General features: G+C 46.5%; 1 protein-coding gene across 1 annotated transcript; it reads right to left on the minus strand.

Moving 5' to 3' along the window:
• Positions 1–27,413: 27,413 nt before the first annotated feature.
• On the minus strand, positions 27,414–48,914 carry fstl3 (follistatin-like 3 (secreted glycoprotein)). Its single transcript, XM_072482092.1, has 5 exons — positions 48,735–48,914; positions 40,978–41,163; positions 31,247–31,465; positions 29,627–29,854; positions 27,414–27,816 (listed from the first exon to the last, which is right to left on the minus strand). Exons 1-5 carry the CDS (start codon positions 48,817–48,819, stop codon positions 27,740–27,742), a joined length of 795 nt encoding a protein of 264 aa, XP_072338193.1. The 5' UTR covers positions 48,820–48,914; the 3' UTR covers positions 27,414–27,739.
• Between the last annotated feature and the right edge of the window lie 23,175 nt (positions 48,915–72,089).

Raw genomic sequence — 72,089 nt, forward strand, 5'->3', positions numbered from 1 at the left:
AATTTGAGTGCTTGACAGTTCCACAGAGCATATTCATCCTTCACGTACAATACTTGTGGTAGTCACCACTGATGTATATATTAGGTGCTTTGTGGTAAAGCCCTGTACTACAGGTACGGGGGTAGTTCCCTGCCTGCTGGCTCTGCCCAGTAGGCGGAGTATAAATATGTGTGCTCCTCGTACAGCAGCCATTTCGCCAGCTGCTGTAGGAGGCCACGCATCTTAGTGGAATAAAGCCTCGATTACATCCCACTCTCGTCTTTGTGTAATTGATTGTGCATCAATACTCTCTACCGTTAACGATCTACTGGACCTCTCCAGCAGGGTAACTGACCTCTCCAAAGAAGTCTGGTAGCATTAGGCTTTTTCCTCAAATGCGTAAAGTCAATGAATCATGGCCGGATTCTCTGACCCAGCGCCGGGTTGGAGAATCCCCGGGGAGGCATGGGAATTGCGCCCCGTCGCCGGCTTCCTGATTCTCCCCCGCCGATTCTCAGGTGCCCATTGGGTTCCTGCCGCGCCAGTCGGGGGCCGTTAAAAGCACCCCCCCCACCCCCCCACCCCCCGGCGATTCTCAGGGCCCCGATGGGCCGAGTGGTCGGCAAGTTTGGCCGAGTGCCCCCGGCGTGGGTTACTCAGGTCCCACACGGCGGGACCTGGAAGGTGTGTCTGCGGGGGCCATCTGGGAGTGGGCGGGGGGAGCCTGCCCTGGGGGGGGGGTGGGGGGCCATGGTGGCCTGGCCCGCGATCGGGGCCTACCAATCGGAGGACGGGCTGGTTCCATGGGAGCCTATGTTCTTCCGTGCCGGGTCCCTGTAGGGCTCCACCAAATTGCCTAGGGGCCGGCAGGGATAAGGGATCCCCACGCATGCGGGGAGTCACGTTGGCCGTTCCGCACCGGCCGGAGCCGGCGCCGACCTCACCCCCGAGTAAGGGGAGCATTCCCCATTATCGGGGACCATTGATGCCTGAGTGGTTGGCGCCGCTGTTCTCCCCAGCGTGGGGACATAGCCCCATCATTGGAGAATCCCGGCCATGTTTCAGAAACCTGGGTGACACGGAAGTGCTCCTGAGGCAAGGCAGCTGCAGTTTTAAATGTGCTGCTGCCTCTGTGAACTGCGGATGTGTGAAATATATTTCCCCCCCCCCCCCCACCCTCCACCCCCCCCCCCCCCCCCCGCCCCCCCGCCCGCCCGCCCGCCCTCAGTGAAAATGGTGGGCACCAGGTTCAGGGGTGGCACATCCAGAATTGGGACCCTGGGACGATTTTTGCTTCAGACCCAATGGAAATTCAGGCCGGATGTTTGTCACGCAAGAATATGCAGAAATGAAAACACAAGTTAATGTTTAAGTGATTCTGTTAAATCTGTTTCAACAAAGTATTATCCATGTTCAGGTTTGCTCTTCCATTCAATAGAATAAAAATGTTAATTCACAATGAATGCAAGGACGTTAGAAATCGGATCAGGTGAAGATGACTCTGCCTGTGAAGCCTCCGCTCCAGCTCGACCATTCAGTATGACTGTGCCCGATCTTTGGCTTTGTTTCAACTTTCCCGCCCACTCTCCATAATCTCTTTATTCCCCAAGAGACCAAAAGTCTCCCTTTCTGAACTTTAAGTATATTCAATGATGGTGCATCGACAACCCTCTGTGGTCGGAAATTCCAAACATTCAGATCGATTTGAATGAGGAAATTTCCCCTTATCTCAGCTCTAAATGATGGACCCTTTACCCAGAAACTGAAACTTGCCCCAGCCAGTGAAAATGTCTCAATATCCATCTGCTCAAAATCTTTCAGAATCTGAAATGTTTCAATGAGATCGCCTCTCGTTCTTCTAAATTCCACAGAATATAGGCCAAATTTAATCGGTTTCTCATCTCACATGAACCAAAATTTTCCAACAAAGAAAAAGGGTGGGGCCAAATAATCGACTGAACCTTGAAATGGAGGGATACACGGCATTGGGCTAGGAGACAAAGGCAGGCTTACAGCAGCTTCCACAAAGCATGGAACCCATTCGTCGGCCTGTTCCAAGACCTGTTCGAGGCCAACAGCGACTAGGGAAAGAGGGGGAGACGGGGGCGAGCAGACGAGAACGCATATACCGAGGAGGTACAAAGGGGGAAGGGAGGAGGAGATGAGGAGGGAACCTAAGGGAGCCACAGAGAGAAACAGGGGGGGAAAAGGGGGGAGGGGAGGAGGGAGGAAGTCTACCCACCCCCCCCAACCCACGAGGTCAACAACAAAAGCCTTGGAAAAGAGGAGCGGAGCTCAGCAGTAGGACACCCGGGACGGAAGAGGGAGCTACCAACGGGGGGACAAGAAGGGGGGCAGGAAGGGGTAAGGGGGTACGAGGAGAATATCTTGGATGACGTCTCAGGACCCCGACTCGGCTGGCCATGTATCGCCTGATGAGATCTCCCAGCCGGCCATGTACAATTCATGGGGGCAACCATCTTGGATGACGTCTCAGGACCCCGACTCAGGTGGCCGTGTATCGCCCGACAAAATCTCTCAGCTTCTGCCACAACTTGCCTCAGTGACACTGGACCAGTCTTGGCCCCGAACGCTTTCAATCGCTACGACGTCGGTACTCATCAACGGGCACAAGACATCCTGCTTGATCGACTCTGGGAGCACGGAGAGCTTCATCCATCCCAAAAAGATAAGACACTGCTCCCTCACTGTACACCTGATTAAACAAAAGATCTCCCTGGTCTCTGGGTCCCACTCTGTGGGGATCCGGGGGTACTGCATAGCCAACCTCACGATCTAGGGCGTGGAGTTCAATAACTTCCGACTCTACGTCCTCCCCCATCTCTGCGCTGCCACACTCCTGGGACTGGACTTCCAGTGTAACCTGCAAAGTTTAACGTTCAAATTCGGTGGCCCCATAACCCCCCTCACTGTCTGTGGCCTCGCGACCCTCAAGGTCGACTCGCCTTCCCTGTTTGCAAACCTTACCCCCGATTGCAAACCCGTTGCCACCAGGAGCAGACGGTATAGTGCCCAGGACTGGACCTTAGGTCGGAAGTCCAACGGTTACTAAAGGAAGGCATTATTGAGGCCAGCAACAGCCCCTGGAGAGCTCAAATGGTGGTTGTAAAGACCGGGGAGAAACATAGGATGGTCATTGACTACAGTCAGACCATCAACAGGTATACGCAGCTCGATGCGTACCCTCTCCCCCCCGCATATCTGAAATGGTCAACCAGATAGCTCAATACAAGGTTTTCTCCACAGTAGACCTTAAATCAGCCTACCACCAGCTCCCCATTTGCCTGGAGGACCGCAAGTACACTGCATTCGAAGCAGATGGGCGGCTCTACCACTTTCTAAGGGTTCCCTTTGCTGTCACAAATGGGGTCTCGGTCTTCCAACGGGAGATGGACCGAATGGTTGACCGGTACGGTTTGCGGGCCACGTTCCCGCACCTCGACAATGTCACCATCTGCGGCCATGACCAGCAGGACCACGACACCAACCTCTGCAAATTCCTCCATACTGCAAAAATCCTTAACTTAACCTATAACAAGGACAAATGCATGTTTAGCACCGATCGCCTAGCCATCCTCGGCTACGTAGTGCATGATGGAGCCATAGGCCCAGATCCCGAACGCATGCGCCCCCTCATGGAGTTCCCCTCCCCCACTGCCCCAAGGCCCTGAAACGTTGCCTGGGCTTCTTTTCTTATTACGCCCAGTGGGTCCCCAATTATGCGGACAAGGCCCGCCCACTAATCCAGTCCACGGTTTTTCCCCTATCGGCAGAGGCCCGCCAGGCTTTCAGTCGCATCAAAGCAGACATCACCAGGGTGACGATGCATGCAATCGATGAGTCCCTCCCCTTCCAGGTCGAGAGCGAGGCATCAGACGTCGCTCTGGCTGCCACCCTCAATCAGGCGGGCAGACCTGTGGCCTTCTTTTCACGTACCCTCCACGCCTCAGAAATCCGCCATTCCTCCATCGAGAAGGAGGCCCAAGCCATCGTCGAAGCTGTACGGCATTGGACACATTACCTGGCCCGCAGGAGATTCACTCTCCTCACTGACCAACGGTCGGTAGCCTTCATGTTTGACAATGCACAGCAGGGAAAAATTAAGAATGATAAGATCTTACAGTGGAGGATCGAGCTCTCCACCTATAATTACGAGATCTTGTATCGACCCGGGAAGCTCAATGAGCCTCCTGATGCCCTGTCCCGCGGCACTTGTGCCAGTGTACAAGTAGACTGACTCCGGACCCTCCACGACAACCTCTGCCACCCGGGGGTCACCCGATTCTTCCACTTTGTCAAAACCCGCAACCTGCCCTACTCCATCGAGGAGGTCAGGGCCGTAACCAGAAACTGCCAAATCTGCACGGAGTGCAAGCCGCACTTCTACAGGCCAGAGAAAGCGCACCTGGTGAAGGCTTCCCGCCCCTTTGAACGCCTCAGCGTGGATTTCAAAGGGCCCCTTCCCTCCACCGACCGCAACACGTATTTCTTAAACGTGATTGATGAGTACTCCTGGTTCCCTTTCGCCATCCCCTGTCCCGACATGATGGCTGCCACCGTCATTAAAGCCCTCCACAGCATCTTTACCCTGTTCGATTTCCCCGCCTACGTCGATAGCGATAGGGGGTCCTCCTTAATGGGTGACGAGCTGCGTCAATTCCTGCTCAGCAAGGGCATTGCCTCCAGCAGGACGACCAGTTACAACCCCTGGGGAAACGGGCAGGTAGGGACGGAGAACGGGACGGTCTGGAAGGCAGTCCTACTGGCCCTACGGTCCAAGAATCTCCCAGTGTCCCGATGGCAGGAGCTTCTCCCCGATGCACTTCACTCCATCCGATCACTACTGTGCACTACTACCAATGAAACACCTCATGAACATCTCCTTGCCTTCCCTAGGAAGTCCTCCTCGGGGACCTCGCTCCCGACATGGCTGGCAGCCCCCGGACCCGTCCTACTTCGCAAACACGTACGGGCCCACCAGTCGACCCACTGGTCGAGAGGGTACATCTCCTCCATGCTAACCCCCAGTACGCCTATGTGGTGCGCCCCGACAAGACACGGTCTCCCTCCGAAATCCGGCCCCCGCTGGATCCCCACCCTCACCCCCCCACCCCCCACCAACTCCAACCATTTTTTCACCGGCGCACACCACCGCAGCCCCCTTCCCAGGAGGATCCGTCCTCCCACTGGCCCCATCCAGATGCGATGAAGCTGAAGACGACACGCTCCCAGAGCCACGGATGCCCAAGCCGACGCCAGCATCACCGCCGGGACTGCGACGATCGCAGAGGACGACCAGGGCCCCCGACCGGCTGATAGTTTCATTGTAAAATGAACTTGTAAATATGTGTATTGCATATAAAGGCACCGAAGGGTACCGCTATAACCTCTACCACTGTAAAAGCAAGACCACCACCCCCGCCGGACTCTTTTTTAAACAGGGGGTGAATGTGGTAGGCTACATTAGGGGTATCGCGGTACCTAGGTGGGATGTACTTAAGAGTTTGGGTGATCAGTTGCACCACCATTAACTTTCAGGAAGGGCAATTTTATGAATTTATGTCTTGGGAATTTGGTTAGCACATCCCATGGGATTGTCTGTCGCAGAATTACTGAATTGACACAGTGCAGAAAGAGGCCATTCGGATCATCGAGTCGGCACTAGCTCTCTGAAGCACCACTTTACCTAACCCCACTCCCCTGCTTTATCACTACGACCTTGCACTTCTTTCTTTTCAGAGAGCAATCCAATTGCCTTTGGAATACCTCGATCGATCGGGTCTCCACCACCCTCTCAGGCAATTCCTTCCAGATCCCAACCACCCTCTGAGTAAAAAGATTTTTCTTCTCATCAATTCTACCCCTTTCGTTCATTATTTGGAACCTGAGCTCTCTAGTCCCTGACGCTCTCTCGAGCGGGAACAACTTCTCGCTATTTACCTTGTCCATACCCCCTGGATCTTGAATACCTCTATAAAGTCTCCTCTCAGCCTTCTTTTCTCCAAGAAAAACAGATCTAACCTCTCCAAATCCAACCTGCTAACAACAGGGTGGGATTCTCCGCCCAGTCAGCCCCGTTTTCTGCTGCGGTGCGCCCCCGCCGGCAGCGAGATTCTCCGTTCCCACAGCCGGCCAATGGGGTTCCCCACTGTGGACCACCCCCACGCCATCGGGAAATGCACGGGCGTGGGTGCGCTGCCGGCAGGACGGAGGCTCCCACCGACGGAGAACCCCGCCGACAGTCTTTACCCCTGGAATCATTCTTGTGAATCTCCTCTGTACTCTCTCCATCACATCCTTCCTCCAGTATGATGCCCAGGCTGGACCCAGTCTCCAGATGAGGCCTAACTAGTGTTTTTTACAAGGTCAACATGACCTCATTACTCTTGTGTTCAATCCTGTATTAAAAAGTCTAAGACACTATACGCTTTATTAACTGCTGTCTCAACATTGCCTGCCACCTTCAATGAGTACATGCACTCACACTCTCAATGGACAAAACGGCCTTCAGGGACACTGACCTGCTTGAATGCGTGAATCGATAAATTTGCCCCTTCAAATGCTTAAACGTGAGTGAGTATGCACCTGTTTGAATAAGACGAGATGCTCAACATGTACGAATGCCAAGTGAGTGTCCCTGGAAAAACAACAATCATGCACCAATAACATGACGCCATGATCTCCTCCTCCGTCTCTCATAATCATCAATGGACTGCCGATGGCCAGTTCTGGCTCTAATCTCCTTTCTCTACAATCCTGTCTATTATTCTCTCATCAATCTCCTCTTCTTCGGGTTATACAGAAACATCCCCCTTTTCCGTCCTATTTGATATTTTTGCTTCCATTCATCCTCCTATTATCTTTGCAACATCTGATCCCTGAGCTCTTGTCCAATCCAATTCCTTTGCCCTTTCTGACGTTGACCGATATCTGTTCCTGGCACTCAGCTCTTTTCTGATCTATTTAGTTTGCTCTCTCTGTGTAACTCCAAACGCTCATACCAAAGGAAGGCTGACATTCTTGACCTCAGTGTCCGTATTTCAGCTACATAGTGCCGGAATGTGGTGACTAGGGGATTTTCACAGTAACTTCATTGCAGTGTTAATATAAGCCTACTTGTGACACTAATAAAGATTATTATTGTACTCACTCTTCTAGATTTTGGAGGGAGCATTAACATTACTTTATTTTTAAAAAATTTAGAGTACCCAATTATTTTTTCCCAATTAAGGGGCAATTTAGTGTGGCCAATCCACCTACCCTGTACATCTTTGGGTTGTGGGGGTGAGACCCACGCAGACACGGGGAGAATGTGCAAACTCCACACGGACAGTGACCCGGGGTCGGGATCGAACCCGGGTCCTCGGAGCTGTGAGGCAGCAGTGCTAACCTCTGCGCCACCGTGCTGCCCTATCATTCACATTACTTGACCTTGGAGGTCTAGTTGCGCAGGATAGCAGACACCTGGGCTGGATTCTCCAGTCTCCCAGCCCCGTGTTTCTCGGGGGCACGCCGTTCCCTGGTGGTGGGATTTACTACGCCCGTAGCTTGTCAATGGAATTTCAAATTAAAGCCATCCCGCTGGGAAACTCACAGGCGGGGATGCACTGTAGGAACAGGGAATTGCAACAACGGGAAAACTCCTGCCAAGTACTGACATGGCACCATTTAAATTTCCTCCTGAAATGTTGAATTTTGAAAGGCCAAACCTAACACTGTCTATCACTCTTTCTCTTTCACTCTTTTTCATCTTGCGCTTCAAATTTTGGCCTTTCCCCTTGTTTTCTGATTTTAAAAATACATTTGTCTGCAACATTGCTAAATTAAATTGCTGCACATCCCATACAGATTGAATCAGAAGTGCACTTGAAATGGAATCTTTCAGCAGACACCACTTAAAGCTTTAAAAATAAAAAATATCATAGGCATTCACAGTATTCTGTTTCTTTCTCCCCTTCTACTATTTTTATCCACATCAAACCAAATATGTTTAAATTGACTATCTCCATAAAACCTTCATCAAGGTGTTATGGGCCAGGATTTAGAGAACCCCAAAGTGTATCATGGAGTTCACCTGACCCACAATATTTTACTAGATTGTGGTATGGGGAGCACACGGCCCACTCTACAGGTGTGGTACAGCAGAAATGGAAAAGTATATTTCAAAGCAAAACAATGTTTATTCTATGAGCTCCAGTTAACCTTTTTAAAACATACAGTGAACATCTTAGCAACCATTAATTCAAATACAACCCCCAAAGACTACAATACTAAGTAAACCTTTAAGCTTTCCTTTTTAACATCCATACAACTTTTAACAGAAGCACATCAGGTTTACATTCACTACTGAAAACATTTAGAATTCTGAATTCACCAAATGATCAAGAGATAGTCTTTTGATGGCAGAGAGAACAGCAGTACACCTGCTTTGTCTGGCTTCAGCTCCTACACTGAAAATGAAACTAAAACACACCCTGCAGCAAACAGCCTAAAACAAAAGGAAAAAGCTGACAGACAGCCGAGCTCCACCCACTCTCTGACATCACTGCAGTTGTAAAGATCCATTTCTTAAAGGTACTCTCACTACAGATATGTATATATATACCCATTTATAAACACCCATTTCTTAAAGGTACTCCCACAGGACAAAGGAATGTGGTGAATCTGCTATGTTGGCAATTATTTTGGACGTGAAATAAACGGGCAATAATAAAAGATTGGCTTTGCTTCAAGGGAGGAAATGGTACAATTGTTTTCTACTGATTAAAATACATTTTTCTTGAAAGTGTTTCCATTTAATATCTGGAATGGTTGAATAGGGCTGCAGCACAAAACTACAAGAAGCCAAGGAGTTGGGAAAATCTTCAGTGTTCTCTACCATGAGGAAGCATGCCTATCGCAACGTGCAATTCAGAGGTAATAGAAAGGGTGGAACTTGGAACAATCAGCATCAATTGGGAAATGGTACTCAACAACCTCTTGGGACTGAGGGCAGACAAGTCCCCAGGGGCTAATGGCCTACACCCTAGGGTGTTAAAGGAAGTGGCAGCGGAGATAGCGGATCCATTGGTTATGATATTCCAAAGCTCCCTGGACACGGGAAAGATTCCAGTGGATTGGAAACATGCTAACGTAACGCCCTTATTCAAAAAGGGAGGGAGCCAGAATGTGGGAAATTGCAGACCCGTTAGTTTAACATCTGTTGTTGGAAAATTGTTAGAATCAATTATCAAGGACGTAATAGCAGGACATCTGGAAAGTCAAAGCGCTGTCCACCAGAGTCAGCATGGTTTTATGAAGGGCAAATAATTTGCATGAGTTCTTTGAAGATGTGACAAACGAAGTGGATAATGGGGATGCTGTAGATGTAGTATATCTGGACTTCCAGAAGGTGTTTGATACGGTGCCGCACAGAAGGTTAATTCACAAGGTGAGATCACATGGGATTAGGGGTAACTTATTAGCTTGGATAGAAGACTTGCTGACGGACAGGAGACAGAGAGTCGGGATAAATGAGTCTTTTTCTGGATGGCAAGATGTAATTAGTGGAGTTCCACAGGGCTCAGTCCTTGGGCCCCAACTATTTACAATCTATATTAACGACTTGGATACAAGGATAGAAGATTTTACAACAGACTTTGCAGATGACACAAAAATAGGTGGGGCAGTAAGTTGCAATGAGGAAATAAGAACGTTACAAATGGATATAGATAGGTTAGAGGAGTCGGCCAAAATGTGGCAGATGGAGTTTAACGTGGATAAGTGCGTGGTTATCCATTTTGGCCGATAAAATGGAAATGCAACTTATTATCTAAATGGGGAGAGACTTCGAGCTCCGATGCAGAGGGATCTGGGTGAGTCACAGAAAACGAGCATGCAGGTGCAGCAGATAATAAAGAAGGCAAATGAAATGTTGGCATTTAAAGCAACAGGAATTGAGTATAAAGGTAAGGAAGTGTTGTTGCAAATATACAGGGCATGGGTAAGACCGCACCTGCATCTGGATTTGTTTATTGTCACGTGCACCGAGGTACAATGAAAAGTATTTTTCTGCGAGCAGCTCAAACAGGTCATTTAGTACATGAAAAGAAAAGTAGGGGCAGCACGGTGGCGCAGTGGGTTAGCACTGCTGCCTCACGGCGCCGAGGTCCCAGGTTCGATCCCGGCCCTGGGTCACTGTCCGTGTGGAGTTTACACATTCTCCCCGTGTCTGCGTGGGTTTCACCCCCACAAACCAAAGATGTGCCGGGTAGGTGGACTGGCTGTGCTAAATTGCCCCTTAATTGGAAAAAATTAATTGGGTACTCTAAATTTATTTTAAAAAAAGAAAAGAAAAGAAAACAAAGTATTGTGCACAATTTTGGTCCCGTTATTTGAGGAAAGATGTAGCGGCATTGGAGGCAGTTCAGAGGAAGTTCACTAGGTTGATTCCAGAGATGAGGGGTTTGTCGTATGAGGAGAGAGTGAACAGTTTAGACTGATACTCTCTGGAGTTTAGAAGTTGTGGGGAGATCTCATTGAGGTGTACAAGATGACAAAAGGCATGGATAAAGTAGACGTGGAGCTGATGCTTCCTCTTGTGGGACAGTCTAAAACGAGAGGTCATAATCTCGGAATTAGAGGTAGCAAATTTAAAACAGATTTGAGAAGAAACTACTTCTCCCAAAGGGTTGTGAATCTGTGGAATTCGCTACCCCGGAGTGCGGTGGATGCTGGGACAGTGAGTAAATTTAAGGAGGAGTTAGACAGATTTTTAATTGGTAATGGGTTGAAGCGTTATCGAGAACGGGCAGGACGGTGGAGTTGAGGCCAGGATGGGATCAGCCATGATCACTTTGAGGGTAGGAGGCTAAATTGCCGACTCCCGCTCCTAGATCATGTGTTCTAGGGAGGAGATGCTCTTGGTCTGTAACATTGTAGGTGGCGGATGAGGAACATATCAGCCACGATCAAATGGTGGAGCAGAATCGACGGGCCGAATGGCCTAATTCTGCTCCTATATCTTCTGAATTATTTGAATTGATGAACATTAAGGTGCTTTGCATCTTGTTGAATCATGATAAAAATGGATATCTGATAACTCTTATGGAAAATCAAAGTCTTTCTTACCTGGAAAATAGGAGTCTGGGTTCTCCGATTCTGGGGCTATGTCCCCACGCCGGCGGCGGAATGGTGGGGTTTTGAGCCAGGACAACTGGCATAAAACGGCCACCGATTCCCCATTTTGCTGGGAGCTAGCAGGAAGGCAGCGTAGAGCACCCGTCTCTAGCTGCTGATATGGCCCGGAGAATTGCCAGGCCCCGTGGCCTCGCATGAGCAGTGCTGCAGCGGCCGCGCGTGCAAAATGGCGGCCGCCGCTCGCAGACCGGCCCACAAAATTGTCACCCCCCCCTTCGGCCTGCTCGTGCACCCTGGACCACACCCCCACAGTGCCCCCAGCCCCTGATGAAGTCCCCTCCTGCCCGTGGATCGGCCCTCCCCCGACTGTGGCGGCGCTGGACAGAGTCCGCAGCCACCACGCTGAGTTCCCACACGGCTGAGACCACACACGTCCCGCGCCGCCGGGAACTCGGCCGGCCGGGGGCGGAGAATCGGGGGGCGGGGCTCTGGCAGTGCCCCGAGGTCGTCGATACGTGGCGGGGCGTACTCGCAGGGTACGCCACTTTGGAGGGGGCGAATCATCACGACAGCGGTGCCGCCCCCGATTTGGTCGGGAACGGGGATTCTCCGGCCGATCGCCGAACGCGATTTCGGCATCGGCTACCGGAGAATCCAGCCCAAGGTTTGTCAACATCCATAATCTGCACATTTTGATGAATTGAAGAAGTTAATTGAGGAGTTAATAGGCCGACATGACTTTTTCTGAGGCCTGACCCCACCACCCAGGTCCAGCCCGAGTCAACTCAAAGCCCACTCACACTCCCCCACGTCCAACCCGACACCCTGCCCCAGAAACCCTGCCACCCCCTCCAACCTCCTACACCCAATACCTTCCTCTATGACCTCCACCTGACCTGCCCCGACCTTCTCCCTAATATCCCCCCAATCTCCAATCCTTCCCTCCCGAGCCCCGGTCTCGCCTAAGCTCCGAGCTCCCCACTGACCACCGCTTCGCCCCTACTTGCACCACCCAAATCCTATCCACTTGCCTTGTACACGTATCTCCCTCCTTCCTGGCCTGTCGAGGGTCTTTAAATTTCAATGGGACCTTTAAACTTACTTGGTGCCATAGAAAAGGAGACTGTCCTGCACTTCAAATCTAGCGCCCGGGGACATGCTGCACTGCCTGGATGTCACATAGGAACATAGGAATTGGGAGCAGAAATAGGCAATCCAGCCCTTCGAGCCTGCTCCGCCAATCAGATCATGGCTGATGTCTTCTGCTGCACAGCCTTGTCCGTCAAAACCTCGAAACTAACATTTCCCTCTACAGGATGGCCAGTGACTGCAGTTGAGGCTAGGCACCCAAGGGTGCCCTCCAAGCTCGCCTTCAGCATTCCCCGACCCCAATGTGCTGACGAGAGACCAATCAGCTGTCCAGTTCTCTCTCGCCTCCAGAGACCTGGAAGCCGACTAAAAAATTCTGGTTGGCCTCCAACCGAAGACCTTAATAGATTATTTATTGATTAATTAATTCAACTACTGGTTGCTTGTGGGAGGATGGAAATGCCGCACCTCCGCTCTCGGGGAAAAGGGGTGGAATGGAGATGGGTAATCGTCATGCCGATGTGGTGATATACCTCACTGTAAGTACACAAAGGGTTAATGTACATACACTACACCTAGCTAGACATTAGAGGGAACACCAGAGACATGACACACAGACAGTCAACCAATAGGTCAGTAAGATAGGACACAACCAATGGGCAGTCACGATACACACGGAGGTGACACTACCACAGGAGGGCATTACACCAACCCATATAAAAAGGACACATCACACATGCTCAGGCTCTTTCCAGTGGAGACTCTCAGTGAGCACAGACACAGGGTTGATTGAAACACATCACTCCCACCACGTGGATTGTAGCAGACTGGTTAGTCAGCCTGAGTAGCTACAGCAGGATTAACAGCAGCGTCGAATCCACGTAGGAGAATTGTTAATAGTTCAATAAACGTGTTGAAGCTATCTCCAAGTCTGAACCTTCCTTTGTCAGAGTGCACATCGAGGAAGCAGCTTACGCTCCGTCAAGAGCAGAACAAAAGAGCCGGTTGATGGGTAACCGTCATGCCAGCCAATGGCATGCATTTGGACATCTCTTTGCTTCTGTACCACTCCCCCCCTCACCCCCCCAATCAGGTGCTACGAATCCTCCCCTAAATTCCTGAAATGTGATGAGTTCCATTCCTCATCACTAACCTCCCTCATCTTAATGAACATGTGGGGGGAAAAAGAGCACAAGGGAATGTTGGGTTCAGCTAAACTGTGGTTATTTCAAGGATGAAAGCTTCTAATCGTAACGTATGCAAAGAATAGTCAAAATAAGCTTTCAAGCCTTGAGCTATTTGGTGCAGTGTCTATCAGGATTTCTTTTTTTTAAAAAGGCAATCTCTTTTTGACAAATGGCAGTGTGGGCTGTTTCAGTTCTGTTGTAGTTTTCATGCCCTCAAGAGTTCTTAGATCTTCAACATTTCCTGTGGTATTTCCAAGAAGTTTGAAGTAGTTTCTAGGCACTGATGGTTGACCCAAAACCGTTTATGGCATTCATGTTTCTTGTTGATTCACAAAATATTTCAGAATAAAACATCTGCCTTCAATTATGAGTGTGACAGTCATGTTGATCTACGAGCTTGGGACTGTTACGTTATTTCTGCACATTGCGTAGCCTAATGGGCCGAAGGTGGGGCGGGGGGGGATAAAATATTTCTTGCAAAACACTGAAAAACAAAGTTCCAGCAACTGTAATGGTATGTGTAATGGTTGTATGACCAAAACTGGGCCCATGATTTGATGTTGTAAATGAGCTCCAGATGGGACTAGCTAACCTGATTAACTTTATTAGGCTTTCGCTCAGGAAGTAAGTGATGCATTTTCAGTGCAGTCTGTTTTATATTCAGTTAATCTGCTACCAGTTTTTTGCTGGTTGCCTTTTATATTTGCTTGTCCCATTGCAGAATTCATTTACAAATTTGCCTGCCAGAGTGACAAATTTGGATTTTTAGCGGGCAGAATATTCTGTAGGACTGACCAGATTTTTTGTCGAAAATCTCGATATGTGGCCTCGGCACTCAGGTGCCGGGAAGCTACACGTGACGGATGCCGGACATCTGAACACTCGGCACGCCAGGCAACATCTGTGGGGATAATGGATGTCAAACCGAAGTCGTTGATTGTAAACATTAACCAATCTTCCTGTCTCCGCGGATACTGCCTGACCCGCTGAGAGTTTCCTACAGTTTTGATGTGTTTGCCATGAGTGCAGATCTTCTGTGGTAGCACAGTGGTTAGCACTGTGGCTTCACAGCTCCAAGGTCCCAGGTTCGATTCCCGCTTGGGTCTGCACGTTCTCCCCGTGTCTGCGTGGGTTTCCTCCGGGTGCTCCGGTTTCCTCCCACAAGTCCCGAAAGACGTGCTTGTTAGGTGAATTGGACATTCTGAATTCTCCCTCTGTGTACCCGAACAGGCGCCGGAGTGTGGCGACTAGGGGCTTTTCACAGTAACTTCATTGCAGTGTTAATGTAAGCCTACTTGTGACAATAATAAAGATTATTATATTATCAGCGGAATCCCCCACTCCGCCGGCAGCACACCCACACCCGCGGGTTTCCCGACAGCGTGGGGTGGCCACAATGGGAAACTCCAATGGCTGGCTGCCGGAATGGAGGATCCCGCTGCCGCCGAGGGTGCGCCGTGCAGGAAAACGTGGCTGGCGGACCGGAGAACCCACCCAATGTCTTTATTAGAACTCATTGAAACATGGTTGGCCCCCGCCTGGACCTCATGGCGGAGATCACATGACTACAGCAAGCCAGGTGGGATCTTTAGTACAGGACCGCATTTCAATCCCAAACATCCACCCTTTTCTTAACGAACAAAAGGCAAATTTGCATGCACTATCATGTGTAACTGTGAGTTGCCCAAGGTGCTAAGTGGACACCCACTGATCTCATGCATTAGCAAACTGTTCATTATTCTCATCAGTCTCCGCACATTCATTACATGGATAAATAAGTTGTGCAGGTCTCGTAATAGTACACGTGTACATTGTCATTGGCTGTTCCCTCTCCAGGGAGTGACATTCCTTTTTTAAAATAAATTGAGTTTACCCAATTATTTTTTGTTTCCAATTAAGGGGCAATTTAGCATGGCTAATCCACCTAGTAATCTCACCGGTAGTCATCAAAGTCAGCTGGTCGAACTACCAGTGGTGAGAATAGTAGTTTGTGGTGATAATCATAGAATCATAGAATTTAAAGTGCAGATGGAGGCCATTCGGCCCATTGAGTCTGCACCGGCCTTTACAAAGAGCACCCTACTGAAGCCCACGTATCTACCCTATCACTGTAACCCAGTAACCCCCACTTAACATGTTTTGGACACCATGGGCAATTTATCATGGCCAATCCACCTAACCTGCTCACCTTTAAACTGTGGGAGGAAACCGGAGCACCCAGAGGAAACCCACGCACACACGGGGAGAACGTGCAGACTCCGCACAGTCAGTGACCCAGCTGGGAATCGAACCTGGGACTCTGGAGCTGTGAAGCAACGGTGCTAACCACTATGCTACCGTGCCGCCCTATTAGTCTGTCATCTTCTATCAGCAGCAGGATGGGCGAGCCACACAAACCGGCACAGGCATCGGCGGAATGGGAAGATCCCACTGGCAGCCAGTGATAAGCCACTGGAAAGGAGGGGCATCTGGAAAGTCCCGCTCAAAGTCTTATTATGCGGCGTTTATATAGGGGACAGACTTCTGAAAGACTGAAGACACAAAAGATGCAGTATCTCTTTGAACATTCCATAGAATCCCTACAGTGTAGAAGGAGGCCATTCAACCCATCGGATCTGCACTGACCCTCCGAAAGAACACCCCCACCTCGGCCCCCCTTCCGCCATATTCCTCTAAACCCACCTGACCTGCATATCGTTGGACTAAGGGGCAATTTTATCATGGCCTATCCACCTATTCTGTACATATTTGGACTGTGGGAGGAAACCTGAGCACCCGGAGGAAACGCACGCAGACACGGGGAGAACGTGCAAACTCCACACAGACCATCGCCCAAGGTTGGAATTGAACCCAATTCCCTGGCGCTGTGAGGCAGCAGTTTCATGGTGTATCATTGCAATTATATGGCCTTCCTATTGCAAAGTCATTTATGGAAGAATGCATCTTGAAATTCGCATGATTGGATTACAGACTGTTTACATTTTTATTCTGGATTCTGTCCTACAATATTTGCATCTGGAACTGAATAATCAATTTAGTCCCAGCTAAGAAGCATTTATGGTGATTTCTTTGTGTGGAGAGAAACACTGAATGACTGTCTACATTTTTGAATGTCTACCAATGGAAATATTTGTTATATACTGGGTATTGTGGGTCAGAAATTTATCTGAGACGATGGCATAAATGAGCGTCAATGGATTGGTCAATTCTTTTACACAATGTTAGCTATTTAATTCCTGGATTGCAATGGAGCTGGATATGAGGTGCTGCGTATAATGGGAGGGTGATCAGTTAGAATCGTACCACCCAAACCCATGGTGGGGCTGACAAACCATTGAAATCTCCATCATGAAGGGCTGGAAAATTCCAGCTGAACAAGTTGTGCGCCGCCACCCGAGACAAATTTCTCACTCCTTTAACACAACTGTTTTTTTCTGCGTGTTCTGAACCGGTTTTATTTTCTTTGGCCGTTAATTTTTAAGGTTATCCTTGTTTTAAGAACCACCCATCCTTCTATCACGGTAGCACAGTGGTTAGCACTGTTGCTTCACAGCGCCAGAGCCCCAGGTTGGATTCCCGGCTTGGGTCACTGTCTGTGTGAAGTCTGCCGGTTCTCCCCGTGTCTGCCGTGGGTTTCCTCCGGGTGCTCCGGTTTCCTCCCACACGTCCCGAAAGATGTGCTGATAGGACTTTCTGAATTCTTCCTCTGTGGACCCGAACAGGCGCCGGAATGTGGCGACTAGGGAATTTTCACAGCAACTTCATTGCAGTGTTAATGTAAGCCTACTTGTGACAATAATAAAGATTATTATTTTACCTTCATAACATTGCAGCGTTAATGGGTGTTCAAATAACTATTACAGAACTAAGAGAAAATTAGGATTTCAACCGACAATCAAAATTTCTTGTGAGTTTATTGAATGCTACTGTACCTGAGCCACTGGGACTGAAATTTAGTGGAGAGCAAAAGATATTTTACGAGGAACAATACACACATACTGGGCCCCATTTTAATTTGGTGAAAATAAATGGGTTTTGAAGGTGTTCAAATTTTGCGTATTGTACTTTGAACATTACGGAATACGATTATCTCTCTCCCAGCAACAACAGATACTATTTTCAATGCTACAAACCCCAAGCATTCCAGCTCCTTACTTGAACATACACTGCTCTATACTTAAATATTTTCTAATATGGCACTACTGCCAATCACAATTTCTCTGACAATGCCTCTCTCCGTTCTGTACAAGGGTTGTGTACCCAGCCTCGTCTTTGCTGTCCTAACCATGGTGTTTCAGTTTGAGAGTAACCGTTGATGGTAATGCTATTGACGGTTATCGTGAAATGGTTGGAGTTTCTAACGTTTTAGGTATTTACTGCCAGGAATGAATGTTAGCTGATACTCCTCAGCCCAAGCCTGGATGTTTCCCAGATCATGTTGTAGGCCCGTCTGGATTGTCTGATAATGTGATTTCTAATGAACAGCCTCACTCCTGAGATGATTTATGATTGAGAGATCATCAATGAAGATGACTGGGATAAGCTTGCTTTAAGGTCTTCAGAAGTGATGACCTCAGGATGTGATGACTGCCCTCCAATATCCAGAACCATCCTGGTTTGCATCAGCCTCTGGACAGTTTCCCTTTGACCTCAGTCTTGCAAGGAATCCTTGGTGTCATGCTGTCAAATTCTGCTTGGGTGTTGGGGGCATTTGCTCCGACCTTTCTTTTGATATTCAGCTCTTGCATCCATGTCTGGGTTAAGGCTGTTAGAACATAGAACATACAGTGCAGAAGACCATTCGGCCCATCGTGTCTGCACCGACCCACTTAAGCCCTCACTGCCACCCTATCCCCGTAGCGCAGTAACCCCTCCTCCTTAAGGGCAATTTATCATGGCCAATCCACCTAACCTGCACGTCTTTGGACTGTAGGAGGAAACCGGAGCACCCGGAGGAAACCCACACAGACATGGGGAGAACGTGCAGACTCCACGCAGACAGTGACCCAGCGGGGAATCACCTGGGACGTAGTATGGAGCTCAATGTTTCTAACATAAATTGAGCATTGGTGAGCGCGTGATTAGGAAGTAATTACCAGTTAATTAATCCTTCCGTCACTTTTACTAATGATTGATTCCTTCCATCACTTTTACTAATGATTGATAAAAGACAGGTGGGGTGCCAATTGGCCAGATTAAGATTTATCCTGCATTTAGACATAGAATTTACAGTGCAGAAGGAGGTCATTCGGCCCATTGAGTCAGCACCGGAAAGACCAACCCACCTGAGCCCACACCTCCACAACCCAGTAACCCCACCTAACCTTTTTGAACAGTATGGGCAATTGGCCATGGCCAATCCACCTAACCTGCACGCATTTGGACTGTGGGAGGGAACCGGAGCACCCGGAGGAAACCCACGCAGACACGGGGAGAACATGCAGACTCCGCACAGACAGTGACCCAAGCCAGGAATCAAACCTAGGACTCTGGAGCTGTGAAGCAACTGTGCTAACCACCGTGCTACCGTTTCTTTGCAAATGGGGCATTCCTGAGAATTATTGCATATTGTAAGGATGTCAGTATCCAGTTGTACTGAAACAACTTGGCTCGCATGGCAGTTTAATCTGATTTTTAAAAAATTAATTCACCGAATGTGGCCAGTCACTGGCTGTGCCAGCATTTACTGCCTATCCCAAATTGATCTTGAACTATGGGCATTGAAGAATCAACCACAGGAGTCACATGTGGGCCGAATCAGGTAAGGGTGTCAGATTTGATTCGCTAAAGGACATTTAGTGAACCAGATAGGTTTTTTCAACAACTGACAATGGTTTCATAGTCATCATTAGACTTTTAATTACAAGACTTTTAATTCACCATCTGCCATTATTCGAATTAGGGTCCCCAAAGCCTTAACCTGGACCTCTGGACTACTGTTCAAGTGGCAATTCCACTGCGCCACTACCTGCCGGGAATGTGGTCCGTGTTCATAGTCTTTGCTGTGACCAGTACACAGTAATTTCATGAGGAGCAAACTGAATTGGCTGGATGCTGATGGTAACCTTCCTCCTACATGAGCGATGCCATTAGAAATGGTGCACTGTTTGACTGCACACATGCTCAGTGGGAAAACTTACCGACTAGAGAAGTGCATTCGGAAAACTTTTTTAAAGTTTGCATCTCGTAGGGGAGAGGAAGAAACAATTAGAGAATTTCACAATGACAACAGCAGTAGAGATAGTATTTATTTGTGATGATCAAAAACAATACAAGGTAAAAAGCATCTATTCTCCTCAGATGGTTTCATATACAGAGATTTATTCCATAAGATAATACTTTACATTTGTTATGACCTACAAAATCCATTATTAATTTCTTTGAAAAAATATTTAAGCATAAACCCAACAAATGCATAAGAAGGTACAATTGAGAGTCTAAATTATACTCTTCCTTCCAATAATCTTTGCATCTTAATAGATGCAAATTGAAAATTACAACTGTGGGAATCTTCATGTAAAAAAAAAAAACCATTTCATTTTAAGCAATTATTTCTGTACTTGGTCCTTCATTTTGATGATGTTAGTGCACTTACATTTTTGCTTAAAAATCTCTTTCTGGCATTTTAGTGGCAGCATTAGGACATGGGGCGGGATTCTCCGCCCCGCCACGTTTCTGCTCCCGACCCACCAGCGGGATTCTCCGTTACGCCGGCCGGCCAATGGGGTTTTGCATTGTGGGGCAGCCCCACGCCGTCAGGAAACCCCCGGGCAGCGGCAAAACGGAGCATCCGGCGGCGGAGAATCCCGCTCATTGTTTTGAGTTGATTAATAACGTCAAACAAATTAGCGATCAAAAGGGATTTAGTGATCGCACAGAATGATTTCATTCCAATATTTGACCTGTCAAAATAAATTCAACAGCAATTCTCAAACTAAAAATTATTTTACAAAACAAAGATAGATATGTATGTTAAAATACAATAATTCATTGTATTGACAAATATTTAAGTTAATTTGGAAATGGCTACTATAAACTAGGTGAATAATGCACTGTTTGTTACGAGCAACAAAGTAATTAATGTGAAATCCTTCTGATCACTATTTTAATGATCGCATTGATCAGTTTTTGAAATAATTTTCCCATCTACCAGTCGTTGCTAATATCCCACAACCCAATTTCAATTGTTTATTACTATATACATCTTTCACCTCACATGACTGACAATATATTCCAAATGTGGCTGTTTGCAGGATTGAACAGTGCTGTGATAGAATACCAAATACATCTACTTTTTACAGTTGCAAATGGATCTAAGAATTTGCAAACTTTGTGAAAAATAATTATAATTACAACAGATGGATATGACAAATAATAATAAGGTATAAATAATATGGAGTATTTTCTTCATTGTTTCTTTTACAATAAATATATGGTATGAGTATGTACAATATACACATAACAGGGGTGAAATTCCGAATAGTACACGGAGAATGTGTTACGTAAGAAGTTAAGTCCGCTATTTGTTATCATGGATTCACAGGAGAGCACAACTTATCAAGGATTCTGAAAGAATGGACTACTGTTGATGCACAATGGGAAAGCCTATCAGAAAAACTTGCGATAATGATGCTGAAGCATTTGTGAATTATCTAAATTGGCACTGAAGGGGTATAAATAGCACACAGTGACAATTCAACTGTGCAGTATACAATATGCAGCATTCATCCAGGGACGATGAGGTCCTGAAATCCTATTCACTTAAGACGCCCTGGAGATTATTATTGATCATTAGAGGGTGCATGTGGCACAGTGGTTAGCACTGCTGCCTCATGGCGCCGAGCTCCCAGGTTTAATCCCGGCTCTGAGTCACTGTCCATGTGAAGTTTGCATTCTCCTCGTGTTTGCGTGGGTTTCACCCACACAACCCAAAGGCTAGGTGGATTGGCCATGCTAAAATTGCCCCTTAATTGGAAAAAATTAATTGGGTGCTCAAGATTTTTTTTAAAATTGATCATTAGAGGGCGCAGCAAAGCACCATCTCCTGGTCAGAATAGTAACTTTCAAATAAACAGTGCATAGCAGACATGGGAGACATTTACACAGGGTCAGATTTTCAGAGCCAAGTGAACTCTGGAGATCTTTAAAAATTGCAGGCTTGACCAAGATGCTGAAGACCAGCCCCCATTTTTGATGGAGCCCATTTTTACCAGTAAGGAAATGAAGTGTGAATCATAAAGCTGGGATACCCAAACGCATCAAGGCCCTGTAAAATTGGTGCTGATTCAAACTGACTCCATTTCCACTGTTCCAAGTGCCTTAACCCATAGTATGGGAGCCACAGATTTATGGAGCAGACATAAGCACATTTGAATACAGATAGTGTCGGCTGAAGTTATTTAAATGACCAGATCTTTAAAAACGAAGAAGTTTGAAATGGTCAATTAGCTAAAAAAAAAAAAATCTGCTTTGATTGACAGGCCATCTGGTACAAGTCAGATAAAAGCAGTACCATTTGCTCCTGCAGTTTCAGTAATTGTTGATATTTCCCACAGGCTATTTTTACAGCTATGGTCATTATAAATGCTTGACTGTGTTTCAAAAGAAAGCTCCAAAAGCACTTATGTTAAGTGTGTGGGCGGGGGGGGGGGGGGGGGGGGGGGGGGTGGTAGATCTGAGTTCACATATTAATTGAAAGTATAAAAGAGGATGGGAACGTATGTAATGATTCCGAGCAAGGGGGAATCAAGAAGAAAAGATAAAGACAACAAGGAGAATAAGCAAAGTGATAGGCAGATAAATCAGGGGCCAGTATCAGATAATGACACTGTAAACAATCGTAGAGGCGGGACACGGAATGTTAAAAGGGCTAGCCTTAAAGTTTTCTACCTGAGCGTGTGGAGCATTCAAAATAAAATGGATGAATTAGTTGCGCAGATAGATGGAAAGGGATACGATATAGTTGGGATTACAGAGACATGGTTCTAAAGTGACCAAGAATGGGAATTAAACATTGAGGGCTGCTCGGTTTTTCAGAAGGACAGACAAAGAAAAAGGTGATGGAGTTGCATCGTTGACTAAAGAAGATATTGATAAAATATTGTGGAAAGATATTAACATAGACGATGTGGAAATGGCATGGGTCGAGTTAAGAAACATCAAGGGCAAAAAACATTTGTAGGGCTAATGCAGTGATAATGTTGGGAATAGCATAAGACAGGAAGTCAGAGATGCATATGATAAAAGAACATCTGTGATTATGGTGACTTTAATCTGCATATAGATTGGGTGAGTCAAATTAGTCACAGTGCAATAGAGGAGGAATTTCTGGAGTGTATATCAGATGGTTTACTGGATCAATATGTTGAGGAACCAACAAGGGAACAGACCATCTTGGGCTGGGTGTTGCGCAATGAGAAAGATTAATTGGCAATCTAGTTGTGAGAGAATCCTTGGGATGAGTGACCATAATATGATAGAATTCTTTATCAAGGTGGATAGTGAGGTAGTTAATTCTAAGACCAGGGACCAGGATCTCAATAAAGTAACTGTGATGGCATGAGACATTAATTAGCTATGATGGACTAGGAAACATTATTGAAAGAAAGGACAGTGGACAGACATTCAAAGAACGAATAGGTGAACTCCAAAAGTTGTTTATTCCTATTTGGAGCAAGAGTAGAAAGAGAACTGTGGCCAAACAATGGCTTACAAGGGAAATTAGAGAGAGTATTAGATTCACAGAAGAGGCATACAAATTAGCAAGAAAAAGCAATAGACCTGAGGATTGGGAGCAGTTTAAAATCTAGCAAAGGCGGACCAAGTGATTGATTAAGAAGGAGAAATTGCAATTTTAAAGTAAACTAGCGGGGAACATAAAAACTAACTGTAGAAGTTTCTATTGGTATGTAAAGAGAGAAGATTGATAAAAATGTATGTAGGCGCCATGCAGTCAGAAACAGGAGAATTCATAAGAAACCGCTGAGGAATTAAATTCATACTTTACTTCTGTCTTCACAAAGGAAGACCTGAATAATGTACCAGAAGTTCTGAGAAACACAAGCTTTAGTGAGGAGCTGAAGAAAATTAGTATTAGTTCAGAAATGGTTTTGGGAAAACTAATGGGATTGAAGATGCATAAATCTCCAGGGCCTGAATCTTCTCCTAGAGAACTTAAGGAAGTGGCCCTAGAAATAGTAGATCCATTGGTGGTCATTTTCCAAAATTCTTTGGATTCTGAAATGGTTCCTACAGATAACCACACTATGCAAAAAGGGAGGTAGAGAAACCAGGGAACTATAGACCAATGAGCCTAACGTCGGTAGTAGGGAAGTTGCGAGAATCCATTATCAAGGATTTGGAAAGCAGTGGTGTAATCAGACAAAGTTATCATGGATTTGCGAAAGGGAAATCATTCTTGACAAATCTACTGGAATTCTTCGAAGATGTAACTAATAGAGTTCATCAGCAAGATTGATGGATGTGGTTTATTTAGACTTTCAGAAGGCTTTTGACAAGGTCTCACATAGCATGAAGGGGATCATGGGTTGTGTCTGGAGATGGACAGAAAGCTGGCTAGCAGACAGGAAGCAAAACGTTTGATGAAATGGGTCTTTTTCCAATTGGCAGGCAGAGACTAGTTGGGGACCGCAGGGATCTGTGCCAGGACCCCAACTGTTCACATTATATATTAATGATTTGGACAAGAGAACTAAATGTATCATCGCCAAACTTGCAGATGATACAAAGTTGGGTGGGAGGGTGAGCTGTGAGGAGAATGCAGAGATGCATCAGCGGGATTTGGGCAGGCTGAGTGAGTGGACAAATGCATGGCAGATGCAGTATAATGTGGATAGATGTGGGGTTATTCGCTTTGGTAGCAAAACCTAAAAGGAAAATTATTATTTGAATGGGTGCAAATGGAGAGGCAGATACTCAGCCTCTGGCTGTCCTTATGCATCAGTTGCTGAAAGTAAATGTACAGGTACAGCAGGCAGTAAAGAAGGCAAATGGTATGTTGGCCTTCATAGCGAGAGGATTTGAGTACAGGAATAGAGATGTTTTACTACAATTGTATAGAATGTTGGTGAGGCCACATCTGGCGTATTTTGTGCAGTTTTGGTGTCCTTATCTGAGGAAGGATGTTCTTGCTATGGAGGGAGCGCAGCGAAGGTTTACCAGGCTTATTCCTGGGATGGCGGGACTGACAGATGAGGAGAGACTAAGTCAGTTAGAATTATATTCATTGGATTTTAAAAGAGTGAGGGGATCTCATACAAATTTACAACATTCTAACAGGATTAGACAGGGTAGATTCAGAAAGAATGTTCCCGATGGTGGGGGAGTCCAGAACTAGGGGTTATAGTTTGAGGATAAGGGGTAAACCTTTTAGGACTGAGGTGAGGGAACATTTCTTCACACAGAGAGTGAGGAATCTGTGGAATTCGCTACCACAGAAAGTAGTTGAGGCAAAACGTTGTGTAATTTCAAGAAGGAATTAGATATTTCTCTTGGGGCTAAATGGATCAAAGGAAATGGGGGGGGGGGGGGCAGAACGGATCAGGGCAAGGGCAGCACAGTGGCACAGTGGATTAGCCCTGCTGCCTCACAGCGCCGTGGTCCCAGGTTCGATCCCGGCTCTGGGTCACTGTCCGTGTGGAGTTCGCACATTCTCGCTGTGTTTGCATGGGTCTCGCCCCCACAACCCGTGGATGTGCAGGGTGGGTGGATTGGCCACGCAAAAAATTACCTCTTAATTGGAAAAAATGAATTGGGTACACTAAATTTAAAAAACAAAAGAATGGATCAGGGTATAGAACTGAGTGGCGAATAATGAATGATGGAGCAGGCTTGAAGGGCGGAAGGACCTTCTCCTAATTCTATTTTCTACGTAAAGGATTAGGTGACGATGTAGTTAGTGAATATGTTTGATTTTATAACAGACTGAACACTTGGAGGTTGAAATTCTTTGATTGTTTTTCATGAATTAGTTTTTTCCCGCCAAATCATGTGAGTGGATGAGGCCTGTGGATTGTTTTTCCAATCGTCACATGGTGACTGAGGTTTGTGGACTCTGGGTGAATGGTTATGGAGGTAGCATGGGAGTAAGAGGTGGCATGAGATAGTATGGAAGGCGCATGACTTGGCATGTGGGAGTGTGAGCAGGGAGGGTTAGAAAACCTAACAGCATCTAAATCAACTAGGATGAAGTCCCAGATAACTGAGGCGGGCCTTCTAACCAGCCTGCCTTGGCACTCCCCCACCCCAGTGCAAAGATTGGGGGAAACTGGGCCCTTCAAACCCAGGTGGATCTGCAGAGTCAGCCGTCTAGGTCGGGAAGATTTGGACCACTGTGCCTATGGCTCCTCCAGCCCATGTCAATCAAATCAATCAATTAATGAACCACTGCACATGGAAGGATATATGCAAGATCCGCAAACAATGAATGTAAACTACCCAAATCTGGATAAACACAGATAAAAAGACTTTGCAACTGTATGCCAAATTAATTTTACAAAGAACATTGCAAACCTACATTTATCAATTAATGCCACAAAATTAGAAAGCAACAAAGGCTAGAATTACAACAACAGGCAATGTGAACGAAATGTTTCAAATTGCCCCTCAGAAAAAAAAAGAGAAGGACCAGAATTTGTTTTTCTGATGTTGGTTGAGGGATAAATTGAGGGTTGAGTGTACAACATTGGAGAGAACCCCCTCCTCTTCTTCAAAACAGTACGATGGGACATTTTATGTTGACTTGAGGGGGCAAAATATAGCATCGAGATGAAGCTGAAAAACTGATTCTGTGAAGCACAAGTCTTTTTAAGTGTGGTTTCCCATTGGGTGCGCATTTTCCCTTATGTCACGACTTTACACAGAAATATCACAATCCCTGAAGGTCAAAAGTTTACAAACTTTCCTACTGAACTTTATCATCATCAACAAAACTAGAAACCAGTGAACTTCCTTCAACATGGGACTGGGTTGATCATGATTGAGGCAGGTGGATGGATACTAATGGCTCCAAAAACAAGGTTGTAAATTACTGGGTGGAGGTCCAACAGGACAAATGGTTCTATTGCGTTGCTCTGATCTCACGGAGCAAGCTATGAAATAAGGAATGCCGCATGGCCAGGGATGTGTTTCCTTGTCTTGTGCCTCATTGCAAAACATCATAGAAGCTGATTAGGGAATAGTTGGCAAGTCTACCATCCTATTCTACGCTCGAAAATGTAAAACTAATGGCATCTGCAGAGAAACCCCCAAGCTCTCTCGGTTCACCCCTCATAAATGCTGTTCTTCAGATGTGTGTCCACACAAGGTTTCCTTCAATACATTTACAGAGACAATCCGTACAACCATATTGAAGAGACTCAGTGATCGTATACACATTCAACGGTGTATTCTTATATAGACCAATGGATACCTTGAGGACTTGGTCTCCAAACAGCGACACACACTCAGTAGCACATGTTTAGATGGATGATTTTTAAGTTGTCAGTCATTCAGCATCATGTGCGTCAAGACCTGCAGTGGAAGACCCTGAAAACATCTTGCAGGACATTGCTGGGACAAATGTAGGAGAATGTGGGTCACTTTCGCAGACCATGGCCTCTTTCATTCACTGGTGAACTGCAAAACTGGCTGATGTAGTGGGCAACAGAAAGGAATCTGTGATATTGAGGATTAGGGATGTATGGCTTTCATTGATATTGCACTGGGGATCTTGTTCCTTGATTGGAGGCCTAGTTCTATGAGACGGCACAGGCGATATAATGTTTCTGTTGGGCTTAACCATTGGTAATCTCCAACAGGTGCAGGGCTGACACTGCAGGAGACTGTGGTATCCCTGCACCCCATCCCCTCCCCCCTCTCCCCAAGCCATTCTCTCATGATATTCCTCCAACCTGCCTATTAATGTCCCACTTCTGCAGTGCACACAAAACACCCTCCTTCATTTGTTCTTTAATGATATCTCCTGCTCGAAATCCTGCTGAAACTCCACCGACACTCTGCTGTTTTAGCATCAGCTTTTACTGGGTATAATTATAAAAGGTTGAGTACATGATGTCCAACCTGAACAAATTTTGCACAAGCCCCTTTGATCTTTAGTTATGCCTCAATGACCACTTGGAAGTGAAAGATTTTGAGCCCCAGATCTGTGCATAAACATGTAACAAGTCAGACACGAGTGAGAGGAAGAAGTGAATGGATGTTTTGTTAGATCTAATGCAGCAAATGACTACGCAATAGCGTTCACATAGCTAAGGTACTACTCTAATGCCCAAAGGAATTTTTTACCCCAGTGTCTTTTTCTTCTCTGCTTATAACTTCATTATTAACTACCATCCAAGGAAATGTTTCGAAAATACTGTATTTTCTTGATTGTCCCCTTTTTGTTTGACACCTTCTTCTGAAGCTGCAAACAAAAACCATAAAAGTTATTTCAATACTGAATTGCATTCGTAAAAATAAACAAACAGAAAGATACCAAAGTTTATTAAACACCATTCCACATAACGGAAGAGCACAGTTCACTTTAGGGACTCAGGCTGAAGGTAAATCACAGGAGGGGCAATTTTGACTCGCAAAAATCGACCAATATCGATCAGCGGTCCTTTATACATCTCTCTATTTTAATTTCCAACTTCAATACATCGAGGAAGAGGTATCATTGGAGGTTCACTGCTGCATGTTATTTGGATTTTAGTCCTTTCCATTCACGTAAGAGTGGAAAGAACTGACGAAAATTCACCAACCGTAAACATCGGGCAGGTTTCTCCGTCCTGGTGCGGCACACCGTTGGGATTCTCTGTTTCGCCGGCTGGTCAATGGGGTTTCCCATTGTGGGGCAGCCCCACGCAGTCGGGAAACCCCCAGGCTGCCGGCAACATGGAGAGTCCCGACGGCGGAGAATTCAGCCCGTGAACTCTGGTTCTCGCTCCGTAGATTCTGCCAGATCTGCTTGGCATTTCCAGCTTTTATTCTTTTCCATTAAGCGATTGCTGCATGACAGCATCTTAAACTGCCAAATATGGATTTAGGAATGCTTAAAGTTTCTTGTTTTTCCATTGGTACCTGCAAAGATAATTTAACTCAATCCAGGCAAATGCGAGGTGATGAATTTTGGAAGATCTAATTCAAGAGCGGACTATACGGTCAATGGAAGAGTCCTCAGGAAAATTGATGTACAGAGAGATCTGGGAGTTCAGGTCCATTGTACCCTGAAGGTGGCAACGCAGGTCGATAGAGTGGTCAAGAGGGCATACAGCATGCTTGCCTTCATCGGACGGGGTATGGAGTACAAGAGCCGGCAGGTCATGTTACAGTTGTATAGGACTTGTTAGGCCACATTTGGAATACTGCGTGCAGCTCTGGTCGACACATTACCAGAAGGATGTGGATGCTTTAGAGAGGGTGCAGAGGAGGTTCACCAGGATGTTGCCTGGTATGGAGTGTGCTAGCTATGAGGATGTTGCCTGGCATGGAGGGTGCTAGCTATGAAGAAAGGTTGAGTAGATTAGGATTGTTTTGTTGGAAAGACGGAGGTTGAGGGGGGACCTGATTGAGGTCTACAAAATTATGAGGGTTATGGACAGGGTGGATAGCAACAAGCTTTTTCCAAGAGTGGGGGTGTCAATTCCAAGGGGTCACGATCTCAAGGAGAGAGGGGGATATATCTAGACAGATATATGAACGGGCGGGGAACAGAGGGAAGTAGATCCTTGGAAAATAGAAGACAGGTTTAGATAAAGGATCTGGATCAGCGCAGGCTGGGAGGGCCGAAGGGCCTGTTCCTGTGCTGTAATTTTCTTTGTTCTATTTTCTTTGTAAATACTCATGGTAAAGGAAAACTAAAGGCATATGAAGCTAAGAAACATTCAAGAGTGCCATGAGGATATAAATGAGCTATTTAAAAAAAATCTGATGCCTGTCATTCTCATGCGGTGCCACTTTGTCCGAGGGGTTTGGGATGACTAAAAAACGTGATGAATTGGGCAGTGGGTGCAATGCCTGCACAGATTAGGTAGTGGGCAGGTCTACTGCGAAAAGAATATGCTTTGCACCCATTTTACAACTGACAAACGGGAGCATAGCACACTGGTTGCTACACAATTGTATCTCCAGACACATTGAAAACGTCACATTTGTATTGTACAAACTGGTTCAAACAATTTTCAAACTTATGCTGAAAAACAGAGACGGTTGATAAAATATGTTTAACTTACAGTTGCATCTACCATAGTGAGCAACACCAATCGATTTTCCCAATAAGCAAGTTGCACGCCTCAAGTGGCACACACTGTGATAGGTAATACCATTGTTTCCACAAAGTGCTTGCTCAAATGACAACGGTTCTGGACATGGCATCACTCTACACATCACGCAATGTGCGCTGTGAGTTTGGTCTATCACACACATGGAGGTACCAGGGCATAAAACCTGTGTGCAAGACTCTGGAAGACATATATAATGGTAAGTGCCACAAGCAAAGATGAACAAAAACGCTATATTCAGTTTTGATAAATTAGAAGCTACAACAATGTGGGTCTTTTAAATTATAATTTGCATTGCCCACTGAATATCAATATTACCAAAACAAGGATGATAATGTTTTAAAGTACTATTTTCAATAATGCTTACAGTAAAATAATGTGACCGACAATCAGAAAGCCTGCGTCAGGGCTTGCAACCTGGATTGCAATGCACGGGAAAAAATAAACCTTGGACGGCCCCAAGTGGACATGTCCCTGTCATCAAGTGATTTTGACATTTAAGGAGAACAGTGTCAAGTGCCTTCAGGACAGGCAAGTGTGGTGGAAAGTCACTGCCTCCATCCATCCCTTCCACAGTGATTTAATATGCAGTATTTGCAATCGATTATACAAATCAAAACTTGGCCTAATGTCACACATGAGACGGCATCAACATAGGCTGAAAACTGATCTTTTTTTTCTTAAACTTACTGAACACTACTTATCTGTTGAAACAACAGGAGAATGCATTATTAATAAAAAAAAGAATTAGCATCACATCAGTATTCATTCTACATGGAAAAGGTCAGTTTGCTTCTATGAATTTCTAACAGAGGTTATGACATTTACAGCAACAGCTTTTTATTATGATAGCAACTGGCAGAGAGTTGTTAAAACGGCAGTGACATAGATCTGTGGACAATTTTTCATGGTTTTGGATTTCATTGATTTATAAATTTTTATTAACCCAGCTTACCAAAAATATGCTTCCCATTTGCAGTGCTATAGGTAATTCAATCCATATATGTGACTCATCAATAAAGAACTCAGTCATTGGGGTATTGTGTTTGCAAATGCTTCATATTACAATGACATTTATATTTATTTAGCCCAGAATTTTATGTGTTGGGGGGGGCACCTGATGCGATGCGACTTAACGGTGGAGCAGACAGAGCCATGCCCCAAGTAAGGTCTGTAAGTTGCCACTTAATGGCCACTTAAGAGCCTTTTCCCATCCTGCCTCAATATTGAGAATGTCGGGAGCCTGCTGACTAAGGGTGGGATGGAGGGAAACAGAAAAATTCTCACTCGCGATCTCTGGCAAGAGGTGGGGTGGGGGCAGTTGCATTTCTCCATCGGAAGTCCCCTACAGACTGGGGAGCCCTCCCTTCAAAGGCCAAAGACCCCCCATGCCCCCCCCCCCCTCCCACCACAACCCTCTTCATTAGTGTGAAGCCTTCCCCTGTGCACTAAATGCAAAAAATCATGTCACACCATCTACATGATTCAGGGACACCATCAACAGAAACAGGGCAGGAGACAGGGAATATTGGGAGAAAACAAGCTTCCAAGGAATATGAACTGAAAACCTACTTTTGCATTCTCCTTGATACTGTACTTCCAGCTCTGGCAGTCCTCTGCACTTTGCCAAAAGGAGACCACATTCATCTTTGTAGACTTTACCATCGGTCCCACACACAGGGACCTTCTTTGTGACATTTGAACAGTCAGGCGCACAGATGCAGGTTGGCTTGTTGTGCTTGTTCATTTTGCAAATCTTCCCGACTCCACAGTCCACACCCTCACAAGTTTCTAAAGTAACAAACAGACAAAAGAGCAAAACTGGTGTGTGACAATGATGTAGAATATTGAACAGTAACACAGTGCCCATTTTAAACTACCAGTAATTCCATGAACAATAATGCAAGAATGTCCATGTTAGAACATAGTGCCGAAGGAGGCCATTCGGCCCATCGAGTCCGCACCACTCACTTCCACCCTATCCCCGTAACCCAATAACCCCTCCTAACCTTTTTTGGTCACTAAGGGCAATTTATCATGGCCAACCCACCTAACCTGCACATCTTTGGACTGTGGGAGGAAACCGGAGCACCCGGAGGAAACCCACACACACGGGGAGAACGTGCAGACTCCGCACAGACAGTGACCCAGTGGGGAATCAAACCTGGGACCCTGGCGCTGTGAAGCCACAGTGCTATCCACTTGTGCTACCGCGCTGCCCTAAATCATAATATTCCAATGGTGTTTATTCTAGAAGATCCAAATTCATAAATGTGGATTATATATATTTTTTCTGACTAGAACTGACCAATTATGATATTATTCTCAGTTTTTCATCCACGTTTCAGGTAGGTCTCATGAATGGTGTTTTGGAAACTGCCAGTTTTATCAAGGGGATAATGTCTGTATATGAACTGATTGATTTAAAAAACATTTTTAAAAAATTCTCCTCCGTTTTCACATTTTCTCCCGAATTTACACCCGCCAACAATAAACAATAATCAGCAACAGATATGTCAATCCCCATAACAATAACAATGACCCCATCCTCCCACCAACCCCCAAACGTCAGCCCACATGTTTGCATAAACAAATGACAAAATGAATCGGGGATTACCCATAGTCACCCTTAATATACACAGTGCCCCAACCCTGCCACCCATGCCCCCCAACTAATGTTCGATGTTATCCAGTTCTTGAAAGTGCATAATGCCCATGACTTGTAGAACCCCTCCGTCCTTCCCCTCAGTTCAAACTTAACCTTCTCAAGGGTCAAGTATTCCCAGAGGTCCCCCCGCCACGCCAGGGCACTGGGTGGAGAGGCTGCTCTCCATCCCAGCAGGATTTGCCTTCGGGCGATCAACAAGGCGAAGGCTACAATATCTGCCTCCGCTCCCATTTCCAACCCTGGCTGGTCCGACACCCCGAATATGGCCTCCTGGGGACCCGGGTCCAGTTTCACGTGCACCACCTTGGAAATAACCCTAAAAACCTCCTTCCAGTACTCCCCTAGCTTTGGACAGGACCAAAACATATGAACGTGATTAGCCCCCCCCCCCCGCAATGCTCACACACATCTTCTACCCCTTCAAAGAATCGGCTCATCCTCGCCCTCGTGAGGTGCGCTCTATATACCACCTTCAGCTGTATCAGCCCCAACCTCGCACATGAGGTGGAGGCATTCACTCTCCGGAGCACCTCACACCAGGCCTCCTCCTCTATAGCCTCTCCCAACTCTTCCTCCCACTTTGCTTTGATCCCTTCCAGTGGTGCCTTATCCTCTTCCAGAATAGCTCCGTACACCGCTGACACTGCCCCCTTCTCCAGTCCCCTTGTCGTCAGCACCTCCTCCAGCAATGTGGAGGCCGGTTCCTCTGGGAAGCTCTGTATCTCCTTCCTGGCAAAATCCCGAACCTGCATGTACCTAAACACTTCTCCCTGCTCTAGCCCATTCTTCGCTTCCAGCTCCCTCAATCCTGCAAACCGACCCCGAAGAAACAAATCTTTTAGCGTCTTAATCCCCTTCTCTTCCCATTTCCGAAAACTTCCATCCCACTTCCCTGGCTCAAATCGGTGGTTCTCCCGAATTGGCATTTCCCTTGACCCTAAACCCAACCCGAAGTGTTGGCGAAACTGCCTCCAAATTCTCAATGAAGCTATTATTACCGGACTCCCTGAGTATTTCCCCGGAGCAAGCGGGAACGGCGCTGTTGCTAGTGCTTTCGGTCCCGACCCCCTGCACATACTCTTCTCCATTCTGACCCACTGGGAATCAACCCCTCTGACCCAGCTCCGCACCTTCTCCACATTTGCTGCCCAGTAGTAGTACATCAGGGGCGAAATTCTCCGGAAACGGCGCGATGTCCGCCGACTGGCGCCCAAAACGGCGCAAATCAGACGGGCATCGCGCCGCCCCAAAGGTGCGGAATGCTCTGCATCTTTGGGGGCCGAGCCCCAACCTTGAGGGGCTAGGTCGGCGCCGGACAAATTTCCGCCCTGCCAGCTGTCGGAAAAGGCCTTTGGTGCCCCGCCAGCTGGTGCGGAAATGACATCTCCGGGCGGCGCATGCGCGAGAGCGTCAGCGGCCGCTGACAGCTTCCCACGCATGTACAGTGGAGGGAGTCTCTTCTGCCTCCGCCATGGTGGAGACCTTGGCGGAGGCGGAAGGGAAAGAGTGCCCCCACAGCACAGGCCCGCCCACGGATCGGTGGGCCCCGATCGCGGGCCAGGCCACCGTGGGGGCACCCCCCGGGGCCAGATCGCCCCGCGCCGCCTTGTCCCGCCGGTAAGGCTGGTGGTTTAATTTACGTCGGCGGGACAGGTATTTTAGCGGCGGGACTTCGGCCCATCCGGGCCGGAGAATCGAGCGGGGGGCGGGGGGGGGCGCCAAACGGCGCGGCGGGATTCCCGCCCCCGCTGAATCTCTGGTGCTGGAGACTTTGGCAACCGGCGGGGGCGGGATTCACGCCAGCCCCCGGCGATTTCCCCGACCCGGCGGGGGGTCGGAGAATCTCGCCCCAGGTTCGGGAGACCCAAACCCCCTGCCTGCCTTCCCCTCTGTAGCAGCACCTTTCTCACTTCTCACTCTGGCCACCTTCCCTCCCCATATGAACGAGGTAATCCTTCCCTCAATCTCCCTGAAAAAAGCCTTTGGCAGGAAAATCGGTAGGCATTGAAAAATAAACAGGAATCGCGGCAACACATTCATTTTAACCGCCTGATGAACTGATTGATTATCTGCGTATTTTCATAGTTATGGGCTTCGGGCTGTATGATGTAATGGGTATAGTAAGGCCGATCTTTTTACAAAACTGTTTTTCAACAATATATTTCACAGGTCACAATCACTCTGCTGCCGCCATGATTTTCTCTTCAGGTTTCAGAAAACAGAAATATGAATGATGGCTCTGCATTTTATTATGCAGTCACGTATTTAATGATATATATATATTTCACAAAAGGTGAGGGGGTGCCCCACTCAATATGATGCCACTTCTAGAACAACAGGCCCTTATTGCACAATTGCTCACAAATTGAACATTGTATTTTCATTTATAAGGAAGTTGCCATAGCTTATTCACAAATGCATATTGTTGTTTGGAGTAACTAGTGTTAACTGATCATAGTCATAGAATAATGCCAGCAGACTACGGATCATAGAATCTACAGTGCAGAAGTAGGCCATTCAGCCCACCGAGTCTGCACCGGCCCTTGGAAAGAGCACCCTACTTAAGCCCATGCCTCTACCCTATCCCCGTAACCAAGTAACCCCATCTAACTTTTTTTTTTGGACACAAAGGAGTAATTTCATCATGGCCAATCCATCTAACCTGCACATTTTTGGACTGTGGGAGGAAACCGGAGCACCCGGAGGAAACCCACACAGACACGGGGAGAACGTGCAGATTCCGCACAGACAGTGACCCAAGCCGGGAATCGAGTCTGGGAGCCTGGAGCTGTGATGCAGCGGAGCTAACCACTGTGTTACCATGCCGCCCCGAACATTGGAAGGACTTTTGGAAACAATAATTTGTGATATTGAAATAAGAGTGCAAATGCTACAACTGAATTTTGAAGCTGCAAATTCTGAAACAAAATATTACCTTGAAGTTACTACCAATACTGGCAGCCTGAACGTAATGAGATAACATTGTTCACCGTGTAGCTTATTCCCCTGTGTAGCTTATTTCACTGTACAGCTCAATCTGGCAGTTGAGAAGATTACAAACGTCACTCATTTTCTGGTCTGTATTATCGCAATAGTGGAAAGGATGTTATGTTTATTCCAATGTCTCTTGGCCAGCCTCCCAATCTCCACCCTCTGGAAACTTGAGTTTGTCCAAATCTCTGCTGCCTTTATCCTAACCCGTACAAACATTCACCCATCATCCCTGTGCTCACTGACCCACACTGGTTCCTGGGTTGTTGAGACTTCAGTTTAAAAAGTTGCATCGGTGTGCTCAACCCCATCCGTGGCCGTGCCGCTCCCCACCTCTGCATACCCCTCCAGCCCCACAACCACCTCCAAGGTCTCGGCGCTGCTCCAGTTCTAACCTCTAGAGCGCCCCTAATTTTCAATTGCTTCACCACTGGCAGTCACGTCTCCAACTATCTGGGTCCAAGGTCCTGGAATTCCCTCCCCAAACTTCACCTCCTTAAAGTCACCCCTTAATAATTTCCGGTTTGACCAGGCTTTGGTCACTTGCTCTAATGTCTTCTTAAGTCACCTCTTGTTAAATTTTGCTGCTAATGCATCTGTGGAGAACTTTGGGTCGCTTTTTCCATGTTTAAAATGCGAGTTGTTATTGTAAGGCACCAAATCTTGGGTGCACTTTGATAGACACGAATGTAATAATAATAATAATGTCTCAAGTAGGCATACATTAACATTGCAATGAAAATCCCCTAGTCGCCACACTCCGGCGCCTGTTCGGGTACACAGAGGGAGAATTCAGAATGTCCAAATTACTTAACAGCGGGTCTTACGAGACTTATGGGAGGAAACCGGAGCACCCGGAGGAAACCCACACAGACACAGGGACAACGTGCAGACTCCGCACAGACAGTGACCCAAGCTGGGAATCGAACCTGGGTCCCTGAAGCAACAGTGCTAACCACTGTGCTACCGTGCTGCCCATTCATGCGCCACTGTACTCGGCAACGAGAACACATAGGAACCGACATTCATGGCTGCAACTCACTAAACCTTTCAGTATGACCCATCTGTTAACATCCAATACGATAATCAATAATCAATCACCGCACCAATCCAACTCTATATAAAAATGTACATCAGGAATTTATCAATGCATCTTAAACAATTGGGTTACAATATTTGTTGGACACTGGACTAAGACAGGTGTGGTTTATATATTTTTTTTTTTTTTAAAAAAGAGAGTGAGGAATGAATCGAGGACTATCGCCTGCTGCTCATTCTAAAGCTGGAGGGAGGTTAGGTTTTATACCTGGTGGCACCTACATAAGGAGAAAGACATGCATGGAACTGCTCGTGTACAAGCTGAGCCTTTTAAAAATGCTGCACCGGAAACATCAGACTTTTGCATTCAGGGTTTCGGTGATAATTAAATTAATTTCGATTTTTTAAACGAAAAGGCCAGGCACCCACCTCCCGACCTGCACTGTGGGCCAGCAAGCATTCTACGAAGAGCTGAACGCTATAAGTGGTTAGTTTGACAAACATGCCTCGTAAGAATGTTCGGTGCAGCTATTAATATGTATGCAGCTGAAGAATTTGTAAATAATCAATATGGAGTAACATCATATTATGTTTCAGGAACTCACTGCTATCAGGTTTGATGGAGCATCTTAAAAATGGTCAGTGACGGGCAGCATGCGCTTCAAGCAAGTGTAAATGCAAATTGTCAGCAGTGAGTGAAAAGATGTGAGTACAAAATTAGGATGTTGCCTATAAAATAATTCCTCCCCCCCTGCCAAGAATAGAGGGTGTATGAAATAGTCACTCAGCGTACGGAGTTAATATTATATCACTGGGCGCGATCCAGATTAACATATTCAAGTGTGCCATTAGGCTTAAAAATATTTATACGCCAGGTTCTCCCGAAGCCCGGGAACTACCGTCCTCGCCTGGGAGACCTCGCACACAAACGTGGGCCTGACGTAACGGCACGTGGGGGCTCTCCCAGGTCATTGGACACCATAAGTGGTCAGGCTCCGGGCAAGGTGGTTTCCTGGCACTCCTGCAAGCACCCAAGCAACTTGACACTGCCAGCCTGGCCCCCTGGCTGCCGCCCCCCCCCCCCCCCCCGGGTGGCACTGGCAGGCTGATGGTGCCTGGGTGCCAGGTTGCCCATCCCAGGGATGAGGCCCAGGGCTGCCCTGCTCTTATAAAGTGGGCCCAGGGACTGCCTAACAGGTAAGTTGGGGCAATGGGGTGGGTTCCAGAGGCCGCGGCGGAAGAGCAGAGAGGGGGTCGAAAGATCCGGGTGCCGATTAAAAATGGCTCCCCTATCCAATAGTCATCTTCCTACAGTGACAAGCTGAACACCTCAGTTCAGGAAATTAGGCAAGTGCTCCCGATCGAGGCCAAAACAAAACAGCAGAGTCCCGTTAGATAGCAGGGTATTTCTCGATGCCTGTTACACGCACCCAAAAGGGGATTCGTTTTTGGAGTGTTAAATCATGGCCATTGGACTGGAATTGTAAAAGCCACATTGTCATGTCTTACATTAAGGCAGCGGTTCTCACTGTGGTGATATGCATCACTGTAAATACACAAGGGATTAATGTAAATACACAAGATTAATGTAAACACTAGAGGGAGCACCAGAGACATCATGACACACAGACATATAGCTAATGAACACATAGAATAGGACACGACCAATGGGCAGTCAAGACACCCAGAGGTGACACTACCACAAGGGGGCAACCCATATAAAAGGACAGGGCACACATGCTTGGTCTCTTTCCACAGGCTACACTCAGAGAGAAGCACAGGGGCAGATCGGAAGCATCACACCCACCGCATGGATTAGAGCATCTGGTTAGTTAGATTGAGTTACTATAGTAAGATTAGCAGGAGAGTCGAATTCAAGTAGTAGAATTGTTAACTGTTCAATAAATGTGTTAAACCTATCTGCAAGTCTGAACCTTCCTTTGTCAGAGCACACATCAAGGAAGCAGCTTATGCTACATGAAGAAGCAGAACACAACACTCACTATTTGAAATTACATTTAATTGTGGAAGCTAAAAGTGTCTTTTATATTCTATTCTTTTTGGTGGCTAAGGCAACCCACGGCTTTTTAAGTCATCAGATTGTGCTCTGGGTAGCTTACATAATGAAGAGCCCTTTATCTGTAGCCTGAGCAGTTGGGATCAGCTATATGGCTCGGCAAAGTGCGGGGGGGAGGGGGGGATACTTGGCTTAAGTAGGTGAGGGACTTTCATATTACTATAATTAAGTTATGATACAATATACTTGTCTACTTTTTGGGGCAAGTGTTATTTAAGCCCATTGAAAGTTTATTAAACTTGCCTTTGAAATTAATTGTTAACAAATGTGTGGGCAAGTTCTCTGGTGGTCTAGCGGTTTGGGGCTGCTACTATCACTTCCCCAGCAAGGAAGGAATCGTCTCAATAAAACCCCTATTACTATATTTTACAAGAACCATATGACAATAGCAGTGTGCACAGAACTCAACTCAGTGCAGTTGCAGACTCCAAGCAATCCTTAGATCAAACAATTTGCCCTGGAGTTCTGATCCAGCAGTACTGGGTTCGAATATTTATCCAACTTCACTGTGCTTTAAAGAAAAACAGCTCCACTAAAGTATAAATATTGTAACAGCACTCCCGATGACATGCCCATTAAGGCCAATACACCATTTGCACACCTCACCATAATAACAAACGATCGTTTCATTTTGTCAGCGGGCAGTCTTTGAGGTGATCAAAATGGTAAATGGGCAATGACGTGCCAAGATAAGCAGTGTGCTGATGAAGTTACCTGCCAAGAATTTTGTAGAAGGATGGGACATGCCCTCAAAACTCTGAGCCAAATTTCTAGGAAAATAAAGTTTACACAGAGAAAATTGTAGAAATGAGGCACCTGTCAAGATTTCAGGGGCCCCCTGCAGCATAGTACAGATGAAACAATTTCATGTGTGCAAGATGTACCTTTGCTCCAAGAGCAGCATTTTATGACTAATAATCCACCCAGAAATTAAAACAAATGCTGAATCAGAAGGCAAAAAGGATTTCTCACAGATGATTTGTCATGGAGTGTGATTGCTACTGGACTGTGTTTTAAACACTTTCGACAAAGAAAAGGCGGCCCGGTAGCACAGTGGTTAACACTGCTGCCTCACAGCTCCAGGGTCCTGGGTTCAATTCCAGCCTTGGGTGGGTGACTGTCCGTGGGGAGTTAGCACATTCTCCCCATGTCTGCGTGGGTTTCTTCCGGGTGCTCCGGTTTCCTCCCAGTCCAAAAGGTGTGCAGGTTAGGTGGACTGGCAATGTTAAATTGCCCCTTAGTGTCCAAAAGGTTATATGGGGCTGCTGGGTTATGGGGATAGGGTGGAGGAGTGGGCTTAAGTAGGGTGCTCTTTCCAAGGACCAGTGCAGACTCGATGGGCTGAATGGCCTCCTACTGCACTGTAAATTCTGAGAAGTGTTACTCCTACCATTTTATCTCATGTTATCATGCCTAGTTCTACTGAAGATATACATTGGAGTGAAATGTAATTTTCCAACTTATAGAATGTTGAAAACAGTTCAGATGTATCTTATGGTTTGGCTATTTGCAGAAGCTTCTCCCCTCAAAAAATGATTGCGTCTACTTTTCTCCATTAAATGGTGATTCAGACCCGGGCAAGAATCTGGGATTAGACCCCGTGACACTCGGTTTTCCACGCTTGCCTTCAAGTACAGGGAGGCCATTTTAAAAATCAAATTAGCTACTAGTATAATTTTTCTTGTAAAATCATATTTATCAGCATGTTAATCTCTCATATTGGAGGAAAAATGGCCTAAACCTTCTGCCAGCCCTCTGCCAAGCTTCTAAGTGCATCCTTGCCATTCTCTGCATTTCTTGATGGTCGATGGACATCACACCTGCCCTTATTTGTGGGAGAACATAAAAATGTGATGCTAATTTTAGAAAATATGTCCTCTAAATGCATTTTCCATTTTCTGTAAGTTTTAATGCTGGTCAGGCCAGGCAGCCAGCCATCTCTCAATGGTAATAAAGGACCCCATTTGTTTTCTGGCAATTGGAGTCAATATCAGCCATGAATATCCTGAAAAGAAGGCAACATTTTAACAAGGCAAGGAATCTTTCCAGCTAAAGGATGCCTGCAGGCCTGTGGCAGAACACGGAGGCTTGCTGCATCTCAATATAAATGACCTCAAAGCAGCAAGGTTGGCCAGGGTCATCTGTACCTCCAAGGTTTCCCCTCAGGTGCATGTATACACAGCTACTCGGAAGCTACTGTACAAGTTGATCACGAGTTGTCCCAAGCTGTGAAGAAAAATGTACAGGCCTCACACAACAAAAGAATATGAGATTGTTGTGTCTCTCCATGCCAATTACTATTGCAGTCAAGACACATCCCAATAAACACGGGTGACAGAGTCATTATGAATTGATATATTTCATATCTCCCCTGGACTTGATCCCTGGCAGTGCCACCCAGGCACCCTAACACTGCCAGAGTGGCACTTTCATATTTTGTTTTATAAAGCTCGTGTGAAGCACTCTGGGATGTTTTATTACATTCAGGACGGGTATATAAGCTGCTGTTAGGTATTGTTATATACTCACTGCGGCATGGGTAGCAATTGATTCCGCCAAGAATTATAAGTTTTAAAAGGTCACTCTCTGGTATATCCTGACTTGTCCATGCAGCCTGAGCACTGCCACTACTGCAACACTCCTCTCGATCAATCCGAGTCATAGATAAAGCCTGGCATTTTCCACTCCTTCCTTGCTGTAGCCAACATACCCCAGCTGAAAGAACCATAATGGAGAAAACATGGATGAGCAACATCAAAAACATCTGCTTTCACTGATGATTTTTTCTACATATAATTACATTTCTTACAATTTGTAAAATTGCATCTTTGCGCCTGCATTGAGGCTCTCCCTTCCTTAATTAACAATTCTAAAAATCAAAAACAGTAGTTAAACACTTTATATCGCACACTGGAGCACCAATGGGCTGTGTGCTCTGCAGCCTGTTTAAAGAAATAATTGTGTGCTGGAAAATATTACCTGCCCTTTTTCATTCCGTAACATTTCACGTTGAGCAGCATATTATGAAAGTCATAAATCAGGATAGAAAAATTGGACTTGTACGATTTTCAATGTTTTTGAATTTTTATTCATTCGCTCACGGGATGTGGACATCAGTGGGCATTCATTGTTCACTCCCAATTCCCCTGAGAAGGGGGTGGTGCAGCTGCCTTTTTGAACCATTGCAATCTATCTAGTGTAATCACACCCACAGTAATGTTGGGAAGGGAGTCCCAGAAAGAGTGAAGGAATAGTGATATATTTCCAGGGCAGGAAGGTCTGTTACGAACAGATGGCGGTGTTCCTATACGGCTTCTGCCTTTGTCCTTCCAAGTGGTAGTGGTTGCAGGTTTGGAATGTTGAAGGGAATCTTGGCAAGTTGCTGCAGTGCATCTTGTAAACAATACACACAGTGCATCAGTGGCGGAGGGAGCAAATGTTTAAAGCGGTGGATGAGGTGCTGATCAAGCGGGCTGCTTTGTCCTCAATGATGTTGAGCTTTGCAGGTGTTCCATCACACTCCTGACTTGAACCTTGTAGATGGCAGATAGGCTTTAGGGAGTCAGAAGGCTTTAGGGAGTCAGAAGGCAAGTTACTCGCCACAGAATCCTCAGGCACTGAAATGCTTTTGCAGCCATGGTATTGATATACTGGTCCAGTTCAGTTTCTGGTCAACGATAACTGATAGCTCAAGGCAATACTAAAGAGACTTCCAGGATAACTGAACCAGGCTGTATTGGTAACAAGTAAGAAGGTAAACTATTCACACATGCGGAGTCACTGAACAATTCTTCTCTCTGGCTCCAGGGTCCACTTTGCCAGGAAATGTGTTCCCAGGGCGCTGCACCATTTTCCCATTGGTCGAAATTTGCAAGCTCCCACACGATTGGCTCAGAGCCAGTCATGTGACCACGAGGGCTCACCCCCTAAAGTAACCCCCTAGGTTGTTGATGGTGGCGGACTCAAGTGATGCTGCTGAATGTCAACAGGACATGATTTGATGCTCTCTTGTTGTAGATGGTCATTGTCTGGAGCAAGTGTTACTTTCCACCTATTAACCCAAGGCTGGATGTTGTCCTGGTTTTGCTACATATGCGGGCACAAACTGCTTCACCATGAAGTGTTGCGATTGCTCCTGAACACGTTTGTCAATGTTTGGACCAAGGTTGCAATGAGGTCTGGTGCTGAGTGACTCTAGCAGAATCTGCTGCTGAAGTGTAATTCATCTCTTAGTATGTAAATATTACAGAAAATATGTGAGACAGCATAGCTAATCTCCCCAATTTGTGATTTATTGAGACAATGAAGCCATTGTTAGCCTTAACGCACAACAATGCAGATCTTACATTACTGTGCAGTCAGAGCACTTTGGACAAAGGTTCCCAGCTGGATTTCATTCAAAAGGTGATTGATATAGGGAAAGCATTACAGTTTAACAAGATTTCCAACTGTGCATATTTTAGTTAAAATGCAAGAAGGCATTCCTTTACCAAGACTGAAAATGGTAAAATGAGAAAAGGCCAAGGACCAGGTGCTAGAAAATGGGATGAAAGTGAGTGGCTAGTTCCTTTTTCTCTTCTTTGATTGGCGCAGACATGATCGGCTGAATGGCCTTTCTCTGCATCATAATTGAACTATGGTTCTAAATGGTTTGACATGGAATACTAGCAAATGTCTGGATTCAGAAATCATATAACTAAAAATACTTTGTGGCCAGGACACATTTTTAGAGCAATTACCTTTTGTGGATTAATAGATAGAGCCAGGAATCACTATTTTAGCAAGAATATTGAATCATTACATTGGGAAGGTGTGGTTAAGTAGTCGCTATCATCCCAGATGACTCCCTTTGAGGGGGAGAGCTGACTGGTGGTGATTTACCCCGAGGATAACCACACTTCAGACGAGGCGCAAGGTAGAGAAAGCATGAATAACCTCAGCTGGGACGGGAATTGAACTCGCACTGCTGGCCTCGCTCTGCATCACGAACGCGCTGTCTAGCCAACAGCTGACACTTCATAGAATTTACAGTGCAGAAGGAGGCCATTCGGCCCATCGAGTCTGCACCGGCTCTTGGAAAGAGCACCCTACCCAAGGTCAACACCTACACCCTATCCCCATAACCCAGTAACCCCACCCAACACTAAGGTCAATTTTGGACACTAAGGGCAATTTATCATGGCCAATCCACCTAACCTGCACATCTTTGGACTTGTTGCATGTATCATACTGGGAAGGCTCAGATACCTTCAGGATAATTAACAATTGGTTTGTTGTCAGAGGACCTTTTCACTAAAAAGATGTCTTACGATCCGTAGACATTTTCTGAGTCATCGGTTTCTTGCTTTGCATTAACAAATGAAAGAGTCAATGGGATGCTGTGAAGATTCACCTCCCACATATCCCAACACCAGAGACTATTACTCAAAACTTGCTGGAAGGAAGAAGATTTCAGATGTTTCTTTTGTTTTGCAACAGCTCATATATTGTGTAAATTTAGTAATTGTACCTTTCTGCTTCCATGTATTATTACAACTTTTAAATAAATGCTGCTAAGTAGTTTTAATATATATGCACTTGTCTGAAAACAGATTACTTTTCACCTTTGGAGGAATTGAGAAAGTGGAGACAAACACCGTGTATTCCTTAACAATGATTAGGATTTATATGTTAAAACTGACCATGCCAGCCCATATACACTGATTTAAAAAGGCATTAGTACACAAGAGAATTGGTCTAAATTTATGAAAAACGGCACCCAGCCATGAATACTGACAAAAAAAAACTAAGTGACACATTACAATTCGACACCATTGCAAATCCAAATACTTTACCTACTGATCATCTCATCCAATGTTGTTCAAATACACCTACCCATTGCTCAGGGTAGGAAGATGTATCTGCAGTTTATATATTATTACATTCAGTTGATAATGATGCAATGATGCACTGAACTTTGGGGCATTTCCTTCAAAGTGAATGTATTTGAATTAAACATAGGGGTGCTCAATATTACCAAAGGTCACTGCGACAAAGGTGATTAGAAATACTCAGCCTTTCAATCTCAGTAGTTATTCTCAAACAAATGCTTACAATTTCTAAGATTAAGCAACTTTTTACCAAGGCACTTTAGGCAGCACCTTCCAAACCCATCACCACCCAAAAGGACAAGGGCAGCAGAGACATGGGAACATCACCACTTGGAAGTTCCTCTCCAAGCCAATCGCTATCCTGACTTGGAAATCTATCATCGTTCCTTCACTATCGCCGGATCAAAATCTGGGAACTCCCTTCCTCACAGCACTGAGGGAGTACCTACACTACATGGACTGCAGTGATTCAAGAAGGCTGCCCCCCACCACATTTTCAAGGGCAATTAGGGGTGGACAGTAATTGTTGGCTTAGCCAACAATGACAGCAGGTGGAATTTACCGTTGTGCGCCGATGTGGGACCGGAATTTCCTGCCGGCATGAGCAACCGGTAAATCCCGCCAACATTTCTTGAATTAATTTTTTAAAAATATGTTGAAGGTAGAACATGCAGAGTCAATTTGTAATACCACTAACCTACACTGAGAAAATGTGAAAAGCATGATCTCAGGTGCCTTGCCCCAATAACACTGTTCACTGACCAGATAAGCTGGGTTCTATGCAGCAGCATTTAAGTACATGCACTAAACTCTGTTCATTGACTGTGACAGTGACAGATCGCCAGCACAATGCACTGCAGCAATTCAACAAGGATTCTTCAACAGCACTTTCCAAAAAAACAGCCTCTCCGCTTTTGAAGAACAAAGAGAGGAGCTGCTTGAGTACAGGGGCGGCACAGTGGCTAGCACTGCTGCCGTACAATGCCAGGGGACCCGGATTCAATACCGGCCTCGGGTCACTGTTTGTGCGGACTCTGCACGTCCTCCCCGTGTCTGCGTGGGTTTCCTCCGGGTGCTCCGGTTTCCTCCCACAGTCCAAAGATGTGCCGGTTAGGTGGGGTTACGGGGATAGGACAGGGGAGTGGGTCTAGGTAGGGGGCTCTTTCAGAGGATTGGTGCAGGCTTGATGGGCCAAATGACCGCCTTCTGCACTGAAGAGATTCTATGATGATTCTATGGCCACCTGCAAATTCCTCACCAAATAACTGGAGGAAAGAAATATCTTTACTTCACTGACACTGGGTCAAAATCCTGGAACTCGCTGCCTAACAGCACCTTCACCACACAGACTGCAGCAATTCAAGATGACGGTGGCCATAATCTTCCCAAGGATCATAATAAATGCTGACTTTACCGGTGACATCTCCATCCCACAGACAGAGTGCCCTTAATTTTTGGTATTGTCCCATTCGTAATTCCACTGTCCCAGGATGTTGTTTGTCCTGTAATGTGGACATTTAAATTTCTCACATGCACTCCTCCCCCCCGTTTGTGCTCTAAAAGACCGAGTAGGACCTCCACCACTGTGCTCCTCCCCCCCCGTTTATGCTCTAAAAGACCGAGTAGGACCTCCACCACTGCACTCCTCCCCCCCGTTTGGGCTCTAAAAGACTGAGTAGGACCTCCACCACTGCACTCCTCCCCCGTTTGTGCTCTAAAAGACCGAGTAGGACCTCCACCACTGCACTCCTCCCCCCCCGTTTATGCTCTAAAAGACCGAGTAGGACCTCCACCACTGCACTCCTCCCCCCGTTTATGTTCTAAAAGACCGAGTAGGATGTCCACCACTGTGCTCCTTTGGCAACTCTCACCACCCCCATCCCCGAATGGGAGGCTGTCCCTTAGTTTCCGCAAGAGTCGGTCACTCGACCCATGTGAACAAAATAAATCAGTGTCACAATTAAACATATTCAGTGACCCCCCCCTTTAAAGCTATTCTAAAAAGCAACCAGTAAAAAAAACATTTAAAGATTTCAGGTGATGCGAGTAATCATTGTCCATCCTTAACCACCCTGGGAGTGGTGGTGGCCACCACGGCTACAGTCCATGTGGCGTAGGCACATCCACAGTGCTGTTAGAGCTGGGGTTCCAAGGTTTTTGATCCAGGGACGGTGATATAGTCCCAAGTCAGGCTTGGAGGGAAACTTACAGGTGATGCTGTTCCCATGTGTCTGCTACTTTTACTCTAAGTACCTCCAAGTGAGGTGGCAATCTAACATTAATGATAATTTTTATTATTGTCACAAGTAGGCTTACATTAACTCTGCAATGAAGTTACTGTGAAAAGCCCCTGGTCGCCACATTCCGGCGCCTGTTCGGGTACACGGAGGGAGAATTCAGAATGTCCAATTCACCTTCAAGCACGTCTTTCGGGACTTGTGGCAGGAAACCAGAGCACCCGGAGGAAACCCACGCAGACACAGGGAGAACGTGCAGACTCCGCACAGACAGTGACCCAAGCTGGAATCGAACCAAGGACCCTGGCGCTGTGAAGCAACAGTGCTAACCACTGTGCTACCATGCCACCCTTGTTTTTATCCTCTGTTAATTAAATCGCCCAGAGTATTTGCATTTGGAGGTAGTGCTTCTTAAATGCACAACCCGTAGGATTGGAATTATAGACCACAACAGATTTAATTGTATGTCCCATCTGTGGGCGAATGACCCACAAGATGTTTCACATCGGGGGAGTGCCACATCAAAGAATGCTTTTGTGTGATTGCAGGAAATGCACTTGGTGCTGCCAACTTGCATTTTAAGGATATTTGGGGGGGGGGAAGAATTGGAGTAGGGATTCATGTTGAGAGGGTGGAGCCCACCCGCAGGTGCTCACCCAGTAGGTGCCACTGACTTGCTTTGAAGCTCAGAGCACCAGAACCCTGACTCCTTCTTGTCCAAACGAGACTCCCAGAAACCAGACACACGTTTGCATCTTTTGGCGCAGTCAGGAGGTTTAGTGCTGAAGCAAAGGGGCAGCAAGCCCAAACATGCTGCAAAACCATGTTGTTATTTGCAGCCTGTTTTAAACCTCATTGCCTGTACACCCAGTTGGAGAGCGTCGGACTCAACTTAAATCCTTTCCTCTCAGTGTGTTGCTTTACAAAATGTGTATATATAACATGTGTCCTTTAAAATAACTGGGGAACTTCAATGATTCCGCTTTCTTGAAAGCAGGTTTCTCCTTTCTGGGGGAAAGAGGAGAATCCCCAAATCTCTGCCTGTCCCTGCCCAAGACACCCACATCTCGACTGAGTTCCTGCAGAGTCAGGACTGGGGCTGTGGCCTGCCCTGTCTGTACGGCAGCTTTTGTTATGGAAGCCTGGAGGTTGCTCCACACACACAGTCAGTCACCCCCAGGCACAAGTCTGTACCACCTCTTCCAGCACACTCTCCTGCCCCCTTCTCAACTAATGCAGACTCCTTTTGGAGTAGCTGTGATTGAAAGGGATGGACGTGGTGAGGTGATTGGGTTACTAAACTGAAAGTCACTCCCAGTTTTCTCTCCAAACTTTACTTTTACCATCTAACCCTCAGCTTTCACTATCTCGAGCACCACAGAGCTTTATTTGGTCCAGAGGTAGCCATTTTTGGAAAATAATAATTCAATATGCCCCTCTTGTTGCAAAATGCCCCCCCTCCCCCTCACTTTTTCACACTCTGGGCTTCACCTGCACTTTTATCCAACCGCATGAAAGAGAAAACAAAACTAGCCAGCGAGCAAGTTCCTCTGGTCCCCTGAAATCATCACTTTCTGAACTATCACCCATTAGATCACTTCCTCAGACTTTCCACAGACGCCCAACACTCCCACCCGTGTTGGCTAATGTGCTACGTTTGTTTTTGTTACTTTTAATAGTTCCATAACCCTGCTTTGGAGTTTGATTGATGAATAAGGGATTAAGAAAATACTACCACCATGTTTTTATTTAAATGAATCATTCTGGAAATATACAGCAGGTCAGTGAACATCAGAGCAGTTCAAACCCTCAGGGCGGGGCAGGGGTGTTTATTGAACCTGGAGGGAAGCTTGTCATAAAATCCCCTGGTTCGGTGTCACAATTTATTATTCATGTTGCTGGTGAAGGGGGATTGAATCGGTGCACGTCACAAAGAGTTGTCACTGAAAGTACATTGAGAACTTATTCTGTAACCCGTCAACTGGATGGAAGTTTTGCTCAGTTTTTATTTTACACATGTTGCCTCCTCCAACATCAGCATTGTCCATTTCACCCCCCACCGCCCCCAACAATCTTCCCTCAATTCGGGAAGGGGGGAGGTTACTTTACGCGGAATTAAGACGTCTTTATGTTGAAGGAGTTCAACAATTTGCGAAAGTAAAGAGCGGTCGCTTCTTACCGTAAGAGGGTCTGCCGCCCAGGAGGTGAGACAGGATGGCCAAGGTGAATGGTGTCAGCAACATGTTCTTGCTCAGTAAACGCATGGCGAGAGCAAAACAGCAACAAAATCAAATCGCAAGCCTGGAGCTTTCCCGTGCAGGGCTGGACTTGACTTTCCCCAGTGAGTGTGGGATGCGATTTCCTAACTAACTGCTGCTTAAATACTTGGTGGGCGGACAGAACAGGGCTGGGCGGGTTAAGAGCAGCCAGTGAGGTGAGAGGCAGAGTTATTGTCCCGTCCCCCGTCCCCCCCGCCTTGTCTCTCCCTCTCTGTCTGTAAACTTTTATCTTTTATCTCAAATCGCGCCCAGCAACTGATCCCGACTTGGATTTGATCCAAAACAAGCCTCGCCTCCCCGCCAACATCCAGACCACTTTTACCATGCTGACCATTAGTCACCATTCCCCACTGACCCAGTTCCTGGGGACAATGTGGGTTGGCTGTAACTCACCCGCCTCGGAGGCTGTTATTTTCCAATGTTTACACATGATTCCCCGATTTGGCTGTGCTTGAAGAATTGAATGTCTCTGGAGAGTCAGGGGATATCTTTAACATTCACATTCTGACAGCGGGCGCGCTGAGCATCCCCAATAATCAGCTGCAGATCAGACAGAGTGGCACAGTGGGCTAGACAGCTGGCTTGTAATGCAGAACAAGGCCAGCAGCGCGGGTTCAATTCCCATACCGACCTCCCCGAACAGGCGCGGGAATGTGGCGACTAGGGGCTTTTCACAGTAACTTAATTGAAGCCGACTTGTAACAATAAGCGATTATTATTATAATATTATTCAAAAACTCTTGCCTGTTTCTGCTTCAGCATCAATTGTGACAAGGATCCGAGTTGCTGTTACCTGTTGCCGAGGTTTGCTGCGGGTAAACTTTCGGATACAATCCCACCCAGGGGAGTTGATGAGATTCTCTGACTCCAGTCGGTGCTAACTTTATCTTCAGATTAATTCTGTCAGTTATTCTGTCAGTCCAATCACTCCTGGATATTGCTCATATTTCAGAACACATTGTTGGGTTGATTGAAGTAACCTTAACACTGACCTCCCCCCCCCCCCCCCGCCCTAAAGTATGACATTTTTATTTGATAAATTTGTTTTCCACGTTTGCCCAAAATCACGATCAGGAGATCACTTTTTTTCCCAGCTTCTAAACATATGTTTTTACAAGTTGGAATGATGGCAATACTAGCTAACTATCTCCTGGAACAATGACACAAACTCTGAGAATAGAAATCTGCCGCGCTGCATGTGGTGAACGTATTGTACCAACCATTCACCACTGTATCACATTGTGTATCACATTGTATCATGATGTTGCCCATGTGGGCTCCACCTATGGACCATTGTACTGTACTACTCGGAATGTATCATATTGGTGCCCTTGTGGGCTCCGCCCCTGGCTCCGCCCCCTTGAGGGGAGGTATAAAGAGCAGCTGCCCTGTAGGCGGCTCTCACTAGCAGAGAAGTCGCAGGCAGGCACTGTTCTAGTCGATTAAAGCCACAGTTCCCTTCCACTCACTGTCTTGCGTGAATTGATGGTCGCATCAATTTAATCAAATACAACACCACAATGGAACCGGCCCTCAAACCTGACCGACTGGAACTCGACCCACAGGCCGTGGAAGCCAAAGGGATTTTTTCACACTGGCTCCGATGTTTCGAGGCCTACCTCGCCGCCTCCTCCTCGCCCTCCGTCACTGACGATCAGAAGCTGAGCCTCCTCCATGCCCGGGTGAGCCATCGAATCTCTGTACAACTCGAGGAAGTCTCCACATACGCGGACGCCCTCGCGATGCTGAAGCGCCTATACGTAAGACCGGTGAACGAAGTGGCATCACCTCAACATTCGCCGCCAATGCCCCGGGGAATCCCTGGAGGAGTACCTACGCGACCTCAAAGTCCTCGCGCGAAGCTGCAACTACGGTCACGGCCTCTCAACATATGGACCTCGCCGTCCGGGACGCCTACGTGGCTGGAGTCAGGTCCATCTACGCCAGACAGCGCCTACTCGAGAAAGACGCGCTCGACCTAGAAGAGACGGTAAAACTAGCCACCTCCCTAGAAGTAGCGTTCCAAAGCCTCAACGCGTTCCCGTCTGATCCCGTGACCCCCTCGTGGACCCCCGACCAGAGAGTACCCCAGGCCTGTGCCGCGCAGCTGCCTGCCCAATCCGGGGGGTCCCTTGTTATTTCTGAGGCCAGCACCCCAGGCAGCGCTGCCCGGTCCGGAACGCGAACTACAGCGACTGCGGCAAAAAGGGATACTTCGCCAAAGTTTGCCTGGCCAGGTCCAAATCCTCCAAATCGCAGGCCCGACTCTCAGACTCACAGGCCCGCAGAACCGCAGTGGGGCTGCGTGCCTGCCGACTCGCCCCTCTCCGGATGCGTCATCTGCCTCGTATTGTCCGTGGGGGCAGTCATCTTCAACTCGGCACACCATGGGCGACTCACGGGGGCTGCCATCTTGGCTGCCATCTCCCACGCGGCCCGCCGCGTGCGACTCATGGGGGCCGCCATCTTGGACACCATCTTCCTCACCGCCCGACACGTGAGACCAATAGGGGCCGCCACCTTGGCTGCCATCTGCAACGCCGCTCGACACGTGCGACCGACGGGGGCAACCATCTTGGGACCACCCCACCACCTCCGACCACGCTAGCTACCCGCAACTCGGCGCGGTCACCCTCGACCAGTCACGACCAAAGCACCTTCGGAACTCCATGATGACCGTCCGGGTCAATGGACACGAAACGCCTTGCCTGTTTGACTCCGGGAGCATGGAGAGCTTCATTCACCCCGACTCCGTAAGGCGCTGCTCGCTCCAAATCCTCCCCGCACTTCAAACAATCTCCCTCGCTTACAGAGCGCCGAGTACGCCAACTTCAAACTATATGTTCTCCCCGATCTCTGTGCTCCTCTCCTGTTAGGACTGGACTTCTAGTGCAACCTCAGGAGCCTAACCCTGAAGTTCGGTGGGCCCCTATCCCCACTCACCGTATGTAGATTCGCGACCCTGAAGGTCGACCCTCCTCCGCTCTTCGCAAATCTCACCGCTGACTGTAAGCCAGTCGCCACCAGAAGCAGGCGGTACAGCATCCAGGACAGGACTTTTATCAGGTCCGAGGTGCAGCGACTCTTGCGGGAAGGGATCATCGAGGCCAGTCATAGCCCCTGGAGAGCATAGGTGGTGGTCGTCAGGAGCGGGGAAAGGAACCGTACGGTTGTAGACTACAGCCAAACCATTAACCGGTACACACACCTTGATGCGTACCCCCTCCCCCAGATAGCGGACATGGTTAATCAGATCACACACTACCGAGTCTTCTCCACAGTTGACCTGAAGTCCGCATACCACCAGCTCCCAATCCGCCCGGAGGACCGCCACTACACGGCCTTCGAGGCAGACGGCCGCCTCTTCCACTTCCTCCGGGTCCCCTTCGGCGTCACAAACGGGGTCTCGGTCTTCCAAAGAACGATGGACAAAATGGTGGACCAGTACAGGCTGCGGGCCACATTTCTGTATTTGGAAAACGTCACCATCTGCGGCCACGACCAGCAGGACCACGACGTCAACCTCCATAAATTGCTCCAAATCGCCCAAGCCCTCAACCTCACTTATAACAAGAAGAAATGCGTTTTCCGCACAACCAGACTAGCCATCCTGGGCTATGTCGTGGAAAACGGGGTTCTAGGGCCCGAACCCGAACGCATGCGCCCCCTCCTGAAACTCCCTCTTCCCCACTGCCCCAAGGCTCTGAAACGGTGCCTCGGGTCCTTTTCCTACTACGCCCAGTGGGTCCCCAACTACGAGGACAAAGCCCGCCCACTAATCAAAGCTACCACCTTCCCACTGGTGGCTGCGGCCCGCCAGGCCTTCGGCCGCGTCAAGGCAGATATTGCCAAAGCCGCGATGCGCGCGGTGGACGAGTCCGTCCCATTCCAGGTGGAGAGCGACGCGTCAGAGGTCTCCCTCGCCGCCACCCTCAATCAGGCGGGCAGGCCAGTAGCATTTTTCTCCCGTACCCTCAACGCCTCAGAAATTCGACACTCCTCAGTCGAAAAAGAAGCCCAAGCCATCGTGGAAGCTGTGCGGCATTGGAGGCACTACCTCGCTGGTAGGAGGTTTACCCTCGTCACCGACCAACGGTCGGTAGCCTTCATGTTCGATAATACACAGCGTGGCAAGATCAAGAACGATAAGATCTTGAGGTGGAGGATCGAACTCTCCACCTATAATTACGATATAGTGTATCGTCCTGGGAAGCTCAACGAGCGCCCAGATGCCCTATCCCGCGGCACGTGGGCCAGCGCACAAGATGACCGACTCCGGGCCATCCACGATGACCTCTGCACCCGGGGGTCACCCGGCTTCTCCACTACATCAAGGCCCGCAACCTGCCCAACTCCACCGAGGAGGTCAGGGCCATGACCAGGGACTGCCAACTCTGCGCGGAGTGTAAACCGCACTTCTGTCGACCGGATAAGGCCGATGAAGGCATCCCGGCCCTTTGAGCATCTCAGTATCGACTTCAAAGGGCCCCTCCCCTCTACCAACTGCAACACATATTTCCTCAACATCGTTGACGAGTTCTCCCGCTTCCCCTTTGCAATCCCATGCTCTGACATGAAAATGAAAATCACTTATTGTCACAAGTAGACTTCAATTAAGTTACTGTGAAAAGCCCCTAGTCGCCACATTCCGGCCCCTGTTTGGGGAGGCTGGTACACATGACCGCGGCCACTGTCATTAAGGCCCGGCATAGTGTCTTCACCTTGTTCGGTTTCCCACTTACGTCCACAGTGACCGGGGCTCCTCGTTTATGAGCGATGAACTGCGTCAGTACCTGCTCGGTAAGTGCATCGCCTCTTACAGTTACAATCCCCGGGGAAACGGACAGGTGGAGAGGGAGAATTCGACGGTATGGAAGGCCGTCCTCCTGGCCCTACGGTCTAGGAATCGCCCAGTTTCCCACTGGCAGGAGGTCCTCCCCGACGCGCTCCACTCCATTAGGTCCCTCCGTTGCACATCCACGAACGAGACCCCTCATGACCGCCTCTTTGTTTCCCTAGGAAATCCTCCTCCGGGGTCTCACTTCCATCCTGGCTGAAGACATCGGGGCCCGTCCTACCCCGCAAACACGTAAGGAGCCATAAGTCCGACTCCCTGGTCGAGAGGGTCCAGCTCCTTCACGCAAACCCCCAGTACGCATACGTAGAACACCCTGACGGCCGACAGGATATGGTTTCCCTCCAGGACCTGGCACCCACAGGCTCCCCTACCACCACCCCAACCTACCCCCCTCAACCTACACCGAGCAGCGCCCCTGCCCCTACATGGCCTCCACACCCCCTCCTATACTCCCCCATTTGCCGGCCCACAGGAATGAAGCTCCTGAAGACACGTTCCCGGAGTCCACGCCTGTGACCGCACCGACGAGTTCACCACCCATGCCCGCACCGACGAGTTCGACCCCGGGCCCTCTGCGGTACCGGAGCTTCGGCGATCACAGCGCACGATCAGGGCGCCGGACAGACTGAACCTGTGAGCCCTTCACCCCCGCCGGACTTCAATTTTTTTAACAGGGGGTGAATGTGGTGAACGTATTGTACCAACCATTCACCACTGTATCACATTGTGTATCACATTGTATCATGCTGTTGCCCATGTGGGCTCCACCTATGGACCATTGTACTGTACTGCATGGAATGTATCATGTTGTTGCCCTTGTGTGCTCCACCCCCTTCAGGGGAGGTATAAAGAGCAGCTGCCCTGTAGGCAGCTCTCACTAGCAGAGAAGTCACAGGCAGGCACTGTTCTAGTCGATTATAGCTACAGTTCACTTCCACTCACTGTCTCGTGTGACTTGATGGTCGCATCACTGTTAAAGCAACAAACTGCCTTAAATTTACTGTATCGAGATAATATGGTCAGATCTCAGAAAGCAGCGTTCCTGCCGTGCAGAATGCACTTTGAGTTATCTTGGATCAGGAGTCCGAGATGTCCCGGTTTATACAGCATAAAGTTTGAAGATAGCAACCGCGTGGATGAAAAGTTGATCGCCAACATCTCTAATAATAATAATCTTTATTATTGTCACAAGTAGGCTTACATTAACATTGCAATGACGTTACTGTGAAAAGCCCCCAGTCGCCACACTCCGGCGCCTGTTCGGGTACACAGAGGGAGAATTCAGAATGTCCAATTCACCTAACAAGCACGTCTTTCGGGACTTGTGGGAGGAAACCGGAGCACCCGGAGGAAACCCACGCAGACACGGGGAGAACGTGCAGACTCCGCACAGACAGTGACCCAAGTGGGAATTGAACCCAGGACCCTGGCACTGGAGATAAATGGATACTCCAAATACATGTGTTTTCAAACATATGCAATTAATGCAGCGCTCCGAAACCTACTAATTTGAAACAAACCTGTTGGACTTTAACCTGGTGTTGTAAGACCTCTTACTGTGCTCACCCCAGTCCACCGCCGGCATCGCCACATCATTTGCAATTAATGTCAGTGACCGAGATTAATCACAAAATAGTCTCAGAAGAACACAGGCTGCACACACATCTGCAAATACTTGTAGTTATAAGTGTCAATTTTAGAATCTTTATAATGGAGTCAACAGATCCTCTGTTTACTAAATGCATATTTTACTAGATTTTCCTAAAATGAATGGCACTTCATCTGTATGAATTGGGGAGCGTTCTAAGCAATCTCAACACAGAAGGAAGCATCAGCATATTTCTCTATAGCGCCTTTTATGGCATTGATTTACGGACAGTGACTATAATCCATCATGCCGGACCAAAATAAATCTCCCTATTTACAGCCTGGTATCTTTAACATCTCTTTACCTAATAAATACCCTCTGGAGCCCCTACTCATTATTACCCCATACAATGGACTTCTCTCATTAACCTGGTATTGTGGACCCTCCTAATTAATTAAACTGATATTCTGGTAAATGCTCTCACCCAATTGAATCCTCTGAGCACCTTCTGTAAATTTGGATTTTCCGACGATCCCCCACCCGCCCATTAACCTGATATTTTGGTACTTTCCACGAATTCAGTGCCATTGCCAGAAAGGCAACAGCCCCAAAAGTTACCTGGGGAAAAAAAAATCCATGTGATATCGTGGACTGAACTGATCTCTTCACACATCTTCTCTAGTGAGTAGCACTACACTCCATATGTCTCTGTATTTACATTGTGTATCTATCTCATATCCTATGTCTTTTCATGTATGGAACGATCTGCCTGGACTGTAACTCGGTATATGTGACAACAAATCAAATGCAAATTGCGCAAATAAAATATTGTGAATGAATCCAAAATAATCCTTTGTGTGGGCATTCAAATTGTTAACTGCTTTGTTAACAGTTTAAAACTTCATTTGGACCTATCTTACATTTCTGGGTCGGGAGCAGCTGTTACCCTGAGTTGAAAGATCAGTCACCAGGGGACACAACTCCAAGGTGAGCGGCAGGGAGTTTAGAGGGAGTTTGAGGAAAGACGTTTTTACCCAGAGAGTGGTGACGGTCTGGAACGCACAGCCTGGGCGGGTGGGTAGAGGCGGGTTGCCTCACATTCTTTAAAAAACACCTGGATGAGCTCTTGGCACGTCACAACATTCAAGGCTCTGGGCCAAATGCTGGCAAGTGAGATTAGGTAGGCAGGTCAGGTGTTTTTCATGTGTGGGTGCAGACTCCATAGGCCGAAGGGCCTCTTCCACGCTGTAGTATTCTGTGATTCTGATTCTGTGTTGGAGCCCATTTGCTTTCCTCTGTGTGTTCTATTTATAGTACGAAGTCTTACAACACCAGGTTAAAGTCCAACAGGTTTGTTTCGATGTCACTAGCTTTCGGAGCGCTGCTCCTTCCTCAGGTGAATGAAGAGGTCTCAGACCTCTTCATTCACCTGAGGAAGGAGCAGCGCTCCGAAAGCTAGTGACATCGAAACAAACCTGTTGGACTTTAACCTGGTGTTGTAAGACTTCGTACTGTGCTCACCCCAGTCCAACGCCGGCATCTCCACATCATGTTCTATTTATGTAATGCAATGCACAATAACTTTGTGGGGTCAGTAAATGTTACTGTGTGACAGACAGTGTATGTTGGCACTCAGTCATTCTGCTCATGAAGACGTTAAGCAAGTTTGTTGTTTGTGAAAGACAATTGATCAAAACAAGTTCATTCTTAGATTGTTTGGTGAGGTGTCCCAGAATTATTCACAGCTTTACATTTTAAGCAACAGTGCCAGAGATGGTCTGCTAGTCAACCTGTTATTCTAGGTTAAGGTCAGCTTTATGCAGTTTGCTCTGAAACAAATTGCCACATATGAAAGCAATTACAGCTGAAGGAAAATGAATTGGCAAGTGTTCCGTTTCCAATGGTAGTGTTATGTTTTTAATACCAAACTTCTAAAGGACTGCCATTGACTCAGTCTGGGGCCTATGTTTCTAAAGCTGGCCCAACTTAATTAAGACCATCTTTAGGATGTCTGCAAAGTTATGGTGAAAAGCGCTGGGTGGGATGAAACAAAGTAGAAAAAAGAACTATTGTCACAAACCTTTCCAAGTCTCCCTCTCCAGTGTGATGCTGGGGTCACTCACCAGGAGTTTTACAAAATAAAGTAATAATTGATAAAAAGGGGATTTATAAATTCCTGCAAAATGCTGTTTATAATTCACAAGATGGATCACAATTTTGCAAAAGAAAATTGAAAATGTTAATCCCTTGTTTAAAAAAACAGAAGAACAGATAAACTCCGTAACTGCAGGCCAATCAATTTAGCTTTGACAGTGGGAGACTTTTTAGAAATGATAATCTGATACAAAAAGAGTATGGAATAATTAAGGAAATCCATCACGGATTTACGAAGGGCAAATCATGTTAATCCAACTTGATTCAATTTTATGATGAGGGCAGCACGGTAGCATTGTGGATAGCACAATTGCTTCACAGCTCCAGGGTCCCAGGTTCGATTCTGGCTTGGGTCACTGTCTGTGCGGAGTCTGCACATCCTCCCCGTGGGTTTCCTCCGGGTGCTCCGGTTTCCTCCCACAGTCCAAAGCTGTGCAGGTTAGGTGGATTGGCCATGATAAATTGCCCTTCGTGTCCAAAATTGCCCTGAGTGTTGGGTGGGGTGACTGGGTTATGGGGATAGGGTGGAGGTGTGGACCTTGGGTAGGGTGCTCTTTCCAAGAGCCCGTGCAGACTCGATGGGCCGAATGGCCTCCTTCTGCATTGTAAATTCTATGAAATTTATGATAGAGAGTATTGATGAAAGTAATGCGGTTGATGTGGTGGATTTGCTAAAGATATTTCATTAAGTGCCACATTAAACTCGCTAAAAAAGTTGAAAGCCCATGGAATAAAAGGGACAGCATGGTGGCACAATGGTTAGCGCAGCTGCCTCACCACGCCAGGGACCATGGTTCAATTCCAGCCTCGGGTAACCGTCTGTGTGGAGTTTGCACTTTCTCCCCCGTGTCTATGTGGATTTCCTCCGGGTGCTCCGGTTTCCTCCCACAGTCCAGACGTGTGCAGGTTAGGTGGATTAGCCACGCTAAATTGCCCCTTGTGTCTAAAGATGTGTAGGTTAGGTGGGGTTATGGGGATAGGTTGGAGTAGTGGGCCTAGGTAGGGCAGTCTTTCAGAGGATCGGTGCAGACTCGAAGGGCAGAATGGCCTCCTTCTGTGCAATAGGAATTCTAAAGTGGCAGCATAGACACTAAGTTGGCTGACTGACAGGAAACAGGGTGCAGTGTTGAGAGGTTGTTTTTCATTCTGAGGCAAGGTACACGGTGGGGTTCTCCATGGGTCCACTGTTTTGCTTGATATACGTTAATGACCTGGACGAGGGCGTACAGGTCACATTGTCAACACTTTAAGAATACACTAAACTTGGAAGTATTACAAACTGTGTTGCGGAGGATAGTGACAGACATCAAGAGGTCAGAGGCTGCTGGAATGGGTGGATTATAGCAGATGAAATTTAAACCAGAGGAACGTGAGGTGATACATTTTGGAAGGCAGGACAAGTTATGGCAATACAAAATCAATGGTACGATTCTAAAGGAGGGGTGAGTGAGTGGGGGGGGGGGGGGGGGGGGGGCGGGGGTTACAGAAACTGAGAGATCTGGAGGTATTTGTGCAGAAATTATTGAAGGTGCCAGGGCAGGTTGAGAAAGTGGTTAAAAAGTCACATTTCTGATCTGTCTGATGAAAGGTCGTTCACTCGGATTCTCTCTCCACAAATGCAGCCTGACCTGCCCAGCAAGGACAGCGTTTTCCTTTGTTGTTTCAGATTTCCAGCGTCTGCAGGAATTTGCTTTCGGATTTAGTTAAAAAGGCATATGGGATCCTGGGCTTTGTAAATATTGGCATACAGTTCAAAAGCAAGGAAGTTATGATGAACCTTTATAAAACAGTAGTTCAGCCTCAAGTGGAGATTGCATCCAATGCTGGGCGTGCGTTTTACTTTAGAAGGGATGTGAAGGCTTTAGCGAGGGTGCAGAAGAGATTTACGAGAATGGTTCCAATGGGTGAAGGACTTCGGTTCTGTGGAGAGATTGGAGAAGCTGACATTTTTCTCCATGTAAAAAAGGTTGAGAGATTTGAAAGAAGTGCCCAAAGTTTTGTGGGATCTGGACAGAGCAGATAGAGAACCACTACTTCTGTGAGCAGAGGATATTGATTTAAGGTGGTTGGCAAAAGAACCAATAGTGACATGAAAAAAAATCTATTTTTTAAACACAGGGAGTGATTAGGATCGGGAATGCACTGCAATCTGGTGGAGACAAATTCACTCGTGGCTTTAAAAAGAGAATTGGACAAGCTCCCTGCGGAGAGAAAGAATTTGAATGGCTATGGGGACACGGCTGGGGAGTGGCAGTGGGGTGTTGGTGGGCACGAAGCGTGGTGAGGACGCATGGTTGGCGTGAAGTTGCGCTTGCAGAGAATGGGATGGATGTGACAGCTCACAGCAACCTTCTGTGGTGAAATAACTTAACAATTTAACATAAAGGATGAAAACAAAGGATCCAGAAAGTCAACAGAAGAATCTGCGACAGACATAAAGGGAACGATTCACCAGAAAAATTTCCAAGTCCAGTTTCCGGCACGTTTATACATGGAAAATAGAAGCAGGAGGAGGCCATTCGGCCCTTCGAGCCTGCTCCGCCATACATTATGATCATGGCTGATCATCAAGTTGGATACCCTGATCCCGCCCGCCCCCCCCCCCCCCCAACACCCCTTGATTCCTTTAGCCCCAAGAGCTATATCTAATTCCTTCTTGAAATTACACACCATTTTGGCCTCAACTACTTTCTGTGGGAGCAAATTCCACAGATTTACCACTCTCTGGGTAATATCTCTGAGAAATATCTCCTCACCTCAGTCCTAAAACGTTCATCGCTTATCCTCAAACTATGACCCCTAGTTCTGGACTCTCCCACCGTCGGGAACATGCTTTCTGAATTTACCCTGTCTAATCCTGTTAGAGTTTTATAAGTTTCTATGAGATCCCCTCCCTCTCTGCTAAACTCCAATTAATATAATCCTAACTGATTTAGTCTCTCCTGATATGACAGTCCCGCCATCCCAGGAATCAGCCTGGTAAACTTTCACTGCACTCACCCCATAGCAAGAACATCCTTCCTCAGATAGGGACACCAAAACCGGACACAATACTCCAGATGTGGCCTCACCAATGCCCTATACAATTGCAGTAAAACATCCCTATTCCGCAACTCAAATCCTCTCACTATGAAGGCCAACATACCATTTGCCTTCTTTACCGCCTGCTGTACCTGCGCGCTAACTTTCAGTAACTGATGCACGAGGACAGCAAGGTCTCGCTGAGTATCCGCCTCTCACAATTTACACCCATTAAAATAATAATCTGCCTTCCTATTTTGCTACCAAAGTGGATATCCTCACATTTATCCACATTATACTGCATCTGCCATGCATGTGCCCACTCACTCAGCCAGGGTTGCCATCTGGTGGGGTGTTTCTCGAGGACTGCAGTGCCCAGATTGACACCATTAATTACTGTTTTTTGGACTTCAAGGAGATTCTCCTCGTCAGGGAGAAAGACTTCGAAAAATTTTCTGCACTGAAGAGTTGAGCTCACCAGCAGGACCAGCTCCTCACAGATCAGGATGCCATTTATAATAATAATAATCTTTATTGTCACAAGTAGGCTTACATTAACACTGCAATGAAGTTATTATGAAAAGCCCCCAGTCGCCACATTCTGGCACCTGTTTGGGTACACAGAGGGAGAATTCAGTATATCTAAATTACCTTAGGTTAGGTGGATTGGCCATGATAAATTGCCCTTAGAGTCCAAAATTGCCCTTAGTGCTGGGTGGGGTTACTGGGTTATGGGGATTGGGTGGAGGTGTGGACTTGGGTAGGGTGCTCTTTCCAAGAGCTGGTGCAGACTCGATGGGCCGAATAGCCTCCTTCTGCACTGTAAATTCTATGTAAAAACCTAACAAACACATCTTTCGGCACTTGTGGGAGGAAACCGGAGCATCCGGAGTAAACCCACGCAGACATGGGGAGAACGTGCAAATTCCACACAGACAGTGACCCAAGCCAGGAATCGAACCTGGGTCCCTGGCGCTGTGAAGCAACAGCGCTAACCACCGTGCCACCCAATAGCAAGAAGAATTACCATAACCTGACTTTGCTTAGGAATCCAATCCCAAAGGCTAAATTTGATATGTTCTTAAAGGGTGAGAACCCTTTTGGAAATCCTCAGGTGCAACAGCTTCACTTGGACAGTTTAGAAGTTGCATTCCAGGAACAAGATCTAAAATGCGAGGGTGAATGCAATGGAAATGGAAACTCGTGGGGAGAGAAGGAGGGTCTGATGGAGGCATGCCACAATCTGGAGACTGCACCGCAGAGGCTGTGCCACGAGATTCAGGGAAAGGAGGCCCTGGTACGCAGGCTGGAGGGGCAGTGGTTGGTAACTAAAAAACAGATGGACAGCCTGGGACAGGAACTAAAGACTAGCCTCTGAATTGAAAGCTATGAAAAAGCAGCTGAATCAGATTTGAGAACAGGGCTAAACGCTGTGTCTTTCTTAAAGATTAAGGTGTAGTAAGAAGGAAATATATCACCAGGTGGAAGTGGATACCTGCCAACATATTCGCACAGATAGGACCAGTCTCCGACACTGTCAAACTGGGGATGATGTGTGCAGAAGACACACTGGCCAACCTTTAGCAGCTAGAACAATGGGTAGTGTCAACCAAGAGGCCACAACAATCTGGGCAAAGTGAAAACCTGTACGTACCTGAGAAGTGGACAATACCTGAAACAACTGTGGAAGACAGTACCTCGGCTGAGGACATTTCAACACCGAGTCAACCTCCAAATCCTATGTTGACTCCGGTTGAGACAACTAGAGACAGCGTCCAAACTCAACCAAAAACATCAGAAATTATGGTCAACACGAGAAAACAGACGCCTGAGGTTCACTGCCAAGCACACAGGAATCGATGTCCTCCGGAACGGCTAACTTATTGACAGTTGCGTTTCTTAATTGTTCGTATTGTAAATTTTGATTGTTATCATTACATTCTCTTTCATTGTAGGAACCTCTACCGTAAGGGGGGAGGGAAGCTTTTGTGAGGGCCACGAAGAATCCAGCACGAGTTGAAGGACAGAAAGAAATAACATTTATTTACAATAACATATATATACACAACAGCAGCAGGAACTCCCTTGCTGCTCACTCCTCTCTAGTTGGATCCAAACTGGCCAGCTCTATTTATGCCGGGAATCTGCTAATGATTTCTCCGCCCCCCCTCATTGGGAAAGCTCATACTCCCTAAGGATTGTGGGATTGCCATTAGCCCCCAGCCAGTGGGAAGCAGGCAGTTATAACAGAAGCGTTGTGCATTAATGTTTGTTCCTAGTTGGAACAAGGTCACTTTAAGAGTTTGATCATGTAACGTATTGATTACAACATCGGCAGTTTGGGCAGGCTTATAGTCGGTCTATTCTATCTTCCTGTGTGACAAAACCTTCCCAATAAAGCTCTTGTTTGTTTTGTACCTTTGTGGTCATCAATATATTCACTGCCTCTGTATTGTCCAACTGCTTATCTGACATTCATGGGAACAAAGGAAATATCTGAAGGTTGCTCCATCACCCAAGAGCCTGCTCCATGGTTCACCTTTAACAAAAATATATCATGATAGCAAATCAGAGGAGATTTGTTCACTGCCTAACAGAAATTTATTTCCAGCCGATCTTTTTGAAATAATCTTTCTTTTCCCTTCATCCATGGGATCATCTATTTGTCGCTGGCAAAACCATTATCTCTTACCCACCTCTAATTGCCCTTGAGAAAGTAGTGGTGAGTCTCCTTCTTGAAGCACAGGAGACATTTTGGTGTTGGTACATTCACTGTGTTGTTAGGAAGGGAGTGCCAGAAGTTTGACCCAGCGACATTGAAGGAACAGCGACATAGTTTGATTCACCACCAGGTGGTATCAAGAAACAGCTGAAGGCTCTGGATACAAAGAGTGCTACGGGCCTTGACAACATCCTGGCTGCAGTATTGAAGGCTTGTGTTCAGGAATTAACCAAACCCCTGTCTATGCTGTTTCAGTACAATTATAACACTGGTATCGACCCAAAAATACAGTTACTCAGCAATAACCTATTCATTGATGCTCAATTTGGTTTCTGACAGGACTATTCATTTCCCTCAGTATAGTCTTGGTCCAAACATGGTCAAAAAGTGAGGTGACAGTGTTTGCTCTTGACATGGCGGCAGCATTTGATTGTATGTGGCACCAAAGAGCTCGAACACAATTGAGGTCATTGGAAATTGTGGTGGGGTGAGGCGGGGGGGGGGGGGGGGGGGATGCGTGTAATAAACTATGTACTCACCACTTGTTGATGTCATACCAAACATAAAGATGGTTGGCTGGTTTAGGTTGTTGGCGGGCAATGCCTCAGCCCCAAGGAGGAGATTGCTGCAAGGGTTTCCTCACAGTAGTGTCCTCGGTCCGACCATACTGATCCACCAGGTGGGTTTTACAATAATCCAATAGTTTCATGGTCAACATTAGTGAATGTAAATTCCTCATCTGCCAGAGTGGGATTTGAACTCATAACTCCTGCTCATTAGTCCAGGCCTCTGGGTTGCTAGCTCTGTAATATAATCAATATGTCACTGTACACTTTATGTTTCCAAAATAGTGGATGTTTTTTCTTGAGTTTGACCAAGTTTCTATTTTCTAACTAAACAGAGCCAGCTAAGTGTAACTATACAATGGCAAAACTCAGGAATCATTTGGAGAACTATTCAGTCTCCACAGATGTCTGTATCACAGCTTTTGGCTGAGTATTTATGTTCCATTTTTTTCCTGCCTGATTTCTCTTCTCCCAAAGAGTGAATTTCAATATTGCTGGCAGCATTATTAGATTAAGAATGTTAACTGCCCTTAATAATGCTGGGGATTGAAACAGTATTGACAAAACACTCAGAGCAATTATTACAGAACATTAATTGTCCCTGATACAAATATTAGCAATAACAAAATAACAAGTGTATAACATTGCAGCACACTGATGAATCTATGATACATTATTGGGTGTATTTCACTGTGATGTAAATTCCTGATCTTGATTATATTGCAGCATCTACAAGAGTGGGAGAGAGGAGGACCCAGAGACACACAGCAGCATCTACAATAATCATCCAGTCCAGTCTGTGGCTCAAGAGAACACTGGACAAGTTCTGAGAAAAGTCAAAGTGAGTCATCACAGAAGAACAGTTGGTTAATTGGTTAGTGAATATTTGTCTCGATTACCTTTCAAAACCTGGGTGATTTTAGTCATTGCAAGGGTTTTCTTTTTGGCAGGAAGGTAACGTTTGGCTGATGCGTATTTCCAGAAGGTGATCACACTCCTTGGGGTAGGGTTGTATGATTTGGCCCATGGTCAGGGACAGGAGGGTGTGCCTGTGAATGAGACAGGTATGGGGATTGAGAAGGTAGACATGGAGGAGCTTCAGCCTTTGCAATTGTCCAACGGGTTTGAGGTTCTTCCAGCCTGTAGAGGCAGGGGCTCCAGGGTGGCTGAGTGAACTAACCATGGCACCATGGTACAGGAAGCCATTCAAGTCGGGGGAATTAATAGGAATGTTGTTGTGGTTGGGAACAGTATAGTCAGTGGGATTGCCACAGTCTCTGCGGTTGAGACCATGTTTCCAGATGGCTGTGTTGTTGTCTGCTGCTGGAGTTCGGGACATCTGCTCTGGGCTGGAAAGGAACTTGCAGTGGGAAGGGGAGGATACAGTTGTCATGGTCCATGTAAACACCAATGACATAGCTAGGACTAGGAAAGAGGTTCTGCTTGGAGACTATGAGCAGCTAGGTGGCTAAATGAAAAAGCAGCACCTCAATGGTAATTGTCTCCAGATTACTTGAACCATGAATAAATTGGTATAGGGTAAATAAGATTAGAGATTTAATTTCATGGCTGGAAGATTGGTGTTGCCACCCGTACTGGGGAAAGTGGGAGCTGTACCATTGGAATGGTCTTTGTCTGAATTGTGCTGGGACCTAGACATGTAACTCGGTGACAGAGAGGGCTTTAAACTAAATAGTGGGGGTGAGCAATCAAACGAGGGAAGTTGGGATAAGTTAAAGAGAGGGGAAAAGGCACAAGAGCAAGGTAGCAATAAGGGTAATAATAATCAGAGTGTGGCAGGAAGGAAAAGTGTGCACAAACTTCAGAGTGTACCAGAAGATAAAGTTAGAGGTTGTGAAACTAACAAAAAGGAAGAATTACAGGCAATCTATCTGAATGCACGCATTATTCACAACAGGGAAGGTAAATTGACCGCACAAATTGGGGCGGCTCAGTGGTTAGCACTGCTGCCTCACAGTGCCGGGTTCAATTCTGACCTTGGGTGATTGTGCGGAGTTTGCACATTCTCTCCGTGTCTGCGTGGGTTTCCTCCGGGTGCTCCGATTTCCTCCCACAGTCCAAAGATGTAAAGGTTATGTGGATTGGCCGTGATAAATTTCCCCTTTACTGTCCAAAAGGTTGGGTGAGATTACGGGGATGGGGCGGGGGAGTGGACTTAGGTACAGAGAGGGCCGGTGCAGACTCAATTGGGCCGAATGGCCTCCTTCTTTACAGTAGGGATTTATGATTCTATGAAATGGAGACATGGCTACAGGGTTAAAAAATGAAATGAAAATCGCTTATTGCCACAAGTAGACTTCAAGTGAAGTTACTGTGAAAAGCCCCTAGTCGCCACATTCCGGCACCTGTTCGGGGAGGCTGGTACGGGAATTGAACCGTGCTGCTGGCCTGCCTTGGTCTGCTTTCAAAGCCAGCGATTTAGCCCTGTGCTCAACCAGGGTTAAAAAAGATGGGAATTGAATGTTCAATAGTATTTATCATTTAGGAAGCAGAGGAAAAAAGGAAGAGGCAGTGGGATAGAGCTGTTAACAAAGGTCACTACAGTGGTGAGAGAATCTTAGATCAAAAGATCAAGATGCAGAATCAGTTTAGATGAAGCTAAGAGACACCAAGTGGCAGCAAACTTTGGGAGCAGTTGTTTATAGGTCACCAAACAGTAGTGGTAGCACAGTATAAATAAAGAACTTAGAGGGGCATGTAATAAGGGTAAGACAGTAATCATGGGGGATTACAAAGGAATCTTTAGGAAAGAGTAACCATAATATGGTAGAATCTTGCATTAAGAACAAAAATGAGGCAGTTCAGTCTGAAACTAATGTTATAAATCGAAACAAAGGAAGCTGTAAATGTATGGAGGTCAAATTGGCTGTGACAGATTGTGAAACTACAATAAAATGTATGACGGTCGACAGACAATGGCCCGCACTTAAAGTATTAATATGTGGGTTACAACAAATTTACATTTTTAGAGGCAAAGAAATTGAGGAGGAAAGAAGATCTGACCATGGCTAACAAGGAAAATTAAAGGTTATATTAGATCAAAGGAAGAAGCTTATAAAGTTGCCAAATAATTAAGCCTGAGGATTGAGAGCATTGTAGAATTCAGCAAAGGGGGACCAAGAAATTGATGAATAAAGAGAAAGCAGAATGTGGCCGCAAACTAGCGAAAGATTTCAATTCAGGCGTTAAAATCTTCTAAAGGCAGTAAAAACAAAAAAGATTAGCAAAGACAAATACCGGGCCAATTACACACACAGACAGGGGAACATAAAATGGGGAATAAGGAAATGGCAGAGAAACTAAACAAATACTTAATATTGTGTGCCTGGCTTCACGGAGGAAGATACAATAAAGCTCACAGAAATATCAAAGAACCAAGCGACGAGCGAGATAAAAGATTGGTATTAGATGAAGTACTGGAGAAATTAATGAGACTGAAAGTTAATAAATGCCCTGGACATGCTTTTTAAAAGTTGTGTTCAACACAATGAAGTGCTGATTCATCAGCTGAGGCGAGGAGGGGGGGGGGGGGGGGGGTGGGGGGGAGGAGGTTGTAAGCAGCAGGAGGTTTCCTTGCCCATGTTTGGACTGATGCCATGAGGCTTCACGGTGTCCAGAGCAAACGTTGAGGACTTCCAGGGAACCTCCCTCCTGATTATATGCCACTACGACTCCACTGGGTCTCTCCTATTGGTGGGACAGGAAATACCCCAGGATGGCGATGGTGGTATCTGGGTCATTGGCTGGCAGGTGTGATTTGGTGCATGGCTAGTCTATGGGACAACTCTCCGAAGATGGCACAGGCCCCCTGTTGGTAAGGAGGGTTTTGTGAGGTGGACAGAGCTGAGTGTGGCACTGTTGTTTCCAATGGTGAGGTTTATGCCAGGTGGTCTACCTGGTTTCTTTCCTTATGGACCGCCTAATGGTTTGATACAACTAAACGGCTTGCCACACCATTTCAGAAGACATTTAAGAGTCAGTCACATTGATGTGGGTCTGGAGGCATTTAGGCCAGACCGAGTAAATATAGCAGATTTCCTTACCTAAAGGGCATTAGCGAACCTAGGGCATTAGGCATAATCAAAGACTCCTTCCACCCGGCTTACTCACTCTTCCAACTTCTTCCATCGGGCAGGAGATACAGAAGTCTGAGAACACGCAAGAACAGACTCAAAAACAGCTTCTTCCCCGCTGTAACCAGACTCCTAAACGACCCTCTTATGGACTGACCTAATTAACACTACACCCTGTATACTTCATCCGATGCCGGTGTTACGTAGTTACATTGTGTACCTTGTGTTGCCCTATTATGTATTTTCTTTTATGTATTTTCTTTTATTTCCTTTTCTTTTCATGTACTTAATGATCTGTTGAGCTGCTCGCGGAAAAATACTTTGCACTGTACCTCGGTACACGTGACAATAAACAAAATCCAATCCAACCAGATGTTTGTTTTTTTAACAACAATAATCTCACCACTGCAGATGGTGATATTAGAATTCAATAAAAAGAAAATCTGGAATTAAAAGTCTAATTTTTTTAAAAAATTGTTTTTTTTCTTTTAACATTTTTTTTAGAGTACCCAATTAATTGTTTCCAATTAAGGGGCAATTTAGTGTGGCCAATCCACCTATCCTGCACATCTTTGGGTTGTGGGGAAGAGACCCACGCAGACACGGGGAGAATGTGCAAACTCCATATGGACAGTGACCCAGGGCTGGGATCGAACCCGGGTCCTTGGTGCTGTGAGACAGCAGTGCTAACCACTGCGTGTGTACTCTACTCTTAACTCAGTCAGTTCAAGTTATCTGACATTTCAATTTCTTAAATACTAAATTCTCTCAGGTGAGGAAAAGTCATAATGAGGAAAGCCCGTGAGTTATCAATTCAGGAAAATCAATTACAGATTCTCCGAAGCCGCGGTAACCGGATATACAATAATACACTCACTGCATTTATTAGGAGAAACCTACAATTAAATTAATCCTGAAAAGCTGAAGGGAGATGGAAAGTGCTCAGTGTAATAAATAATAAACATTGTTTTACTTTACTTGAACCATCTCTTTTGAAAAGGTTAAAACCACAGTCTATTATTCAGTCATTTCAAAATGATTCAGCAATTCAAATTGAGCAATGTAAATGACACATGGCCCTTGGAATTTAGCTGTGGGGAAAGCTGAAAGGTCAGGTTGTTTGAATTAAGCAGCTTAACCTTAAGCGGAGTCGTTTTAAAATAAAGCCAACTTCTGTGAACAATCTCCGCCAACATTTTCCTATATTTTAACATAGGGGAGAGGGTTATGTAGTGGTATTGTCACTAGACTAGTAACCCAGAGACCCAGGGTAATACTCTGGGGACCACGACAGATGGTGAAATTCAAATTCAATAAAAATTAAAGTTCTAACGATGACCATGAAACCATCGCCGATTGTCGTAAAATCCCGCCTGGTTCACTAATGCCCTTGAGGGAAGGAAATCTGCTGTCGTTACCTGGTCTGGCCTACACGTGATTCCAGACCTACAGCAATGTGGTTGACTCGTAAAATGCCCTCTCAAATGGTCCAGTGAATCACTCATTCCAAGGGCAATTAGGAATGGGTAATAAATGCTGGCCCAAACCAGGGACACTCACATTCCCTAACAAATAGAAAAAAAAGCACAAAAAAAAATCAGTGCAATGTTATTACATTTTGAACTAAAACCAGAAAGTGCTGGAATACTCAGCAGCTCTGGCAGTTTCTGTGGAGAGTTATTTCAAGTCAATTATTACTCCTTTTCTGAACTGGAGTTCTCCAGTTTGAAATAAGTCATATTCGACAAGGCCTGCTGAGTTGTTCCAGCATTTTCTGTTTATATTTCAGATTTCCAGCAAACACAGTATTTTGCTTTTATTATGCTATTAGATTTTCAGCTTTAAATTTGAACTATTAAACTTCAATAGTTTAAAGTCTGTTTTAAATTGTTTGAAAGATACACATCAAAGGACCTCATTACTAAAATTTTAAAGTTCAGCCAAGCTTTAAAAAAAAGAATGTTACTTTTATAAAGCTTCTGAGACAAAACAAAGACAAATTGCTAAGTGATCGACTTCCTTCAGCTTGCACCCCACCCCCCTTGCATCCAAACCTATTGCATTACGATGCATCTCGATCTCCTTTCTGCTCTTAAGGCAACAGAAGGTTTTGTTTCTTTGACTTCTCCAAGACTGCAGCTTTGTCTGTGTGGTAGTATGTAGTAAATAGTTGTAACAGGACGATACTGTCCAATACGGTCCTACCATGTAACTGTTCTCTCCTCCCAGGACCAGTACTGTAAACCCTTACCACCATACGAAGCATCACCCCGCCGGGTTCATTTTTGACAAGGGGTGAATGTGGTAGTATGTATTGGGGGTCATGTGGGACTGGAAGCCCTAATGTCATTGGCTGACAGATCCCGGGTCCTGGTTGGCCGTTGACCTCATACTCCGCCCTGAAGGCGAAGTATAAGAAGCCGGTGCCTTCCCCCGCATGCCAGTTTACTATCGGGCTGCTGGGGAACAGACACGCTTAATAAAGCCTCATCGACTTCACTCTGTTTGTCTCACGGAGTCTTTGTGCGCCACAATCTGCACAACCAGAATATATCACGTCTTGAGCTTTGATGATTCTATGCTCAATTGTTATGTCCTTTGTTGTAACCACAAAGAGAAAGAATCAGAGGTGGCACATGTCGAGTTCAGAGAACACGGTGCAAGGGGTTTATTAACAAGATGCTGTTCAGACAGAGTACAATGGTGTACTCCACAGAAGCCTGCGGAATGATCCGATGACGTCATTACATAACAGGTGACATTATGATCCCAGGAATGGTAGGCCTAACATACGATGAACGTCTGAGGATCCTGGGATTATATTCATTGGAGTTTAGGAGGTTGAGGGGAGATCTAATAGAAACTTACAAGATAATGAATGGCTTAGATAGGGTGGCTGTAGGGAAGTTGTTTCCATTAGCAGGGGAGACTAGGACCTGGGGGCACAGCCTTAGAATAAAAGGGAGTCACTTTAGAACAGAGATGAGGAGAAATTTCTTCAGCCAGAGAGTGGTGGGTCTGTGGAATTCATTGCCACAGAGGGCGGTGGAGGCCGGGACGTTGAGTGTCTTTAAGACAGAAGTTGATAAATTCTTGATTTCTCGAGGAATTAAGGGCTATGGAGAGAGAGCGGGTAAATGGAGTTGAAATCAGCCATGATTGAATGGCGGAGTGGACTCGATGGGCCGAATGGCCTTACTTCCGCTCCTATGTCTTATGGTCTTATGGTCTTATTATATCAGCCAATGGTGTTACTCTGATACATTATGCCCCTCCCTCTTTACTCCTTCTGTGTCCCCCAATTTTTACTTAATCAAACACTTCGGGGCAGCACGTTGGCTCAGTGGTTATCACTGCTGCCTCACGGCGCTGAGGTCCCAGGTTCAATCCCGGCTCTGGGTCACTGTCCGTGTGGAGTTTGCACATTCTCCCCAAGTTTGCATGGGTTTCGCCCCCACAACCCAAAGATGTGCAGGGCAGGTGGATTGGCCACGCTAAATTGCCCCTTAATTGGAAAAAATGAATTGGGTACTTTAAATTTATATTTTGAAAAATCAGTCACTTCAACACAAATCCACCACATTATGCCATAACTGACATTGTTATGTTACGGACACATCTGTACATTAGTAAGACTGTCTCTTAGGTGGATGCCTGTCTCGTTTTGACAGAACACGACATTCAGTATCTTGGCTCTTAGGGATCCGAGGAGTATCTTCCTGTACACTGGCTGGTGTTACATCTGGCATTAGCAACTAAGGAGCTATCTCTGGTTGTGTGGATTATTCTGTCACAACAGGTTCCGTAATTTCTGCAGTTGTAGTCCTCAAGACGGCCATGTCACTGTCCATGCTCTCTGTGGTGAAAACATCTGGTCCAGATTCCGTACTCTCACTATGTACAGAATAATTGGTCAGTGTGCTGATGCCAAATACGTTCATTGCCAGATTGTACAGTATATAAAATCGGACCCGCTTTGGCAAATACAATTGCTGGAGCCCATTTTCACCTGAGATGTAATTTCTCGCAAGAACCCATTCCCCACAGTCAAAGACCCTGCTTTTGGGATGTTGTTCCCTCCTATCAATTTGCTTCTGATGCTGTTGCCTGAATATCTCTGAGGTTGAAGGGGGAGTCAAAAGGTCAAACTGTGTGCAGAAAACCGGCTCCAACGACTCCGGCGTCAACGGCCCCCCAAGGTGAGGAATTCTCACTTTTCTAGGGGGCTAGGTTGCTGCCGGAGTCATCCCCG

Source organism: Scyliorhinus torazame, chromosome 18, assembly GCF_047496885.1.
Source record: "Scyliorhinus torazame isolate Kashiwa2021f chromosome 18, sScyTor2.1, whole genome shotgun sequence".
Lineage (NCBI taxonomy): Eukaryota > Metazoa > Chordata > Chondrichthyes > Carcharhiniformes > Scyliorhinidae > Scyliorhinus > Scyliorhinus torazame.

Bases quoted from the DNA above. Each gene is read 5' to 3' on its own strand.
- fstl3 (XM_072482092.1), bottom strand. From the start codon at position 48,819: ATGCGTTTACTGAGCAAGAACATGTTGCTGACACCATTCACCTTGGCC. The intron at 29,855-31,246 runs GTAGGTTTTCAG...TATGTCTTCCAG, and splicing joins GTATCAAGGAGAATGCAAAA to AGTCTTGCACACAGGTTTTA. The intron at 27,817-29,626 runs GTAAGTTAAACA...TTTTGTTTGCAG, and splicing joins TCACTATGGTAGATGCAACT to CTTCAGAAGAAGGTGTCAAA.